The sequence below is a fragment of the Juglans microcarpa x Juglans regia genome, chromosome 7S, assembly GCF_004785595.1.
Source record: "Juglans microcarpa x Juglans regia isolate MS1-56 chromosome 7S, Jm3101_v1.0, whole genome shotgun sequence".
NCBI lineage: Eukaryota > Viridiplantae > Streptophyta > Magnoliopsida > Fagales > Juglandaceae > Juglans > Juglans microcarpa x Juglans regia.
In genome coordinates, this window is record NC_054607.1 from 7,216,289 (window position 1) to 7,288,141 (window position 71,853).

A 71,853-nucleotide genomic window follows, 5' to 3' on the forward strand; every position below is an offset into this window, starting at 1 on the left:
ACCACACTACGATAAAGTTGGGGGTCCTCAAAGGAGGACCCATCCAGAGCTGTAAGTTTAGTCGTAGTAGCCATAGGAGTAGACACAAGTTTTGAGTTATGCATATTGGTCCGTAATAGCAGTTCTGAAATATAGCGGGACTGAGACATAAACAGACCAGAGGAAGACCGAGACACTTGAATGCCAAGAAAATAGTGTAACATACCAAGGTCTTTAACTGGAAAAGTAGTGTGAATGGCAGAAATAAAATCTGTGATTAGTGTTGATTTAGATGCAGTAACTATAATGTCATCTACATAAACTAACACATAAACACAAGCAGAACCAGAAGTGTAGATAAATAATGAGGAATTAGAGATTGAAGCATGAAAACCAAGACAGATCAATTTCGAGCTTAGTTTAGAAAACCAAGCCCGAGGGGCTTGTTTAAGCCCATAGATGTATTTTTCTGAGTTTACAAACAAAGTGAGGAAAGTCAGGATTAACAAACCCAAGTGGTTGTTGCATAAAGATGTCCTCCTCCAGATCTCAGTGAAGAAACGCGTTCTGAACATTAAGCTGATGCAGCAGCCATTGACGAGAAACTGCAAGAGAAATTAACAAATGAATGGTGACGGATTTTACGACGGGACTAAAGGTCTCAGAGTAGTCAAGACCTGCTTGCTGATGGAACCCTTTAGCAACAAGACGAGCTTTTTGTCCCTCAAGGGTGCCATCAGCGAGCCTCTTGGTCTTGATTACCCATTTTGAGCCAAGAACATTCTAACTGGGGTGAGAGGGAACAAGTATCCAAGTGTTGTTGTGAAGAAAGGCCTCAAATTCACTGGCCATGGCAGCACGCCATGCAGGAAATTTGGATGCTTCTGTTTAGGATGAGGGTTCTTGGGGAATGCTGTGAGCTTCGGTGAGAAGAGACGTGGGTTTAGGTAAGGGCCATGGAACGGTTCCATCCCAACGGATGAGGGGTTGAGTTGTCTGAGTTTTGGACTGAGTGAGCATATGGTGGGTAGTTGAAGAGGGAGTAGAGGTTATGGCATCTGTGAGAGACAGCAGAGGAGAAATTATAGTGGACTGTGGAGAGTGTTGAACTGGTGCGAGAGGAGCTTGCAAGTGAGGGGGCGAGGACTCTGTAGGAGAAGAAGGAGTGTTGGGGTTCGGGTGAGAAGGAGACGGCGCTGAGTTAAGAGAGATATGCGTATCAGAGGAGTGGGAGTTAGGGTTGGGTGATGAGGGGTGTAGAAGCCGTCGGGTACTGGGTTGAGTGTCATGGGCTGAGTTGGTTGTCATGGGCTGGGAAGAATGCGGTGTACTGGACTGAAGGGAATTTAGTATAATAGGTAGCAGGGAAGCGTTTGATGTAATGGGTTGTGAGGATGAGGGAGGCCCAGGTGAGAAGGAATGGAGGAGTTCCATGAGAGAGGGAGAGGGAGAGGGAGTTACGGCTATGGCTGTAGACCGAGAAGGTGATGAGTTCTCACTAAAAGGAAAGAGTGTCTCATCAAAAAGGACATCACGAGAGATGTAAATTTTGTTGGATGGTACATGGAGACAACTGTAACCTTTGTGATCTGGTGTATATCCTAGAAAAACACAAAGTTGAGACCGCATATCTATTTTGTGACGATTAAAAGGACGTAAATTGGGCCAACAAGCAGAGCCAAAATTACGTAGGAAAGAGTAAACATGAGTTAATTTGAACAATGTTTGAAAAGGAGAGGAGGTGTTTTGTAAAATTGGAGTGGGCATTCTATTAATGAGAAAAACTGTCACCCCCCCAATCTGTTTGAATGGCAAGAACTTTGGAGGAGAAATTATTATGTACATATTTTTAAAAGGCTAAAAAAATAGATGAGACATCAGATTTGGCACGTAATGGAAAAACCAAATATACTTGCTAAAATCATCAACAATAGATAGATAAAATCTAAAACCAAGAGATGACAGCACAGGCGCTGGTCTCCATACATCTAAAAATAAAAGTTGAAAAGGAGAATGGGATCTAGATGGAGATGGGGGATGGCAAAGAGCATGAGATTTGGCTTGGAGGCATGATGGACAAGTTTGTATGTTGGTTTTAGTGGTGGTGGGAAGATTAAATTGCTTAATGATAAATGAAGTAGTCCGTGGAAAAGGGTGGCCTAAACGAGAATGCCATATTTATGGAGTGGGTCGAACACCAATGAGTGTATGTGGGGAAGAAGAGGTGGAAGTCATGGCCACAACATCAGGTGCAAGAACATACAGACCGTCCTTAACAGTTCCCTAAAGAAGTACCGCCTGAGTGCGCAAATCCTTCACAAGAAAACTAGATGAATTAAATTCAAAGAAAGCAGAATTATCTATACAAAATTGACGGACAAAAAGTAAATTGTGAGAAATTAATGGAACATGAAATAAGTGACGAAGTAGAAATTTGCTAGAAGGAGTTTGAAGAATGCCAGTGCCAGAGTTCTGGATGGGAATAGAGGATCCGTTTCCAATGCTAACATGATCCATGCCCTGATAGGGAGAGGATTCCATATTTAATTGAGAGAAATCAGGAGTAAAATGATTTGTAGCTACTATGTCAGGAAACCAACTATTCAGATTGACTGAACCATTGGGAAAAGCTGTGTAATTAGCAGAGAAAGAGGAAGGAGGAGGATTCTGGTAGGCATGATCAAAACGACGATAACAAGCCATGGCTGTGTGACCTATTTTAAGACACAGTTGACATGTAGGGCGATTTGAGGAATTAGAAGTGAAAACATTTGTGGGAACCGACTGATTTAGGTGTCATCCATCCCGACCTCTCCGAATGCCACGACCACGGCCTCGACTAGGTGGGAAAGGCTGAGCAGGGGGTCGAAGAGAAGAGGCATTAGCGAAAAGGGAGGAGCCAGAAAGAACCGATTGGGTTTGATGGCTGAGAAGGGATTCATGATTGAGTAAGTAACTGTATATTTGAAAGGAAGACATAGGGTCGGGCCGAGTGGTGATGGAGGTTACCAGTGACTCGTAATCAGACCCAAGACCAGGGAGGAGATAGATATTGAACTCAGAGGGTGGAAGAGGGTGGCCAACAGCATTAAGCGAAGCAGAGAGGGCTGTGGCTTTATGGAAGTATTCAGTTATGGTCTCCGAGCCTTTCTTGAGAGTAGCAAGGGAGTATTGTGTTTGCATAATGTGAGCTTGTGTTTGAGCAGAGAAGAGCCCTTCAAGAGTTGTCCAAACCTCATAATACTCCCTAGAGCAACCCAGAACTTGGGCAAGAACCTTATCGATGAGAGAGGAGTTGATTGCGGAGATGAGAAGCTGATCTTGGAGAACCCACTTATCATGCTCTGGGTTGGCTCGTTCATTAATGGTGGAAGGAGGCTTAGGACAGGTCCCATCGACAAAACCATAGAGTTGGTTGCCTTTGAGAAAAGGGAGGATTTGAGCATTCCAAAGAAGGTAGTTATCGGATGTAAGCTTGATGGTGATAAGATGAGCTGCGAGGAGATCATAGTGGGACTCAGGGTGGGGATTTTATTCAGGGCCATGAGGATCGAACAAAGAAGAGGATGTGAGTCCTAGATAGCTACTGATACCATGAAGAGAATAACATAGTAACAGTGCACAACAAGTATTCGATGCAATGCCACTATGAGTATTCAGTTTCAAGAGAAACTTCTTTATACCATATATATTCACACAAATGACCAAAGGTCTGATACAGTTTATATAGGCATTTCCCAAGCCTACGTTACTCAAATGTTAAAATGGAAATTACATTTATGCAGTTACAAAGGAATCATTCTAAAGGTTGCTTTTGTTATGTAATATGGCTGTACCATTGTCAGAGGAATATTGCATTGAGGTAGCACCAGCGTTGCTTGCTCTATTAAACATGGGAGACGAGGCATGCTTACCTGGTAAGATTGAGTCTTCGGAGCCGTCGTGCTTGACTTATGGGTGATACGCCGTTTATAGCCAGAGACAGTGGTGCGTCGTGAGGTAAGATTGGTTTTGGTGGATGGCTTGGGCTTGGGCATCTTCAATTTATAGAGGGGGTTTTGAAATTGCTACGGACGGCACCTCCACTCACCTACAAAGCCACTGCCCAATTCAAAGCAGGAATGGGAAGGGAAGGGGCCTGGCGTGGGTTATCAGTAAAGCCGAACCCACTGCCGTTGCAGAGGGCATGGGAGCCCCGACTGTTCAATGTCCACGCGAAATTACAGCGTTGTTGACGAGGGCGAAGAGCATTTGAGTTTCTTATGAACCAATTGTCGGCAAACTGGTGCACCGTGTAGAGGAGATTTGCACGGCGTCAATGTGATGCCTTCAGAGATTCGCACGACGTCGATGTGATGAATGCATGGGTAGCTAGGCTTTACAGGTGTCGGGCTTGGGGAAGGAAGGAGAAATGGGTGAGCTCTGTAGAGTGCAGAAGGAAAAAAGGAGAAGGCATGGGTACGACTTAACAGAGGGAAAAGTAGAGTTAACGTGGTGTCAGTTGTTTGGGTAAGTCTTAGGTAAAATCTTAAACAGTATTGAAGTTGAGATGAGAAAAAATGACCGTTCGTTTTCACAATTATTACCTCTGTACGAAATTGTTGAGATGGTTTTATTTTCAACTCGCAAAACAAACAACGCCTTAGGTATCATACATATTGAGAAATATTTGAAGCTTATAAAACCGTAATACTTACCAGAAAAAAAATATTATTCTTTCATTCTCATAATCATTCAAAATTTTATCATATTTAGTCACATTAGTTAACGAGATTTTCATAAGTTGACTTATAAAATCATTTAAAATATGTCATATTATAATGCGATTCGACAAGATTCAGGTCCGTTTAGCTGTTAAATTCATTTAAATTTAATTTAATTTAATTTAATTTTAAGTTAAATCTAATATCTAAACATAAAATTTTTAGGCTGTATTTAGATATTGAAGTGAGTTAAATTGAGATAATAAAATATTGTTAAAATATTATTTTTTAATATTATTATTATTATTTTGAGATTTGAAAAAATTAAATTATTTATTATATTTTATGTTAAGATTTGAAAAAGTTGTAATAATGAGTTGAAATAAATTGAGATAGGTTGATGATCCAAATAAAGCCTCAAATTACTAAACACATCTCAACTTAGAACTTTTTTATACGTGGGATCTACAATATTTTTCAATTCGATACTTCTTTACACGTAAGACCCACAATTTTTTTCAACTTTCCATAAATATATCTAAACTCATCTTAATATCCAAACATACTTAGACTGCGTTTGGTTGCAAGACTCAGCTGAGCTCAGTTTAATTTTAAGATGAGTCTAATATTCAAATACCAAATTCTCAAATTACTAAACTCATATCAACTCAAAATCTCCTTACACGTAGGACCTACATCTTTTTTCAACTTAACACATCTTTATACGTGAGACTCATAACCTTTTTTAACTTCCTATAAAAAATATTAAACTCATCTTAAAATTTAAATACACTTTAAATTCAGTTTAGATGGGCTCTACATAACTCTCTCCACTACTCAACTCATTACTATCATAAAGAACTAAGTTCAGCTCAACATCTAAATGTAGTTTTAAATTAATCTTAAATGAATCTCATAAAACTCACTTTACTATCTTAATTTATTACTATTAATAAATATTCTAACTCGGCTTAACATTTAAATGCAATCTCAGAATGAAGAATAGTATTACTCTCTTTATATATATATATGAATAATATTATTTTATCCTCTTAATTTGCTATCTTATTTTAACTGCTCGTCTTTATTTATCTTTTTGAAAAATTCTAAACGCAAGCAACGTCGTGCACCCATTGCGCACCCGTAAGGCATGGACCCACAAAATGAAAACTCATTTCCTCTTTGAAAAAATCTAATTGTAAGCGATTCTGCGCACTAATACGCGCACCCATTCGATAAGATTGGTCAGAAAGTAAATTTTATTGAAAACAATACTAATATGAATTTAGAATATGAAAGTAACAATATTAATACACAGATTGGTACGCAAACTTGTTTGTACATAGCAAAACTCTTCCTCTTTCCGCCCTTGGCATATGAATCCTTGACTTCTTCACCCCACGATTTTCTTAGTTCTGTTCTTCCTCTCCTTTAGCTGCTTCCTTGACTTGAACAATTTTTATTATTCCATAACATAAAATAGCTAGCAGTGTAGTTATGACAAGCTATACAGATCGTAATCTTCAATACCACGAACCATTGACATATCGACTATAATGAAAATGAAATTCTCATAAGTTGAACTAGTTAAAACCAGTAACCACTCCCAAAAAAACCACTTAGCTAAGACAAAAATGTAATATTAACTACCCTGTTGTAAACTAAAATATACCAAAACTGATGCAGAGATCACAGGAAGGATTTGATGATTTTAAGCCACTTCTATAATGTATGGCCCAGTAGATTGGGATCCTCGATTCTTCAGTCATACAGAGTTTTGACGTATTGTGTTCTTGTTTTTTCGTTTTCATGCTTCAAGTTTTTCTCAATGTACATCTCATTTTTAGATATGGCTTTTTCTATGGATTTGATCTTTCGGACATTTTTCGATCTCTTCATTGGTCTTCCCTTCTTCATCTTTTTAATTGGAGCACCAGAAGTTGGGTTCTGAGCTCCAGACTCTAACGTGTTCATTACTTAATAGGCCTGCTATCCGAATGGTGCGGGGCGGGGGGTGCCCTTCCCCGCACCCCGCCCCGCACCATGCGGGGTTGGGGATTTTCCCCCCGCCCCCTGCCCCCGGGAGGCGGGGGCGGGGGAAAAACCCCCATCCGCCCAACCCCCCGCCATTATGTTAAAAAAAATTTTTTTTAGTCTAAAAATATTTTTTTAGACCAAAATTATAATATATTTTAAATAATAAATTAAAATTTATAAATATAAAAAAATTTAAACTTATTAGAGTTAGATTTTGGATTGATTTAACTTCTTAGATCAATTTTTATATAAGAGATCAAGATAATACAATAATTATCCTTAAACAATATGGGTCAATCTTTATAAACGTCAACTTTTCGTTTCTTCATGTTCATGTTCTTCGCCATCGCCGAGTTTGAGAGACAGACGGACTCTCTCTCCCGCTATTTAATTTGCCGGCTACTTGTTTCATGGCTTTAATTTGAGGCTCGCTCGTCCTGCGTCGAGATTTTGTGGCATCTGACAATTGATAAATTAAAATTAAAATAATCAATTGGTACGCAGTTGGTAGTACGGTGAATCCAAGAGAACTCTTATTTTTTTACTTACTGATAAAAAAAATAACCGTTAATATATTTATTTTTTTAAAAAAATTTAAAAATAAAAAAATAATATTTTACAGCTATCACGGCACGTCCAGCTATCATTATCTGGAGACAAATACAATTAGCACCTACCAAGGCATTAAACCGCCTCCAACTAAAACTGGAAAAGAAGATACGTGGGGCTAAACGATTATAGAACGATATGGATAAAGTAGTGTTTCTCGAAGAAGATATGAGATGGTGCGCGACGCGACGCGACGTGACGTTTGCACAGTTTTTGACCGTAGATAATTACTCTATTTTTGTTTATTTGGATTTTCTGTACTCAATTCCTGCCGAATAAATTAAGTCACAAGGGATATGGAAGTATGGAACATCGCATACTGATAGAGCAAAGAAAACGATGAGTACTAGCATTCTAGAGTTCACTCTTGAAAATGGCAACGCCATTCCACTTCTTGGATTCGGCACAGCTGAGCATCCCTTCGGCAGCTCCTCTGGAACCATGAAAGAAACTTTCCTCCATGCAATCAAACTCGGATATCGGCACTTTGATTCGGCTGCTATTTACCAGTCCGAGCCGCTCCTCGGGGAAGCCATACATGATGCTCTAAACCTTGGGTTAATCAAATCCAGGGACGAACTCTTCATCACTTCCAAGCTATGGTGCAGTGACGGGCACCACGATCGTGTCCTCCCTGCAATACAGAAAACTCTCAGGTAATAAACCTGAACAAATATGCATCTGCTACCTGTTTAATTTCTTCCTTCTTTTCTCTTCTTTCTTCCCCGGTGTTTTCTTTCCTCCGGCCTGTTCTGTTTCTTTCCGTTCATGGATTTAGCGTGAATTTGCTATCAATATTATTTGTACAGCAATCTGAAGTTGGAGTACGTTGATCTGTATCTGATTCACATACCGGTAAGCTTGAAGCCAGGGGAGATTGGATTATCCTTTACGAAAGAGGACATCCTTCCGATGGATATAAAGTCTGTATGGGAAGCTATGGAGAACTGTCAAAAGCTGGGTCTGGCCAAATCAATTGGTGTAAGCAACTTTACCAGGAAAAAGCTTGAAACCCTCCTTTCCACAGCAAAGATCCATCCAGCCGTCAACCAAGTAATTACTCTTTTAGTTTAAGTTTTTCCTTTTGCCAGAAGTTGTTCTTTAAGGTTGTTGATTCATGTCATGGGTCATGATCGGCAGCTGATTTATTTGTGTTTGCAAAGGTGGAGATGAACCCATATTGGCAACAGAAGCAACTGAGAGAGTATTGTGAGAAAAAGGGTATACACATCACTGCCTACTCTCCCTTGGGAGGAAAGCGAACAATTTGGGGAACAAACTGGATAATGGAATGTGAGGTTCTAAAAGAGATTGCCAACGCTAAAGGAAGAACTATTGCACAGGTAATAATTTCTTTATTTTCTCAAAATATAGAACAAAAACATAGAAAAATCGGGGAATATTTTTTTTTTTTTTGGGTATTTTTGGTTTTATGACTTTGAAAAGGATTGTCTTAGCTTGAAGCATGATGGTAATTTATTGATTTGTTGTGTGAAGATTTCATTAAGATGGGTATATGAGCAAGGGGTTAGTGTTGTTGTGAAAAGCTTTAACAAAGAGAGGATGAAAGAAAACCTAGACATATTTAACTGGAACTTGAGCTTGGAGGAGTTACAGAAGATAAGCCGAATTCCACAGCGTAAAGGATTTTCTGCAACTGAATTCATCTTTGATGAAGGGCCTTATAAGTCTCTTTCGGATTTTTGGGATGGAGAGATTTAGCCTCCGTTTGGATGATAAGAATATATCAGATGATATGAGTTTATTCAAATCTGAGTTTATCTGTGAATAGTAGTGAGTTAAGATATTTGAATGGATTTTATGGATCTCATTGAAATATATTTAGATATATGAAGTATGTTGAGATATCTTTAACTTTTATAGTAAGTTAAAAAAGTAATAATTCCTATCAGAAATTAGTTTGTTGTTATAGTAATGGAATAATTATTTTATTTATACATTTTACAAATAAAAGTATTTTCAATGAACAAGTTAAGATGTAGAATGTATTGAAGTTATTTCATATGAAATAAGTTGTGTGTTTAGATAGAGAATATATTCATCAGTATAAGTATCTGAAATTATCTTAATCAGATAATCTTACCATCCAAACTCTAAATTGAGAGAAGTTGTTATTTGTCTTACTTTTCATCATCATCAATCACAACAGTGTATAGATATATATATATATATATATATATATATATATATATCACACTAGTAAGAGGTTACGTGCAAGGCACGTATATCTAGGAGTGTTAAATCGTGTTAACGGATTGTGTGAAGACATGTATATTATACTATATGGGTTAATCCTAACCCGATTCGGTAAGTTTATCGTGTCAAAATTTCAAACCCTTACATGATCTATTAATATAACGGATCGTGTCGTGTCAATCCGTTTATGTAAATGAGTCGAATAGATATGAAATTAATCTGTTTGACTTAGTTAAGTTTAGCATAATTTTATATAAATGTTAAAATCACAATATCTATAAAAAATATAAAATTAACTATAAGTCTAAAATTACAATCTAAATAATAAAAATATCAAAATTAAAATCTCAACAATTTTATTTTTAGGTATAGGGGTATAATTGTAATTTTGACTTTCTTAACGGGTCAAAACGGGTTGACACGTTATCAACCTGTTAAGCAATCGTGTTTTAACGGGTCAACCCGTTTTGACCCGAACCCGTTAAGGCTAAATTCTAACCTGTTTTTATCGTGTTGTGTTCGTGTTAGGTTAACGGGTCGTGTCACATATTGTCACCCTTACGTATACTCTTGTATGTAGTGCCCAATTGCTAGTTGAGGCAAAAGGTTAATTTCAATTAAATCCAGAAGATCATATTGAGGAAATTAAGTTGATAATTATGAAATTATTAATTATCCTAATCAAATTTGTCAATAATTCAAAGTCACATGTGTAACAATGGAGTCTAGCTAAATATACATATATATATATATATTAATAATTAATGGGGATTAGGGGTAAGGGTACATTAATATGGGATGCACAACCCAATTGTTGACAAATAGAGGTGCATGAAAAAATCAAAATGAACTCGGGATCAAAAAATTAAAGCATCGTTGAACTAGAATCTTGGAACAATTCAAGATTAAATACAAACTACAGAATCTCAAGACCACCATAGCTCCAATAAGTTTTGCATCCTTACAAGGCCACCATAGCTCCAATTAGTTTGAGATGCGTTTAGTGAGTTTACAACCTGCATGGCATCTCTCTCGAGAATAAATTTTGTCACACCCACTTCTTTGCAGAAAATTATACTCATCATCATTTTGTATAGGCCTCTCCACTAAAAGCACTCAGTTTCAAGCGCCTCATGACTTGAAAATGGTCACGTGCCCTTCTCTTCCATGTTCTTGCTTGATTGGTCTTTGGTACATTAATGTCAACCTCCTTTAGCATATGGACTTTTTCTCTAGCCACTTTTGTTGACTTTGTATTTTCCTTTTATATCTTAATTGAGGTGGAATTCTAGCTTGGATCTACAGTCCCTTAATGCGTGTCTTGTGTCTCCATTATAGTGTCTCCTAGAGTGGCCCCTTGATGTAGCTTAGGTTCCTCCATGCCTTTTGACAATGCCTCAAGACAATGTCTTATCTTATTTCCATATCTGATTAAAGTAGGTAAAATCATCGTTACTTGTGCTGCAACTTTAAAAAAATATCAGGAAATCAGAACCATAGTCATTACCGACCACTTGGTAGTGTCCTGAGGGATAATATGATCACATTTGAACTTCCTACGTGTTATTGCTGGATAAAATCTTTTGCATCAGACCCGCTAAATAAACAAGTGGATATATGGGGGCAGTTGTATTCGAGGACATGCTCATAGATCATAGATATACAATCAATTAAACAACAAAAAATATCAATAATACCTCCATAACCTATGAAAGCTGATTAACCCAAGCACGTGAACTGTGATGATTGCTCAATCAATCAATTAAGGGTGCGTTTGATTATCAAACTCATCTCAATTCATTATTATAACTTTTTCAAATACCAATACAAAATATAATAAACAAGTCAACTTTTTCAAATTTCAAAATAATAATAATATTAAAAAATAATATTCTAACAATATTTTATCATCACAACTTAATTTAACTCACTTCAACATCCACACACACCCTAAGTATACGTTTTTGAAATAATAAAAATAATATTTTACAAGTTATTAAAGTTGATCACCGATGAATTGATTTGGGTTGGTGGCCAAATATATGAGTAACGAAGAGAGAGAATATTCTCACTAACCTAAAAGATGAAAAAGGATTATAAAAAACGAACAAGTTTCTCTCTAATTAATGTGAACCTATATGCAAAAGTACTATAAATAAATATATATGCTACCTGAAATTAAAGAATTTTAGCAAATAAATTGCTGGGATTTTACTATTATTCACATTATTGCTCACTGAAAGGTTTTATTTATTTATTATCAACTAAAAAAGGGAAAAAAAGACACAAAAGAGAAAAGTAAAGATATATCCTTTCTAAAGCCTGTTTCGGGTGAGAAGAACTCTGCTTTTGTATTTTGCTTCATCATAGGAGCATGATTTTCAAGTAACATCCTTAGTATGGACTGGTCGTGCATCAAGATTGACTCTGAAAACTGGAAATTCCTCGTGTTCGAATGGTAAGATGAGTTTGGAGCATAAGAAATATTATAAGAAGGATTTGGGGAAGAAGATGAAGCAGCAGCTAAGCCAAGAGTACTGTTGAAGCCATCCACCATGTTTTCCTTGGTCTCGTGCGCCTCCATTGGATCGGAGAAGCAGGTCACGTGAGTCGTCTCACCAACATCGGTTCTTGTTCTGCTGTTGTACGGAGATGAATCCATCAATGGAGGCAAAAGTGAAGGACATAGTCCCTTTGCGTAGGAGCCTAGGCTCACCAACCCTGAAATGTGGGTTTTCTTCCCAGTTGAGATTTTCTTAAAAACTCTGCATATAACCCACTCGTTCTGGATGAGAAAACAAAGACAAACCATCAAGAACGCAACATAAATGAGAATAAAAAGAAATAGAGAAGAACAGAGGAAGATAGAACAAGAAAATTTTACCTTGGTTGTTTTGGGGAGGTTGTATACAGAATATTTCCCCTCTAATTTGTATTCATGCATGACCTAATCGATTCTTTCCCCTTAGGAGCCGTTCCCTTGTAGAAAACAAGAGTTTTCTTCATTCCAACGAGTGCTTTCCTCCTGTATATCTCCTTGTCTTTGCCTGTCGCTTTCCAATACCCAGAATCTATAGCCCGGTTTGTCCTTAAACCAGTTGGTACTTTCTGTCTCTAACACAGAAGAAATACCATTCCTTCTCACCCATTTTAGCCCTTCCTTCATTTGAAAGAACAAAACAACACCACGAACAAACCAACCCCATCCTAGCTACCGCAGCCACTGCACCTTAGAAAAAAAAAACCCACAGCACCGTAGTGAAAAGCCAATCACCGGAGCTAGAGCACACGGCATCAACCCAAGCATGCATGCCCTTTTGCGTCCAAGACCTGCCACGATAATCATCTCGCAAGCCTCCTCCACCACCAACTTCCTCACCACGAAAAACCATTTCCCCGCAACCTACATCTTCTGCTCAACCACTGCTCAACACCGAACAGCATCCACCGCAACACATTTTTCCTCCACTGAGAACCACTGTCGCCAACCACCCTGCCTCATCCACGGTCAAGCAAACAATGAAGGTAGCTCTGTTTTACTTTCCCAAAACAGAGCAGTTTCTCTTTTATGCTTGTAGCCGTTCGACTCAACCCAGCCGAACGACGCCGCCATCAACCTCCATCCAGACCACTGCCTGCATCCTTCACCTCGTGTTTGGCCGTCACTGTACCATCACCTCTGCCCAGCATTTGTCACGACCTCCCACGGTGCCGCTGTCTCTTTGTTCGTCCTTGGGTAAGTGCTGCCGCCGCACATTAGATGATCCCCCTCTTCGTTTTCTCTCTCTCACACTCTCTCTCTATCTCAGCTTCACCACCCCGCAAGATGCCACCGTCGCCTATCTTGATTTGACCGCCTCGAGCGGCAGTCGCATGACCAGCTTCTCTCACAGTGGCCTTTATTTTTGTTGGTAAGCTGCCACTTGAATACTTCTACATGAGCTGCATTTCCTAAACACCCGGTGACAATCCACCAAAAAAGAAGATGCAGAGAAGAGAGAGAAAAGAAGAAGAGAGATGATGCATAGATGAAGATGAAAAAAAGATGCAGAGAAGAGAGAGATACGAAGAAGAGAGAAAAATGTTACTTTCGTTGAAAAGAAGAAATAGAAAATGAAGAGGGAAGAGAAACAGGAAAGTAAAAAGACTGACAGGAAATAAAGCTGCTGACAAAGTTAATTAAAAGATAGATCTCATATAAATGGACACAAAAGAAGAAAATAAAAGAATAAAAAAGCAAAACCACACAAAACACAAGAAAAATTTAAATGGATTGACAAAACTCACTGTTTATACTGTAGAAGCGCGATAGATACTTATTATAATAAAAAATAGATATATATATATTTATATATATATATATATATATCTTTTTATATTTAAAAGAGGCTATTGATTGATGAACATGAATAAATAGTATTTTTGTTTGACACTTCTTCCCCTTACGTGTAAATCATCCTAATTGTACAAAATCACAAAATATAAAATCATCCTAATTGTACAAATTTACAAAATCATAAAATTAGAGCAAGGGAGAGATACAGGCTCGGCTGGGCATGAAGCAGCAGGGGAGGTGTCGTGTTGGGCTGGTGGTGGCGTCATGAGCTGTAGGTGATGGATCTAGGCCGTGTGACGACAAGAACCCATGAGATAGAGAAAGGCTTCATGAGAGAGGGAGGCAAATCGGGAGTTGCGTCGTGGGTGGCCTTGTGGTGGCTGCTAGAGGAGGCACACGACGGTGTCGTAGTGGTCTTACGGTGGATCTAGGATCTTGTGAAGAGAAAGGGCATGAGAGGAGTTAGGGCTTCAGCTGGAGAAAATGAGGAAGGGGAGGGGTCGTCGGCGAGGGAGGAGGCTGGTGGTGGTGGTGCGGTGGCATGGGGTTGGCTAATGGCAGCTTTACGGAGAGAAACCCGTGTGTGTAGAGGGGCCGTGTGCGTGGGGCTAGGGAGGAGCTACGAGTGGTGGGTTCCATGGAAGTGGTCCACGGCATGAGGGGAACTTGGTGGTAGTGCTTGGTGGAGCTGGGGCTGAGTTGTGGTGGCGCAAGGGTGGAGAACCTGTGCGTCGAGACTCATTTTGGGTTGCTCGCGTGCGGCTGAGGGAGGAGCTGCCAAGGGGTTGCGACGGTGGTGTTTGGTCGCCGACATGAGGAGAAGTCGTTGAGGTGGTCGGCGACGCCGTAGGGTGGCGCACGGCGGCACTGGGCTACTTGAGGGACAAGATCGGGTGAGAGAGAGGAAGGATGTGCGGCTGCTAAGGGGAAGGAGAGAGGGAGAAAGGGAAAGTGAGGGAAAAATGTTAGGGTTTGGGGATTTAAATCCCAACCCTTCATCTTAAGTCTCCAGATTTGATTCAACAGTGGATGTTAAAACACTGATTTGAACTAACTTAAAATAGATAATTAAAATATAAATATCATATCATACATAAACCATCAAATTTAATTTATAAAATACTAATCTTTTATCATTAAATAAATGATGAAGTTTTGCTAAATATTTTTAAAAAAGTAAAACCATATAAATAATTAGAATTTTTAACAGAATTTAAATCTCATTATATTCGTAATTAACTAAAATTATTTAGATAAAACGATTACTTTAATATAATAGGCTTACTTTAATGATGAAAGAACGTGAGATCAGGAACATGGAGGGTGAATTTGCTTCATACGAGCTCACTACATCTTCTGCATGGTTGGAGGTAACATGACATGCATGCATTAATCTCTACCGTTAAATATAGTTAATTTGTAGAGCTGAAACTTCCATGCAGGGCTTTAATATGTGATCATGATTGATCTTTCACGTACAGATGATCAACCCAAAGGAAATGTTTGGAGGTACAGCGATTGGAACAAACTCTTCTTATTAAAATAGAGAAAGATGGAAATTCATAGATGCTTGCTTATATAAGGTTTTATGCTCCTATGCATTAGACTATTTACAAATCAATCTTATGTACTCTTTTAATCTTGATGATTGTGAACTAACAACTAATTTAATTATTCAAAATTTTGTACGTGCTGCATGTAAGGAGTCACATTTTATTTACTGTTTGGCAAGAATTTTATTTTTTCTTTCAATTAGACAAATGTGGCAAACGTGCTTTGCACATTAAACTACTGCTAAAATATGTTAGATAATTTATTAATCATTTTTCTTTTGTAAAAGAGCATATAATTTTTGTAAAAAATCTAAACTAGGCAAATGTCCCCGGGCTGTTGCTCTATTACTAGTATGCATATATATATATATATATATATATATATATATATATATATATATATATATATATATATATATATACTAGTAAAGGGCAAACACGTGCATTGCACGTGTGCCCAATTGTATAAATATAAAAATATATTTTTAAAAATAAGAAATTTTTGTAAAAATATTTAATAATAAAAAATAGATTAATATATATAATTATGAAATGTAATAGTTTTATCTATATTTTAAGATTTTTTTATTGATCATAAAAAATATTATATATACTATCTGCAGAATATCAATGACTGTAGATCCAAAAGTGACTATTAGAGTTGATGTGCTATCATCATACATTTCTAAATAAACTTGATATCTAATAATAGTAAATAAATTATTATTTATTGATATTAACAATTAATATATTCTAATTATAATGTAAAAATTTTGAACTCCAGAATATGAGAAAAAATGTTCACCTTAATTGTTAAGTCTCTATTTTTTTTGCAATTATAACATAAAACATTTTCGTTTTTTCCATATTCAGTTGTTTTGTTGCAACTAATCTCAAAACACAATTTGTTGCAACTAATCTCATTAAATCATTATAATTTTTTTAAATTCTCATACAAAATATAATAAATTTTTTAATTTTTTAAAATTTTAAAATAATATTTTATTTAACTTTCTTCTCAACTAATATCCAAACATTTTGATTTTTTAAAATTTTAAAATAATATTAATATTAAAAAATAATATTTTATTTAACTTTCATCTCAACTAATATCCAACCTATCAAAAAAAAAAAAAAAAAAACCACAACATTCAAACTCACCTTAATCGGCAAAAGGGCAAAAACACGAGAGAACCATGAATAAAAAAAAAAACAAAAAAAAGTGTAATTGATGAGAAAACTGTTCATCCCCTTACTTATTTTCAAATAAATGTCTATTTGAAAATAAATTTCATTCCAAAATTTTTATATCATCTCATCGTCTTTTATCTCATCTCGTTTTCAAACATAATTGAAATATAAAATTTTTAAAATAAAAGTAAAAAACAATTCATTTTTTTAAATGACAAAACAAAAATTATATTCTAAAATTATTTTAATTTTATAATTTTTTCTTAACTCTTTTTCTCTTCTAATTATATTTTAAAAAATTTTATCTCATCAGTCGGGTTAGTTTGGAGCACAAGACAAAACACAAAATGGATTGAGATGGTTTGTGAATAGTAGAATAAAAGTTAAATTATCTATTGTATTTTATGTGAAAATTTAAGAAAGTTATAATGATGAGATGAGATATGTTGATGTGAGTTTTGAATGCAAACGAGGTGTTGAACTCATTTCATTTCATCATTACATATTTTTCAAATCTGCATACAAAATATAATAAACAATTCAACTTTTTCAAATTCCAATTCAACTTTTTAAAATTTCAAAACAATAATAATATTAAGATATAATATTTTAGGTTATGTTTAGATGTTGAACTAAATTGAGTTTAGTTGAGATGATAAAATATTGTCAGAATATTATTTTTTAATATTATTATTATTATTTTGAGATTTGAAAAAATTGAATTGTTTAATATATTTTGTATTAAAATTTAAAAAAAATTATAATAATGAGTTAAAATGAAATTATAAACCAAACGAAACAAATTTTTAAACAAAATATAAAATTCTCATCTCAACTCTTAAGGTTGCGTTTGGATGTTGGACTGAGCTGAGTTAAGTTGAGATGATAAAATATTATTAGAATATTATTTATTAATATTACTATTATTTTGAAATTTAAAAAAGTTGAATTATTTATTATATTTTATATTAAAATTTAAAAAAATTATAATAATAAATTAAAATAAATTTAATTTAATTTGACATCCAAACGCACTCGCGTTAACAAAACTCTCTCCTTATATATATTTTTATTCAACAAAGCAAATCCATTAAAAATTCTTATTTACATGCATCTTACATGCAAGTTAAAAAAATTTAAAATCTTTGATTTGACTTGCTGTCCAATTCAAGTTCAAGTCATCATTAAAGTAAACCATCAAAAAACATTTACTTCCGCGCATGATCAATACACTCTATCCCAGTTGAACATGACCTCTTTTAGCCACGCGGCAAACTGGTCTGCAAGCGTACATGTCTCCAGATCCTCGCATTCCTAAACAGGATCATTTTTTTTTCGTTTCTAGAAAAAACTTCCCTCGCTGTAGTGGAGTCACAGCCTCACAGTGTGATGTATGACCCAAATCCATCTTTACAAAATGCCCCTCATCTTTGTCCGCTATTACTGGCTTTGACACACAACACGTGGCCTCAATCTATAGTCATAAGGAACAAAAATGTACCTTTATCAGAATCGTCCGAACTCAGAACCTCTTATAAGAGCAGATTGGAAGATCCATTTAGCAAACCTAGACCAACCCCTACCTTTGCAGCGTCAGAGACACAGAAGGTAAAAACTGTGTGTAAGTGTCCAGTACGTTTCCATTGTAAGAGTGGAGGGTCCAGATTGTTCCCTGCTCCTCTTCTACTCTCCCCAACCTCCAGCTTCTGCAAACCGCACTATTGGCCATCACATGGGTTCAAGCTCTCTAGCCGAGTTAGGAGGCTCATCGTCTGCCTCTCCACCCATCTCGTCCTCCATATACGAAGTGAAGTATTTGATTCCATTTTTATTCGCTATTCTCTATGGTCAGTCCCCTCTCTATCTGATTCTTTGAGCGTGACGGCATCGTTGGGGGCCGCATGGCCACTGTCAAGGTCTCCGGCCTAGCAGCAGAATAACATAACGGTTTCACAGAGTAGAGGGAGAAAGATTATTCAGACTAAAAGTATTCAACTGGCAAAAAGAAGTAGAAGAAAGCATACCACGCTTTGCAGAGATTGACAAGCAGAGAACCAAATTTGGAAGAATTGAAGGATGGCAATCACTTTTATACTAAGTCGCAAGCAGTGAGAGCGGTGAAAAATAGAATAAAAATAGAATCCGATAAGAGCTTCGAAAGTGGTGGAAAGCTTTGGAAGCGGTGGAAAACAAAAGGAAATCAAAATCTGAAGATCGAGGCTTTTATAGGAAGCGGCAAAAAAGACTTGATTTTATTCTTAAATCCACTCGGTGCAGGCAATGATAAAAAAATTTATTTAGATTTTATTCTTAAATCCACTCGGTGCAGGCGGTGATAAAAAAAAATTACAGATAACAACTGGAATAGAAATCAACAGAAGCTGCGGAAACCAGAAAGCGATGGAAAAAAAAATAATAGAATCCTATAAGAGTTGCGGAAGCGGTGGGAAACAAAAAGGAAATCACAATCTGATAAAATCGTTGTTTTTACATGAAGTGGAAAAAATAAATTGATTTTATACTCTAAACATTCGGTGCAAGCGGTGGTGCAAAAAATAAGAACTTGAAACCAGAAGGATCGACGTTTTTATAGGAAGAGGAAAAAGAAATTTGATTTTATACTTTAAAGCATTCGACGCAAGCGGTGGTGCAAAAAATAAGAACTTGAAACCAGAACGTAAGAAAAGCGAATGACATGCCAGGAAAACGAATTGAAAATGGAGGATAAAATTGGAAAAAAGAGATGGACGACACCTGCTTATTGATACTTATTATATACTAGTAAAGGGCAAACGCGTGCATTGCACGTGTGCCCAATTGTGAAAATATAAAAAATATTTTTAAAAATAATATTTATAAAATCAAAAAATATGTAATAATAAAAATAGCTTAATATATATAATTATAAAACGTAATAGTTTTGTTTATATTTTAAGATTTTCATTTATTATAAAAATAATCACATATATTATCTGCAGAATATTTATGATTATAACATAGGAATTTGCACGAACATCTTTATAATTACACAATTTCTTATTGTAGATAAAAGAGTGACTATTGAAGCTAACGCGTTATCATCCTAATTACAAATAAAAAGCAAGAGCTACTTCATAATTACATATGAATTTCTTATATAGTTTATCACAAATCTCATCCCAATTCCACCCAGAAGGAGTACAGACATCTTTAATTTGTAGCTTGGGGGAAGAAACATGAAAACCTTTTTGGAAAAAAGAACCATTACCGGACCAATTATCATACCAAAAGCTTCTAGCACCCTCATGAGTTCTCCATTGACTTTCTCGATAAATAATAAATAAATTTGCAAATGACTTTCCTAAGTATTTGATAAGGTCTGGCCACAATGTGAATACAAGAAAGATTGTTAGGCATGCACTTGTGTAGTAAGAAATTAGCCTAACGGGAATCAGATCCAAAACAATTCCAAGCAAGTTTACAATGAAGGGCGTTGAGAACATTAAAGATGTTACGAATACCAAGGCTACCTTTAGGTAGAGGGCGATAAATAGTAGATCGAGAGACCCATTTTTTCTTAGAAAGTGGCAAAAGCCTTATGAATTGCATCAATCACTTTCTTCGGAGGGTTAAGGACGGATATAATATTAATTGAAATGGAAGAAAAAACATATTTGAGTAAGGCTAGTTTACCCCATAGGACAATAGGCGACCTTTCCAATTTGCGATCTTTTTGCAGATTTTAGAGATGATGGAATCATAGGGAGAAATAGAGATTTTCCCATAAGAGAGATGAGCCCCAAGATGCGTGGTAGGGAATTTTCCCTCTTTGAAACCCGTGTTAGTCTTCATTTGGTCATACATATAAAATAAAATGAGAAATCTGTGAATAGTAATGAGATAATTTATGAATAGTAACGAAATAGTTTGAGTTAAGATTTTTATGGAATTTTGAGAAATGAGAGAAAAAAAGTTAAATAAAAAATTATAAATTTGAAAGAGGGTTAGAATATAATTTTTTCATATAATTTTTATTTTGAGATTTGAAAAAGTTGAATTATTTTTTGTGTTTTATTTGGAAGTTTGGAAAAGTTGTAATGATTAAATAAAAAAACTGAAAAATAGAAAATTTAGAATTTAAAAATATTTGTGTTTGAATGGTATTTAGATATTAAGATGATATGAGATGAGATAATTTGAAAAGTTTGTAAAACCAAACCAGGCCTTAGTCTCAATAATATGAATTCTAGCTCTAGAGACATTCTTATGAACTAAGAAAATGCTTTTAGAAGAGTTGAGATTTGGCCCAAAGACGGCTTCATAGTGTTGGATAAATCCCATAAGGGAAAGAAGACTTTTTTTAGAACCATTGGTGAAAATAAAAAAGGTCATTAGCAAAAAAGTATGAGAGAAATGGAAGGGCAACACGTTGAACAATTTGGAGGCCTAAAACAGGTTGGTCCTCAATAATAGTATTGTTATTAGAAATAGGCTGGACAGCTTCGGGGGTTAAAATAGAGCTAGCTAGACTCAGGTTGTTTGGTCTCATGAATGACCTCTAGTTTATGCATGGGGATTTATTTTTTTCAGTGGTAGGTGCCTGAGCATCAACCACTAATTTCTATTTGGGCTCCTTGCTCGACAACCTCCTACACTCATCAATAACATGCCCTTAAAGCCGACAGTAACTACAAAAACTTGGAAACCTTTCATACTTAATTTTTTGCCAAAAGCCATTGTCATTAATACCAATCCAAATCACATCCTCTCTCAGGAAAGAGAGGTCAATTTGTGTAAGTGTAGGCAAATGAATAGCCAAAAATTTTCTTAGGGGTTGAACCGAAGCATTAAAATATGAATTAACACATAAATTCAAAGGGAATAAAGAGAATCTTAACCACACCGGCGCAATCAGAGACTCTTCTTTGTAAGAGAAGTCCCTGATATATGATGTATATATGTGTTAAAGACGTCTTTCACACCACCAATCACACGGATCACTTGCAACTAACAAAAGGGCGTCACTGGTTGCCCTGTGGAGTCTCCGATGCCAAAGTCAGTATAGCAATATGAGAGTAAGTGTATAAATTAGCCAATAAATCAAGTTCAGTATTTGTTATATTTTGTAGGCTATTTATAGAGGTTATTTTCTTAGACTGATAGAGTCCAATTTGCCTTGTGAAGTTTTTTTCCTTTTAGGATTCTAAGTTTATCTCTTGTTAGAAGCCTGAGTCATCTCCCTCTTTGGAGTCTGAATCCCTTCTTGACTTTATCTCTTAGCTATAATTGTGGGGGCTCAAATATTCCTTCTAGTTACCCCACTAATTTGCTTTGTACTGACACATGAGAAATTAACTTCTTTGCATTCTTTGTACCTGTCTTTTACCTCGCTGGCTCGTGGGCGCCTGCTTGCTTTTGTTTTCCCCTACCACGTCGAGGATCCATGCTAGTTAGTGCGTGTGGGTGTCTTCAATTCCTTTTCGTTACCTAACAATTGGCTGCACCGTGAACGAGACTCGACCTTTTGCTTGTTTTGGGAATCTTCAAGTCAATTGTGATGGAGGTAACCTGCAGAAAAATCAATTCTGGTAGCTGTGAAGCCTTGAGCCTTAGAAGGCTTTGAGAATCTTCAAATCAATAGTTTGCAAAATAAATTTTAAAAATTGGTCATTGGTTTCCCATTCGGTCCCTAATTTGTTGTTCGGTCCTTGGTTTTTTGTTTGTTTCCTGCTAAGCGGTGAGGGGCTCAGCTTGGAGAGATAGACGGGAGATGTACTCGACCACATTAGATGTGAGCGCGGAGCTCGATTTTGAGTTTGTTTGTTTGTGTGTGAATGTTTGCCTGAGAGATTATTTATTGTCAGCGAAGAGTGAGTGTTTTTGTTTATTGGTTTTTGGTGCGTATTTTTGTGATCGTTTTTGCTTTTGTTGGTAGTAGTGGATTTCCTGCCCCTTGGTGTAAATTGTTGTTGTGTTCTTGTTTTGTTGTTGGTGTTCGTTGATAGTATCCCGAGCTTAAGTGATCAGGGATCCCGTCGACTTTCTAAATCCATCTTAAGTAGTTGTTGAGCCCGTCGACCCGTTCCTGAAGGTAACCTGCTCGAGGCGATTGTAGAGTCTGGTGGCTCATTCCCAAAGGTAACCCGCTCAAGGCGGATGTAGAGGTTGGTGGCTCATTCTAGAAGGTAACCCGCTTGAGACGGTTGTAGAGCCTAGTAGCTCGTTCCTGAAGGTAAATTGCTTGAGGCGGTTGTAGAGCATGGTGGCTTGTTCCTGAAGGTAACCCGCTCATTAGAGAGGGTCGTGTGGTCTTCTGACCTCCATGCCCGTTCGATGGCGATCTCTAGAGAAGGTCGTGTGGTCTTCTGACCTCCACGCTCGTTCGACGACTATCTCTGGAGAGGGTTGTGTGGTCTTCTGACCTTCACGCTGTTTGACGGCGATCTCTGGAGAGGGTTGTGTGGTCTTCTAACCTCCATGCTTGTTCGTAGAGGGCTGTGTGGTCTTTGTGACCTCCACGCCAATTTGCTTGGAGAGGGTCGTGTGATCTTTCCAACCTCCACCCTCGTTCGTTTGGAGAGGGTCGTGTGGTCTTTGTGACCTCCATGTCAATTAGTTTGGAGAGGGCTGTGTAGTCTTTTCGACCTTCACGCCAATTCGTTTGGAGAAGACCGTGTGGTCTTTTCGACCTCCACTCCCGTTCATTTGGAGACGGTCGTGTGGTCTTTGTGACCTCCACGCAAATTCGTTTGGAGAGGGCCGTGTGGTCTTTCCGACCTCCACGCTCGTTCGTTTGGAGAGGGTCTTGTGGTCTTCTGACCTTCACGCCCGTTCGATGGTGATCTATGGAGAGGGTCGTGTGGTCTTCTGATCTCCACGCTCGTTCAATGGCGAACTCTGGAGAGGGTCGTGTGGTCTTCTGACCTCCACGTCCTTTCGATGGCGATCTTTAGAGAGGGTCGTGTGGTCTTTTGACCTCTATGCCCATTCGATGGCGATCTCTAGAGAGGGTCGTGTGGTCTTCTGACCTCCACTCCCGTTCGACGGCGATCTCTAGAGAGGGTCGTGTGGTCTTTTGACCTCCACGCCGTTCGACGGCGATCTCTGGAGAGGGTTGTGTGGTCTTCTGACCTCCATGCCTGTTCTTAGAGGGCCGTGTGGTCTTTCCGACCTCCACGCTCGTTCGTTTGGAGAGGGTCGTGTGGTCTTCTGACCTTCACGCCCGTTCGATGGTGATCTATGGAGAGGGTCGTGTGGTCTTCTGACCTCCACGTCCTTTCGATGGCGATCTTTAGAGAGGGTCGTGTGGTCTTTTGACCTCCATGCCCATTCGATGGCGATCTCTAGAGAGGGTCGTGTGGTCTTTTGACCTTCACGCTTGTTCGATGGTGATCTGTGGAGAGGGTTGTGTGGTCTTCTGATCTCCACGCTCGTTCAATGGCGAACTCTGGAAAGGGTCGTATGGTCTTCTGACCTCCACGCCCTTTCAATGACGATCTTTAGAGAGGGTTGTGTGGTCTTTTAACCTCCACGCCCGTTCGTTTCGTTGCACCACATCCTAAGAAGTTCTCACCAAAAAAAAAAAAAAAAGGTAAGAGTAATACAAATTACAAGTTTGAGATTTGTGACCTGAGCCATCCCGCTAAAGCGTGGTGAAGGCTGGTGATACATGGGTGATGCCCACAGGTTTCCATGCCTTAGCACGGGTAATGACAGAACCACATATGCTTTACACGGAGACCTTGGTCTGGTTGCATGGCAGAGATGTCGGTTTTGTTGCTTGCTGAGAGGCGTTGGTCTTGTTGCTCGCCAATGGGTGTTGGTCTTGTTGCCTGCCAAGTGGCATGGATCTTGTTGCCCACCAAGGGGCACGGGTCTTCTTCTGGTTGCTGGGTTAGTCGTGGTGTTCTTTGACCTTCACGCCCTTCTTGATTGCTGAGTGGGTCGTGGAGTTATTTGACCTCCACGCCCTTCTTAATTATTGAGTGGATCGTGGAATCCTTTGACCTCCACGCCCTTCTTGGTTGCTGAGTGGATCGTGGGGTTCTTTGACCTCAAAGCCCTTCTTGACTACATCGCATCCTGTGGGATTTTCACTAACACAAAATAGGTAAGCGTAATAAAATTTACAAGTTTGGGATTTGCAAACCTGAGCCATCCCACAAATGTGTGGTGAATGCTGGTGACACATGGGCGATGCCCACGGATAGCCATGCCTTGGCACGAGCAATGGCAGAACCACATATGCTTTCCATAGAGACCTTGGTCTGGTTGCATGGTGGCAGTGTCGATTTTGCTGCTCGCCGAGAGGCGTTGGTCTGGTTACTCGCCCAAAGCATTGGTCTTGTCTGCTTGCCAAAAGGCACGGGTCTTGTTACCTGCCGAGGGGTGCGAGTCTTGTTTCCCGCAAAGTGGAGCGGGTCTTGTTGCTCACCAAGGGGCGCTGCCCGTCTTGAATGCAGCTAGCAACTAGAAGATATTATCTACACTTGTGTGACTCTGGCGAAGTGTTGCTCGCCATGAGGGTGGCGAGATGCACTACAGTTGTGTTGGCCACAACGTTGCAATGGAGTTATGGTTTCAATCTGTTGGGTACATCGAATCTTTCGAAAGTCTGTGGGTACACGGCTCCGATATGCAACAGTTGCCAACATTGTGCGTCCCGTGCACATTGCAGCTTTTATGTGGGACATGCATGTACTTGTATTTTGGCTAGTAGGGCATGCATGTACAAGTAGTATACGTCATGTATCTGCTCTATTCCTCTCATGTTTTCCCATTATTTCACATATGTTAGTTAAACAAATACAAAAGGGAAAAAAGTAGAAAAACTTATCTAAACTTTCGTTGATGATCCAGTGAGTCGGAGAATATTTTTCTCCCTATTCCAGTGTATCAATCTGTGGCGTGAGTTTCCATATAGATTTGTGGTGAGGAGCATTGACAAACTCCATGGCGAATAAACTTAGTGGGCGGCTACTTTGTTCCAAGTAGTTGAGCCAGCTGCTCGTAGTGCACACGGGCGAGAATGACGAGGGACTTTGGCAAGTAGCACTGTGAGGTGTCTAGACCTCCTCGCCGATGGCAGACAACGTCGATGAGAAAGGTGGCGGTCGGCGATGGGCTGGCTAGATCTTGGACGCCTGGTTTGGTGGTCCTTCAACGGCGTGCAACCTCTGCTTGCACTATGCCAAACGCAACTAGCTACCAGTGTTGGGGAACCACCCCACTGGCTACAGAAACTGCTGAGGATGAGATTGGAGGTCAGAAGACCATATGACCCTTTCTAGAGATTGCCATCGAACGGGCGTGGAGGTCAGAAGACCACACGACCCTCTCCAAACGAACGGACGTGGAGGTCAGAAAGTCCACACGACCCTTTCCAAACGAATTGGCGTGCAGGTCACAAAGACCTTACGACCCTCTCCAAACGAACGGGTGTGGAGGTCAAAAAGACCATGCAGCCCTCTCCAAACAAATTGGTTTGAAGGTCACAAAAACCATACGACCCTCTCCAAATGAATTGGCGTGGAGGTCACAAAGATCACATGACCCTCTCCTAACGAACGAGCGTGGAGGTCAGAAAGACCACATGGATCTCTCCAAATGAATTAGAGTGGAGGTCACAAAGACCACACAACCCTATCAAAACAAACGGGCTTGGAGGTCAGAAGACCGCACGACCCTCTCCTGAGATCGCCATCGAACGGGCGTGGAGGTCAGAAGACCACATGACCCTCTCCAGAGATCGCCATCAAACGGTTGTGGAGGTCAGAAGACCACATGACCCTTTCCAACGAGCGGGTTACCTTCGGGAACGAGCTAACAAGCTATATATCTGCCTCAAGTGGATTACCTTCAAGAACGAGCCACCAGACTCTACAACCGCCTTGAGCGGGTTACCTTTGGAAACGGGCCGACGAGCTCAGCAACTGCCTAAGATGGATTCAGGGAGTCGACGTGCCCCCTGATCACTTAAGCGCGGGTTACTACCAGTGAACACCAACAACAAAACAAGAATGCAACAACAATTTACACCAAGGGGCAAGAAATCCACTACTACCAACAAAAACAAAAACAAAAACGATCACAAAAATACACACCAAAAACCAATAAACAAAAACAGTCACTCTTCGTTGACAATAAAAAAATCTCTTTGGCAAACATTCACAAAGACAAACAAACTCAAAATCGAGCTCCGTGCTCACACCTAATGTGGTCAAGTACATCTCCCACCCATCTCTCCAAGCAAAGCCCCTCACCGCTTAGCACGTAACAAACAAAAAACCATGGACTGAACAACAAACCAGGGACCGAATAGGAAACCAGTGACCAATTTTCTAAATTTATTTTGCAGACTATTGACTTGAAGATTCTCAAGGCCTTCTAAGGCTCTAAGACTTCACAGCTACCAGAATTGCTTTTTTGGCAGGTTACCTCCGTCACGCTTGACTTGAAGATTCCCAAGACAACCAAAAGGTCGAGCCTCGTTCACGGTGCAACCAACTGTTAGGTAACCAAAAGGAAGCGAAGACACCCACACGCACTAACTAGCATGGATCCTCAGCGGGGTAGGGGTAAACAAAAGCAAGCAGGCGCTCACGAGCCAGCGGGGTAAAAGACAAGTACATAGAATGCAAAGTAGTTAATTTCCCATGTGCTAGCATAAATAAAATTAGCGGGGTAACTCGAAGTGATATTTGATCCCCACAATCTTAGCTAAAAGATAAAGTCAAGAAGAGACTCAGACTCCTAAGAGGGAGATGACTTAGACTCCTAATGAAGACCCAGACTCCTAATAAGAGATAGACTTATACTCCTAAAAGGAAAAGGTTTTACAAGGCAAATTGAACTATATCACTCCAAGAAAATAACCTCTATAAATAGCCTTCAGAAGATAACAAATACTGAACTTGATTTATTGGCTACTTTATACACTTACTCTCATATTGCTATATTGACTTTCGCATAAGAGACTCCACAGGGCAACCAGTGCCACCTATTTGTTCGTTACAGGTGATCCGTGTGATTGGTGGTGTAAAACACTTCCTTAACAATATGTATAAGACTTTGAGCTTAGGTTTATTGTATTTAGTTATATATGCGAAGCTGTGTTCATTTTAATTTGAACAATCTATTTTCTATCTTTTTCTTCTTTCTGTTTTTAAATCCCCCCATTTTTATATGGATAATGATAGGTTTACTACCCTCCTACCACCCTTTTACTACTCTATAGTGTATTTGAAATTTTTATTATTATTTTATTTTAAGTATTTTTTTAACATCCTTAATCATTAAAAAAATATATAACTTCACTAATAATCACTTCCTTAACCGCTAAGTAAAAAAAGTTAAACAAAAAATTAAAAAAATAAAATGAGTAGTAAATAAGTGGTATGGAATAGTAAGCCTATCATTATCATTTTTATATATAACGAAAACTTAATGTGTAGATCTACAACGTTTTTCTCATTTTCAATATGCAAAAAGTTCTTTATATTGTGTATCTAATATGGGAAATGCTTCTCCCGCATAAGGTAGTCACCGATTGCATTTTTTTTTTACTTAATTGTTAAGTAATTATTTTAAAATGAATTTCTATTTTTTATTTTATTTTTAAAAAATATTTAATAAAGTTTAAAAAATGTTTGAAAAAAAAAAATACAAATGTTTTTTTGCCGATTCGGTGGTTGTTTTGGTAGACTCTCTGGTGGAGTAGCACCGTCCATATAATATAGTGCATAAGGTATTGGATTTTCAGAAACATGTCCGAGACGACGAATGATTATCATGATCATCGGCTTGTGTGATATTACGTACTGATGATAAGGCAAGGTTCTTAGTTCTTAATTTTTCACATAATTTGGTATGGAAAAGGTCTTAGTTCTTAATTTTTATGACAATTTTAATGAGACTCTAATTATACAATTAATTAATCTTTTAAAGTATAGCTCAAATGTGACTTGAGTCTCTTTTAAAATGTTATAGATTATATCAAAACTTATCTCAACTATAAGTGTGAGAATTGAATCGTGTCACCTATTAGGGTTGTATTCCGATGGGTTTGGCGTCGGTTTCGGCGCAAAACCGAGACACTACCAACGTCTGTCATGGGTTTATTGAACCGGCCGAAACCGTGGGTTTGATGAGCGAAAATAGATCATATTGGTCCCGACGTGTGTCGGCGTAGTCTTCGGTCCACCGTCGGCATCTTCTGTGAAGGAGGAGGAACTGAAGAAGAATGAAGAAGCGTCGCGCCGTCGCTACCATGGAAGAAGAAGAGAGCTGCAGATACTAGAGAGGAAGAAGACGGCGTGGGGAAGAAGAAGAAGAAGAGGGGTGTTGGGGGGGAGTTATTAATTCATTTTGAAACAACGCCGTTTTATATACATATATGATATATTAAAAAATATCTATAAATAGACTGGATTGGCCAGTTCAACGGTTTGACTAATCTATCCACATGTTTATTGTATAGTGTTGGCAAAAAGCAACTACTTTCTAACCAAATTTGGCTTAAAATATCGGTTGTTGATTCTTAATTAGTTCAGCTGATATGTCCTTCCTTTATCTCAACACAAGGAAGACATCACACAAGATAATAGAGCAGAGAAACTATGAGCAGCATTCCAGAGTTCACGCTGCATTATGGCAACACCATTCCACTTCTTGGATTCGGCACAGCCGAATATCCCTTCGGATGCTCCTCTGAAACCATGAAAGAAACTTTCCTCCATGCAATCAAACTCGGATATCGTCACTTTGATTCGGCTGCTATTTACCAGTCCGAGCCGCTCCTCGGGGAAGCCATACATGATGCTCTAAGCCTTGGGTTAATCAAATCCAGGGATGAACTCTTCATCACTTCCAAACTCGGGTCCGGTGATGGGCACCACGATTGTGTCCTCCCTGCAATGCAGAAAACTCTCAGGTAATATACCTGAACAAGTATACATATACATATATATATATATATATATATATATATATTCTGCTACCTGTTTTCTTCCTTCTTTTCTCTTCTTTCCCGGAGTTTTTCCCCCTCCTTTTTCTGTTTCTTTCCGTTCACGGATTTAGCTTGAATTTGCCATCAATATTCTTTGTGCAGCAATCTGAAGTTGGAGTACGTTGATCTGTATCTAATTCACATGCCGGTAAGCTTGAAGACAGGGAAAATTGGAATATCCTTTAAGAAAGAGGACATCCTTCCGATGGATATAAAGTCTGTATGGGAAGCTATGGAGAACTGTCAAAAGCTGGGTCTGGCCAAATCAATTGGTGTAAGCAACTTTACCAGGAAAAAGCTTGAAACACTCCTTTCCACAGCAAAGATCCATCCAGCCGTCAACCAAGTAATTACTCTTTTAGTTTTAGTTTTTCCTTTTTTCCAGAAGTTGTTCTTTAAGGTTGTTGATTGATCATGTCACAGGCCATGATCGGCAGCTGATTTATTTATGTTTGCAAAGGTGGAGATGAACCCATATTGGCAACAGAAGCAGCTGAGAGAGTTCTGTGAGAAAAAGAGTATACACATCACTGCCTACTCTCCCTTGGGAGGAAAGGGAACAATTTGGGGAACAAACTGGATAATGGAATGTGAGGTTCTAAAAGAGATTGCCAACGCTAAAGGAAGAACTATTGCACAGGTAATAATTGCCTTATTTGCTCATTTTGTTTTTGTTGTTTTTGTTTGCACAGTGCGTCCCATCAAAACATAACAAAAAAAATTTAGAAAAATTAGGGAATTTTTTTTTTTTTTTTTTTTTTTTTTTTTTGCGTATTTTTTATTTTAAGATTTCAAAAGGACTCATGTCTAGCTTGAAGCATGATGGTAATTTATTGATTTGTTGTGTGAAGGTTTCATTAAGATGGGTATATGAGCAAGAGGTCAGTGTTGTTGTGAAAAGCTTCAACAAAGAGAGGATGAAAGAAAACTTAGACATATTTGACTGGAAACTGAGCTCGGATGAGTTGCAGAAGATAAGTGAAATTCCACAGCGCAGAGGATCTATTGCAAGTGAATTCCTATCTGATGAAGGCCCTTACAAGACTCTTTCAGAGCTTTGGGATGGAGAGATCTAGACGCAAGACATGGGAGAGACGTAGAAGCAATAAATCTTCTTTTTCATTTTAAATGTTATTGATTAGCTAACACCTCAAACCACTTCTGTTTGATGGTTTACTTTTGTGGTGGGATCTTGCCCAAACATTTCTCAATTTAATTAGATTAATATCTTGTCTAAGATTTTAAGAATATTATTGTATTATTTTGTAAATATTATATTTCAGAACATCTTATATTTAAGTACCAATTGTATCTCCTTTATTATACTTAAGTCAGATCAATAGATATTGAATATTTAGATTTTTCTCACACATAGTTTTAGGCCTCGTATGGATACAAGAAATATAGTTGTAGAAGGATGAATTTATCTGTTTAAATGTCAAATCCTTTAAAATGAAATGTTTATTGGTTCAATATAATGGAACTGAATGTGATTTTTTTTATAATTAATTCATTGTATAACTTAAGACTGAGATGATCTAGCTAAGTGTTGGGAAGAAGTAGAAGATGTTGTTTCTAAATTTACTTTCCGTAGACAAGCAAGAAAACACAGCAAAATCCAAAAAAAAAAAAAAAAAAAAAAAGAGTGTATAGAAAGTACCTTTTCAGATCCAAATCTCACAGAAAGGGAAAAAAATAAGAATCGAAAGAAGTATACCCACAACGCACTGTGAAGACCAACGAAGAAAAACAGTCAAGATATACCTAGGAACGAATTTTCTTCGGCGCCTCACCTTCGATGTTCCCTTTGCAACCTTCCAATAAGCCGATATTCCTCTTGCAACCCTTCGAGAATTGAAAAACGTTGCCTTCAACCCTCCCATTAGCCATTCAATAAATTTATTTATCTGACAATACATCAGACCACCAAACTGTGCAATAACCAGAAGTGTAAAACCAAATACAAAAGAAACCAATTTCGTTCTGACCGAAATAGAACCCACTGCTGTTGTAGAGAGCACAAGAGCCCCGACTGTACAATGCCCACGGGAAATTACAGTGTTGTTGACGAGGGCGAAGACCATTTGAGTTTCTTATGAACAAGTTGTCAGCAAATTGGTGCACGGTGCATAGGAGATTTGTGATGCAGAGGAGATTCGCACGGCGTCCATGTGATGAATGCATGGGTAGCTAGGATTTGCAGGTGTCGGGCTTGGGGAATGAAAGAGAAACGGGTGAGCTCTGCAGAGTGCAGAAGGGAGAAAGAAGAAGGCATGGGTATAGCTTAACAAAGGGAAAAGTAGAGTTCACGAGGTGTCAGTTGTTTAGGTCAGTGTTAGATAAAATCATAAATAGTATTGGAACGAGTGGAGATGGAAAAAAATGACCGTTTGTTTTCACAATTAAGATTGGGTTCGGATGTTTTTCAACTCTCAAAACAAACGACGCCGGATCATACATATTGAGAAATCTTTGGAGCTTTTAAGACCGTAATACTTTCTAGAAAAGGATATTATTCTTCATTCTCAGAATCATACAAAATTTTATCATTTTAAGCCACATTAGCTAATGTGTCGCACTTTAAGTAGATTTTCATAGGTTGACTTATAAAATCATTTAAAATATGTCATTATAACGTGACTCGGCAAAATTTAGATTCCGTTTGATTGCTAAATTCATATAAATTTAATTCAGTTTAATATAATTTTAAATTAAATCTAATATTCAAATACTCAACTCTTAAATTATTAAATTCATCTCAACTTAAAATCTCTTTACACGTGAGATCTATAATATTTTTCAATTCAACACTTCTTTACACGTAAGATTTACAACCTTTTTCAACTTTCTATAAATACATCTAAACTAATCCTAACATCTAAATACATTTAAACTCATCTTAAGTGGATCTCACAAAACTTATTTTACCATCTCAACTCACTACTATTTATAAAGATTTAAACTCAACCCAATATTTAAACGCAACAAGAATAGTATTACTCTCTTTTTATAAATAATGCTATTTTATCTTCTCATTTTATTCCCTCATTTTGACTGTTCATATATATATTTCACTTACTAATAAAGAAAGTGACTATTAATATATTGATATTTTTTTTAAAATTTTTTAAAAATAGTAAATATATTAAAAAATAAAAAAATAAAAAATTATATTTTGCCTAGACGGCAAAGGCCGGCAATCATTGCTGACGGCAGACTAGTCTTCTTTGACCGTAGATAATTACTCTTTTTTTTTTTTTTTTTTGTATGTGGATTTTCTGTACTCAATTCCCTGCCGTATCGTATAAATTGAGTCACAAGGGATATGGAACATCGCATACCGATAGAGCAAAGAAAACGATGAGTACTAGCATTTTAGAGTTCACTCTTGAAAATGGCAACACCATTCCACTTCTTGGATTCGGCACAGCCGAATATCCCTTCGGATGCTCCTCTGAAACCATGAAAGAAACTTTCCTCCATGCAATCAAACTCGGATATCGGCACTTTGATTCGGCTGCCATTTACCAGTCCGAGCCGCTCCTCGGGGAAGCTATACATGATGCTTTAAACCTTGGGTTAATCAAATCTAGGGACGAACTCTTCATCACTTCCAAGCTCTGGTGCAGCGACGGGTACCGCGATCGTGTCCTCCCTGCAATACAGAAAACTCTCAGGTAATAAATCTGAAAAAATATGTATCTGCTACCTGTTTAATTTATTCCTTCTTCTTTTCTCTTCTTTCTTCCCCGGTGTTTTCTTTCCTCCGGCCTGTTCTGTTTCTTTCCGTTCATGGATTTAGCGTGAATTTGCTATCAATATTATTTGTACAGCAACCTGAAGTTGGAGTACGTTGATCTGTATCTGATTCACATACCGGTAAGCTTGAAGCCAGGGGAGATTGGAATATCCATTTCGAAAGAGGACATCCTTCCGATGGATATAAAGTCTGTATGGGAAGCTATGGAGAACTGTCAAAAGCTGGGTCTGGCCAAATCAATTGGTGTAAGCAACTTTACCAGGAAAAAGCTTGAAACCCTCCTTTCCACAGCTAAGATCCATCCAGCCGTCAACCAAGTAATTAATTAATTAGTATTTTTTTGTTTTTTTTTTTTTTTTTCAGTTTCCAATGATCTGGTGGTTTATATTGTTTAATTTTGCAAAGGTGGAGATGAACCCGTATTGGCAACAGAAGCAGTTGAGAGAGTTTTGTGAGAAAAAAGGTATACATATCACTGCCTACTCTCCCTTGGGAGCCAAAGGAACAATTTGGGGTTCAAACTTGATAATGGAATCTGAGGTTCTAAAAGAGATTGCCAACGCTAGAGGAAGAACTATTGCACAGGTAATAATTGCCTTATTTTCTCAAAACAGAACAAAAACATAGAAAAATCAGGAAATATTCTTTTTCCTTTTTTGGTATTTTTGGTTTTAGGATTTCAAAAGGACTCATTTCTAGCTTGAAGCATGATGGTAATTTATTGATTTGTTGTGTGAAGATTTCATTAAGATGGGTACATGAGCAAGGGGTTAGTGTTGTTGTGAAAAGCTTCAACAAAGAGAGGATGGAAGAAAATCTAGACATATTTGACTGGAACCTGAGCTCGGAGGAGTTACAAAAGATAAGTCGAATTCCACAGTGCAAAGGATTTTCTGCGATTGAATTAATCTTTGATGAAGGCCCTTACAAGTCTCTTTTGGATTTTTGGGACGGAGAGATTTAGGCTCCGATTAGATATTAAGAGTATATCAGATGAATAGTAGTGAATTAAGATATTTGAATAGATTTTGTGGATTCTATTGAAATGTATTTTGATGTATGAAGTATGTTGAGATATTTTTAACTTTTATAGGAAGTTAAAAAAATAATGGAAACAATCAATGATTAGTTTATTGTTGTAGTGATGAAATAATTATTTTATAAAAAAAAGTATTTTCAATGAACAAGTTAAGATGAAAAAAGTGACGTCATTTCCCATGAAATAAGTAGTGTTTAGATGAAGAGTATGCCTATTACGAAACTATCTATTGAGAGAAGTTGTTATTCTTCTTACATTTTGTCATCTTCAATCACAACAATGTATATGTATTATATCTTAAATTACTTTTCATTTAGGTTGTTGATATATGGAGCCATTATATATATGTATGTGTATATATATATATATATATATATATATATATATATATATATAATGTGTGGGCTTTTAACCCTCCCGCCCAACTGAATCATATAAATTTGTGCACTAATGGCTTGAGATAATTTTGCCCAGCTAGTTGAATTGGATTAATTCTGATCATGATAAATTTCTGACTATGAATAAAACTATTCATGATCTTTATTATATTATTTATCCTTTATATATAGAGGACCATATATATATATAATAAATGCTTTGCTAATTACATATAATTGGGAAATGCATTAACACAAAGAGTAATTTTACATACAATCGTAAAGTGTGTAAACACAGTATAATCGCTTTGAAAATAAGTGGAATTCACAATTAAAAAATTAATTTTTTTCATGTAGATCTCATATTTTATTCATTTTTTTCAAAACAATTACTTTGAAAATAAGTGGAGTTCACTAATGCTAGTCTTGATTAAACTCATAAAAAATATTAGAGATGTTTTTGATTGGTTTGAAGAAATAACAACAATGTGTACTCTAATAACAACAATGTATTTGATTGGAATTTGTCTTGATGGACTAATAACACATCCCATCCTATATGCATGCTACCCTAACTACAATGTCATAACCTCGCAAAAAGTCTTACCGTTATTAACTAACATAATTGATTGTATTAGAAACGTTAAGAGAATAAATGAATATTAGAATCAGTCACACGGTTTACGGAATGATCAGCCACTCCGTCATAGTTAAACATAAATGGAAATATTTAATTATTCACCATTAATTGTTAATTACATATTAGTTAAAACTTGTTAGTTTGCTAATAGAAAACCTAAGCTCAAATTTTTTTAAGAAGAGGACAGTATCCAAGTATCATCGAGTAACTCTCACTTATGATTGAGGAAGACCTTATACAAAGAGAACCAAATGGGCTACAAAAATTCCAAAATCAAGCTCCTATAAAAAAAATATAATCCTTAATAAAATCTAGTTACAATCAAGAATGAGAGAAAAGAAAACTAATGACACAACATGGGAGTTACTGCATGAGCCAAAGAAAATATACCAATCATGTCATGTTTAGGTAATTCATAAAGGGAGGAAAAACTTATCGTATTGTCCATTGCACCGAAGGAAGCAAGGCTATCTGCTAAGGCTTTGACTTCTCTGTATACATGAAATATGTCAAATTGGAAAGCACTTTAGAAATGAAGAATGTCATTCCAAATATTGGAATAGGACCAAGGGGGAAGTAAATTATTCTTGAACCAATTAACAATAAAAAGAGAGTCTGACTTTACAATAATATCGATAATACTCAGTTAATAACATAAGGTAAGACCAAACTTTATAGCAGAAAGTTCAGCATAAGTGTTAGTACCAACACCCAAAATTGAGGAAATACCAGTAATAAAAAAAACATCATGGTAAGGCAGAAATTCCGGCCCCACAACTTGCAAGACCAGGGTTGCCTTTGGAGGTGCTATCTATGTTTGGCTTTTAAACATACCAAGGGGAGGACGAATCCATTTGACAAAGATATGTCTTTGGATCTAATTGTGATGATAGGGGGGTGGAGGGTGTCCAAGGTGGTAACATTAGAGCTGTCACAATCACTGTTTTGGATACCGTTCCGTACCGGCCGGTACATGCCGTACCGGCCAGTTGGCCGGTACCGAAAATATGCTATTCCGAACCGGTTTAAAAACCGGGTGTACCGGCCGGTACCGGCCTGTACCGGCCGGTATTTTATGTTTCGGCCGGTACATATTTTGGCCGGGTCAGTCGAGTGTTAATTTGTTAAGGCTGATGGCATTTTCGAAATCATGGCAAATAGTTAGGGGCAAAGTTGGAATTTCACCTCAAAATTAAAACCTAACACCTCAGTTTCTTTTCTCTTCTTTCACTTTCAGACTGAATTCTTCCTTCACACGCAGCTGCAGCGTAGCGCCAGCCCAACACCCGAGTCCCAAACCGCAGACGGCCAGCCAGCTGCCAGCGTCCACCGCCCTCCGTCTCGTCGCACCGCACGTCGCCGACCACCGCCCTCATCTCGGTATTTTTACTATTTTTTTTGTTTATTACTTAGTTTGATTTTTTTTTTTGTTACTTTTTTTATAAATAAATCATAATTGTATTTTTATAGATGTTTTAGATTATATGTTTGTAGATGTTTTAGATTATATTGTTATAGTGTTTATTTTTATAGATGTTTTATATTATATTTTTATAGATGTTTGTTTATATTTTTATAGATTATGTTTTTGTAGATGTTTGTTTATATTTTTATAGATTATATTTTTGTAGATGTTTTAGATTATATTGTTATAGTATTTGTTTTTATAGATGTTTTAGATTATATTTTTATAGATGTTTTATAGATGTTTATTTATATTTTTATAGATTATGTTTTTATAGATGTTTGTTTATATTTTTATAGATTATATTTTTGTAGATGTTTTAGATTATATTGTTATAGTGTTTGTTTGTATTTTTATAAATGTTTTAGATTATATTTTTATAGATGTTTGATAGATGTTTGTTTATATTTTTATAGATTATATTTTGATAGATGTTTGTTTATTGATTATATTTTGATAGATTATATTTTTATAGATGTTTGTTTATATATTTTATAGATGTTTGTTTATAGTTTAGATTTGATTGAGTTTCTTCTTAATGGCTTACTTATAAGTGTTAATGTTTTATACTTTAATAGTTATAAATGTCTAGTTGTCAATCAACCGGTAGTATGACTTCAAGTTCAACTCCAGCACTTGTTCCTGTAAGATCAGAAGATCCAGCTTGGGCCCATGCACGTGTAGTGCCTGGGGCAAGAAATAATACCGAATGTTTATATTGTAATAAAGTAATTAGAGGTGGTGGAATCACTCGGTTGAAGTATCATCTAGCTGGGATTCCAGGCTATGTAGAAGCATGTAAAAAGGTCACTGAAGATGTAAAATGGCAAATGAATGAGTTGTTTAATGAAATGAAAAAAAGTAAAGAGAAGAAAAGAAAAATAAGTTCAGAGATTGGAGGCGATATAGATTTAACATCTGATGATATTGATGATGGTAATAGTATAGAGGGACAGTCTCAGCTTTCAAAAGGTAAGGGGAAGTCGAAAGAATCTGGAACTGGAAAGTCAGTGGGTGGATTGAGTAGATTTTTTGCTCCAAGAACAACTCCTGGGGCCCAACCTTCAATTAAGAGTTCTATGTCTTCAAATGAGATGATTGTAAAAGCAAAGATGGCTGTAGCACGTTGGTGGTATGATGCTAATCTGCCTTTCAATGCAGCTCAATCCAAGTTTTATCGACCAGCTATCGATGTCATGACTGCCATCGGGTCAGGATTCAAAGGTCCATCTTTATATGAGTTGAGAGGAAATTTGTTAAAGATGGCTGTAGATGAGGTTCAAGATTATTTGCAACAAATTAAGAAGGTTTGGAATGAGACCGGTTGTTCACTAATGGCAGATGGTTGGACAAACCAGAAGCAACAATCAATAATCAACTTTCTAGTTTATTGTCCGAAAGGTACAATGTTTTTGAAGTCTGTTGATACATCTGGCCTTAGAAAAGATGCTGAAACATTGTTTAATATCTTTGATGAGGTTGTTCAAGAAATTGGAGTTGAGAATCTTGTGCAGTTCATAACGGACAATGATGCAAGTTATAAAGCTGCAGGAAAAAAGTTACAACAGAAGTATGGCTCTTTCTAATGGTCCCCATGTGCAGCTCATTGCATAGATTTAATGTTGGAGAATTTTTCTGATTCAAGATGTTTTCCCCTTATTGATGATGCTATAAAAAAGGCAAAAAAGATAACAAAGTTTATCTATAACCATGGTTGGGTTTTGGCATTGATAAGAAAAGACTTTACCAAAGGTCATGATTTGTGTCGTCCTGCAATTACAAGATTTGCGACAAATTTTTTAAGTATCCAATGTTTGCTATTGTTTAAGAAAGAACTCAGACAAATGTTTACTTGTAATAAATGGATTGCATCAAGTCATTCTAAGAGTAACATAGGGAAGGAGATAGCTGAGATCGTTTTAGAAGATAAAGAGTTTTGGGCTCAATGTCAATTTATTGTCAGAGTTAATGAGCCTTTGGTTCGTGTTCTACGACTTGTTGACGGGGATGAGAAACCTGCAATGGGATACTTGTATGATGCAATGGAAAGAGCCAAAGAGAACATAAAAGCAAGATGCAATAATAAAGTTAGTTTATTCAGTCCATTCACCAGGATCATTAATTCAAGATGGGATAGGCAGCTTCACAGTCCATTACATGCGGCGGGTTGTTTTCTTAATCCTGGAATTTACTATAGCCCCAATTTTAAAAATAAAAATGATGTTGTAAGAGGCTTCAACAGTTGTGTTATGAAGATGGAACTTGATCCCGATAATCAAGATAAGATCATTGCAGAACTTGACTTGTATAAGAATGCAATAGGTGAGTTTGGACATTCTTTAGCAATCCGCCAGCGTGATAAGATTAATCCAGGTATTATCATTTATCAATATCATTTGTTAAATAATGTGACTTTGTACTTTAAATTTTATCTTATTTTATTTTTACTGATTAATAATTTATAATTGCATTATTGTTATAGTTGCATGGTGGACCCAATTTGGTTGCGAGGTTCCAACGCTTCAAAGGTTTGCTGTTCGAGTGCTAAGTCAATGTTGTAGTGCAACTGGATGTGAGAGAAACTGGAGCACATTTGATTTTATTCATTCGAAGAAGAGAAATAGATTAGTGCATAAACGTTTAAATGACTTAGTATTTGTTCGTTATAACTTGAAGCTGAGAGAGAGGTAAATTTTTTTAATACTAATGTTTTCACTCTTGAAAAATATATAATATTTTCACTTATGTTTGATTTTATTTTTACAGGAGCATAAAAAATGAAAGAGATGCTTTAAATCCAATCAATCTTGAAAACATTGATTTGATGGAAGAATGGGTGGGTGAAGAATCTGAGCTTCTTGATGGAGAAGATTTGGATTGGGCAAATATTGAGGAGCCATTAGCCTCACTAAATGAGGAAGACAATGATAATGTTGGTATTGATGTTGACGACAGTGATGACGTTGATGAAAATATTTTGATTAACATGTCGAATCCTGATCCTTATTGTCTTTTTGATGAGGATGAGTATCTTTGATGACGTGGTGACGTTAATGACTTTATCATGATAATGTTGATGTTTATTACTTTATGTTAGTTGTAACTTAAAACTTAAGACTTGTATTGAGAAGTATTGAGTTTATGACTTATTCTATTGTTATTTTAGAATACAGTTAATGCTTATATATATATAATTTATTCAAGTATAAATTATTCCGAAACGGTATACAAAACGGTACCGGTACCGGTACCGGTACCGAAACGGTATCGGGATCGAAATATTATCCCGAAAAGGTACACGAAACGGTACCGGTACCGAAATATTTCGTTCCAGTGCCTTGACCGGTACGACTTCCGGTACGATATTCAAAACTTTGGTCACAATAGCTCTCAGATTGAGGAGAAGGTTGGGATCTCTCAACCATGCTTTAACCTTGTAGATAATAGAGAGATTATTGACATGGGTACCATCAAACCTGACTTTGTTCCTAGCAAGCCAAGGAAATTAGAGCAAGTATAAGAGAGACAATCAAGTGAAATTGAGTATTACCTAAAAAATAATGCCACTAGTGAATGACTCGACTTTTTCAGTCAATAAAAGAAGTGAGAGTGTAGCAAAAAAATATTATAAAAGTAGCACCAAATGGTCTCACCAAGAGAGCAGTCAGGGAATAAATGTGGAATAGTTTTTGAAGAACCAACAACACAACAATTGCATTTAGAAGCAGTAGAAATACCATAATGCTAAAATTTGTCATCAAGGGGAATATTATTGTGCCAAAGTCTCCAAACAAAAATGGAGATTTTTAAAGGAATAGCTTTGTTCCAAATGAAGGTGGCAAAAGGAAAGATGGGAGAGGCATTCTTGAGGAAATTCTAGGCCGATTTGGTGGAAATGGAAAATCGTCTAAGTTATTGTATAAGAGAATATCATCTAAACTGAAAATCTCATCCCAATTCCACCTAGAAGGAGTATAGATATCTTTAATTTGTAGCTTGGGGGAAGAAACACGAAAACCTTTTTGGAAAAGAGAACCATTACCGGACCAATTATCATACCAAAAGCTTATAGCACCCTCACGAGTTCTCATTGACTCTCTTGATGAATAATATGAATAAATTTGCAAATGACTTTCCAAGTATTGGAGTGATAAGGTCTGGCCATAATGTGAGTACAAGAAAGATCGTTAAGCATGCACTTGTGCTGTAAGAAATTAACTTAACGAGAATCAGATCCAAAAAATTTCAAGCAATTTTGCAATGAAGGGCATTGAGAACATTAAAGATGTTACGAATACCAAGGCTACCTTTAGGTAGAGGGCGATAAATAGTAGAATGAGAGACCCATTTTTTCTTAGAAAGTGGCGAAAGCCTTATGAATGGCATCAATCACTTTCTTTAGGGGGTTAAGGACAAGTATAATATTAATCAAAATGGAAGAAAAAACATATTTGTGTAAGGTTAGTTTACCTCATAGGCCAATAGGCAACCTTTCCAATTTGCAACCTTTTTGCGGATTTTAGAGATGATGGGATCATAGGGAGAAAGAGAGATTTTCCTATAAGAGAGAGGAGCCAAATATGTGGTAGGGAATTTTCTCTCTTTGAAACCCGTGTTAGGCTTCATTTGGTTATACATATAAGATGAGATAAGAAATCTGTGAATAATAGTGAGATAATTTGTTAATAGTAGTGAAATAGTTTGCATTAAGATTTTTATGAGATTTTGAGAAAGGAGAAAAAAAAAAGTTGAATAAAAGATTATAAATTTAAAAGAGAGTTAGAATATAATTTTTTTTTTGGATTTGAAAAAGTTGAATTAATTTTTGTGTTTTATTTGAAAGTTTGGCAAAGTTGTAATGATTAGATGAAAAAGTTGAAAAGTCAAAAATTTAAAATTTAAAAATGTTTGTGTTTAAATTGTATTTGAAAAGTTTATGAAACCAAACCAAGCCACCTTAGTCTCAATAATATGAATTCTAGCTCTAGAGACATTCTTATGAAATAAGAAAATGCTTTTAGAAGAGTTGAGATTTGGCCCCAAGACGGTTTCATAGTGTTGGATAAATCCCATAAGAGAAAGAAGATTTTTTTTTTTTTTTTTTGAACCATTGGTGAAAATAAAAGGTGATCAGCAAAAAGTATGAGAGAAATAGAAGGGCAACACGTTGAACAATTTGGAGGCCTAAAACAGGCTGGTCCTCAGTATAAATAGTATCTTTATTAGAAATAGGTTGGACCTGTTTGGGGGGTTAAAATAGAGCTAGCTAGGCTCAGGTTGTTTGGTCTCATGAATGACCTCTAGTTTATGCTTGGGAGTTTATTTTTTTCCGTGGTAGGTGCCTGAGCATCAACCACTAATTTCTATTTGGGCTCCTTGCTCGACAACTTCCTACACTCATGAACAGCATGCTCTTAAAGCCGACAGTAGCTACAAAAACTTGGAAACCTTTCTTACTCATTTTTTTGCCAAAAGTCATTGTCATCAATACCAGTCCAAATCACATCCTCTCTCAGGACAGAGAGGTCCATTTGATCGCGAGTTTTGTTTGCAGTGCTTATAAAAAGAAATTTTTTGCAATGATTGGTCGCTTTTTACATGGTTATGAATCATATTTCATTAAACTAAAAAAAAGAAGATACAAATGGAGAAAGTGGAAAATCTTGACAAATCATGTGTTTGACTAATCTATGCATATGTCTATTGTAAAGTGTTGGCAAAAAGCAACTACTTTCTAACCAAATTTGGCTTAAAATATCGGTTGTTGATTCTTAATTCTTTCAACTGATATGTCCTTCCTTTATAATAATAAAGGGTAAGTTATGGATTCTAATTTCTCACAAAAAAAAATTCTATACATCACATCATCATTCTACTTTTATTTCACTATACAAGATGTGACACATTTATTATTATTAAATGATCTGGATGATTCTTTATCATTCAATGATAAAAAAATATGTCAAATCTTATATAGTGTGATGAAAATGAGATGGTAACATAGTGTATAACATTACTTAAAAAAAAATTATCTTTAAAGAAATAAAAAGAGAGGTTTAAGTCATGGATCTAATCGTTACGAATCATAAGTGCAGTTTCACAAATTGTTACATTATTGATAGATTCGAGCATGTAATGCAGCCCAAGTACCCGCTCGGGTTAAATTGGGTCATGACTTGAGCTAATACCAAGAAGATTATGGGCTCGTTTGTTTTCGGAGATGAGATGAGATAAGATGAGATTAAAGTTAAAAAGTTGAATAAAATATTGTTAGAATATATTTTTTAATATTATTTTTGTTTTGGGATTTGAAAAAGTTGAATTGATTATTTTATTTTGTATTGGAAGTTGGGAAAGTTGTAATGATCAAATGAGATAAGATGAGATGTTTTATGAAAACAAACGAGGCTATGTATTTTTTTAAACAAAACCGGGTTACCGGTGCACCAAAATTTACCAAAAAAAAAAATGTTAAATATTCTTTTTAAATCTAGATATCGGGGTTGTACTCATTGTGTATAATTTAATTTTAAAAAAATAAAACGAAGTTGGAAGTACCAAATTTTAAACTCGATACCCGCCTTATGCACTCCTATCCTTACATGTACATGTACATGTACTTGTACCCACCCATCGCCTCGGATATGGACGGATGGGTAATCTGATTATCAGCACGGTTATAATCCCGAGTTCCAGATCCGGTTGGAAAAATTACCAGCCGAATGAACAGTACTCATTACACTATCAATTCAGTGATATTATTGTATATATAGTGCGTAATTTTAATTTGTAACAATGCCACACTCATAATTGAATTAGAATATTTTGGCACATTTAGAATATTAGCATTTTGACGTCAATTTTTTAAAAATTAGAGTTAGAAGTGTAAAATCTTGAATAGTTTGGCTATAGTTTTTAAAGAAGTATTTAGCCACAAAATGATTTTATAAAAATAAACTCATAAATTGATATGATTTGATGTGGTATTTTAGATTGTAAAGTTATTTTTTATTGTAAAGTATATCTAACGTATCACATGAAATAACGTCAATTTGCAAGTTTACTTTAATAAAACAATTTTGCTACAGGTACCCGCCTTAGGTACCCGTTGTGAAATCGACTGACGTGGCTACTAGTTTTATATTATTATTTAAAAAAAAAAAACAAAACAAAACAAAAGGAGGAAGAAGACTCGATTTCATAAACCCTCACCTAGCGTCAAACTCATTTCAGAAACCAGTTTTTGCACTCACAGAAAGAAAAATAAGGACGTCTTCATTGTCTCACCTTGTCTTCATTGTCAATCCGCCATCGACCCCAACCGATCCACGGCACTGCTCTTGCATGCACGCATCAACAGTCGTTGCCACCCTAGCATCCACTCGTAGCCGCAACCAAACCGAGAACCACCGTAGCGAAGCCCCGTTGCACTGCCCAGCCGTTATTCCTCTACTTTGGCTCTCAAAAGCAGAGCATCGCTCCCTCCACATGAGCCACTGCCTCGCCACCCCGAAGCCAAGCCAACCACCATCGCTGCTCCTCCCTCAGACGACCACCAAAAGCCACTGCCCAGCCAAAGCGTTGGCAGCACCAGCACCTCTATTTTTCTCACTCAAAACAGAGATTTTTACTATTTCTCTGACAACGAAGACAATACTTAAATTCACACACATAACCGTTAAATTTCTGGAAGGAAACAATTCTAAATACTTTCTAAAGCAATTTTCCCTGCCAGATCACTATTCTAGGTTCTTTAACTCCAAATACTTACCTATTTAGGTACTTCTGTTCACTATTTGTTAGTCTTTTTTCCCCTTTCCAAATGTTTTGCCTAAGCAAATTCAGTAGGTTCATTCTGTTTGGAATTAGGTTCAGTTTAATTTCTTTCCTTATTCGTTCAACTTTTTAAAATAAAATCTCGGGAATGAATTATTAATCTGAGGATATTGAGGATACTCGTTGGGAATGTCTCCATACATATATAGCTTATAAACTGACTTATAAAATCCGCACCTCGCCAGTCGCTCCAAGATGTTGCCATTTGCACGAAAAGGGCCGTCGGACACACCCAAGCCACCCCAGCCCGTCGCAACCCCTCATGGTGAGTCCTCTCTCGACTTACTCTCTTCTTCTCCCACCCAAGATATTGTCTTGTCTTCATGTTACTTTCGAGTTTGATTTTAGAAGTTTGATTTTAGAAACAATATTTGATTTCAAAAACGCACTATTTAACTAAGGGTGCAAACGCACCGTTTAAATAATACCGACTTAAAATTCGGGTACGCAGCGTGTCCCCATCCCGGGTGCAAGCAACTTTTTTCTTAATAAAATCTATTTGTAACCATATCGATTCTCTAATTTTTCATTTTCTAACGTTGGTGGGTTTTCTGGAGTACAATTTTATACTGCTACTTTTACAACATTATGTTTTAAAATTAAGTATAAGGTTGTGTTTGGATGCTAAGTTGATCTCAAATAATCTAACTTGATCTGTGACTAGTAGTATTTTAGAGGTCTTATTGAGATGTATTTAAATATAAATATGTTGAGAGGTTTCAATCTATTTCAATGAATGAAATAGATTGAGATGTGTTATAAACTTTTTATGTGAAATTGAAAAAGTAATGAATTTCATCAATAATTGATTTGAGATAAATTAAAGTGATTTTGACGTCCAAACATTACCTAAGTTTTATAATTTTGTAACCATGTCATGTTACTTTTTTACAACATGAGGCAAGCCAGAACTATTTTTTAATTATCATGTGTTTAATCCAAATGTAGCATTCAACTTGCCAAAAGGAGGACAAGCCAGACACGCTATAAATATATCACAACACAAGGAAGACGTCACACAAGATAATAGAGCAGAGAAACTATGAGCAACATTCCAGAGTTCACGCTGCAAAATGGCAACACCATTCCACTTCTTGGATTCGGCACAGCCGAATATCCCTTCGGAAGCTCCTCTGAAACCATGAAAGAAACTTTCCTCCATGCAATCCAACTCGGATATCGTCACTTTGATTCGGCTGCTATTTACCAGTCCGAGCCGCTCCTCGGGGAAGCCATACATGATGCTCTAAACCTTGGGTTAATCAAATCCAGGGACGAACTCTTCATCACTTCCAAGCTCTGGTGCAGCGACGGGCACTACGATCGTGTCCTCCCTGCAATACAGAAAACTCTCAGGTAATAAACCTGAACAAATATGTATCTGCTACCTGTTTTCTTCCTTCTTCTTTTTCTCTTCTTTCTTCCCCGATGTTTTCTTTCCTCCGGCCTGTTCTGTTTCTTTCCGTTCATGGATTTAGCATGAATTTGATATCAATATTATTTGTACAGCAATCTGAAGTTGGAGTACGTTGATCTATATCTGATTCACATGCCGGCAAGCTTGAAGACAGGGGAGATTGGATTATCCTTTACGAAAGAGGACGTCATTCCGATGGATATAAAGTCTGTATGGGAAGCTATGGAGAACTGTCAAAAGCTGGGTCTGGCCAAATCAATTGGTGTAAGCAACTTTACCAGGAAAAAGCTTGAAACCCTCCTTTCCACAGCAAAGATCCATCCAGCCGTCAACCAAGTAATTACTCTTTTAGTTTAAGTTTTTCCTTTTTCCAATAAACAGAAGTTGTTCTTTAAGGTTGTTGATTGATCATGTCATGGGCCATGATCGGCAGCTGATTTATTTGTGTTTGCAAAGGTGGAGATGAACCCATATTGGCAACAGAAGCAGCTGAGAGAGTTTTGTGAGAAAAAGGGTATACATATCACTGCCTACTCTCCCTTGGGAGCCAAAGGAACAAGTTGGGGAACAAACTGGATAATGGAATGTGAGGTTCTAAAAGAGATTGCCAACACTAAAGGAAGGACTATTGCACAGGTAATAATAATTGCCTTATCTTCTCATTTATTTTTGTTGGTTTTGTTTGTACAGTGAGTTCCTTCAAAACAGAACAAAAATTAAGGAATATTCTTTTTCTTTTTTTTTTTGTTTTTTGTTTTTTGATACTTTTGATTTTAGGACTTTGAAAATGACCCATGTGTAGCTTGAAGCATGATGGTAATTTATTGATTTGTTGTGTGAAGGTTTCATTAAGATGGGTATATGAGCAAGAGGTCAGTGTTGTTGTGAAAAGCTTCAACAAAGAGAGGATGAAAGAAAACTTAGACATATTTAACTGGAAACTGAGCTCGGATGAGTTGCAGAAGATAAGTGAAATTCCACAGCGTAGAGGATCTATTGCAAGTGAATTCATTTATGATGAAGGCCCTTACAAGACTCTTTCAGAGCTTTGGGATGGAGAGATCTAGATGCAAGACATGGGAGAAGCATAGAAGCAAAAAATCTTCTTTTTCATTTTAATTGTTATCGAAATCACTTCTGTTTGATGGTTTACTTTTGTGGTGGGATCTTACCTAAACATTTCTCAATTTAATTAGATTAATATCTTGTCTAAGATTTTAAGAATATTATTGTATTATTTTGTAAATTTATATTTCAGAACATCTTATATTTAAGTACTAATTGTATCTCCTTTATTATACTTAAGTCAGATCAATAGATATTGAATATTTAGAATTTCTCACACATAGTTTTAGGCCTCGTATGGATACATAAATACTCTCAACTCATCTCATTATATTTTTTTCAAATTTTTATTTAAAATATAATAAATAATTTAACTTTTTTAAATTCTAAAATAATAATAATATTAAAAAATAATATTTTATTCAACTAATTTAAAATCATATTATCTCATCTCATCATATCTCACAATCGAAACTAGTCCTTAATAATAATTAAGCAAAAAACAAAGGAAAGAAATAATTACACATGTCGCTCTCTTATAAGACCGGATGTTATGGAATTATCGCTTGAGAATGTGTAGATGATGAAGTTTCTACTTTCTACATCGCTTGAGATTTGAGAAAGAGACGTGGATATTTTTTTTTTATTAAAGAAATATTTTATATCCCATGAAAATACTCATAGTAGAAAATGGTTTTTTAAAATATTTTCTGAAGAAAAATACTTAACTCTACTTAAAAAAAAATTACAAAAACTTATTCTATACGTGTAAGCTATTAATATGTTAAAAATTATGAAATCTGAAATTTTATAAAAATTAATTTTAGCTCTCCAAAAATATTATTTTTATGAAAAACTTCACTCATCATCTTCACACTACACATAATTTTTTAATTTTTTTTCTCTTATTAAATGTGTGATATATGGATGATATGTAGAAAAACTCAATTAGTCTAGAAAGAATAAAACAAAAAAATAAAAATTTTAAAAAAAATAAAAATAAATATAGTATGAAGTCTGTGAAGACGAGAAGTTGCAAAATTATATTTTTATATAAATTCTATAGGAAGTTAGACCTTCGTAGAAACCATGATTATAGGATTCATTTGGTTACTCAACTCACCTCAACTCATATTAACTCATTATTATAATCTTTTCAAATTTTAACATAAAATATAATAAATAATTCAATTTTTTTAAATTTTAAAATAATAATAATATTAAAAAATAATATTTTAATAATATTTAATTATTTTAACTCAATTCAATTTAACATCTAAACGCAAAATATAATATCAAAACAAGACGAGGACAACTTTCAAATAATAAAAAAATAACAATAAGGACCCTGCGAAGGCAACAGAGAGCCTCAACCGAGAAGACCATTGGTTTTTTTTTTTTTTTTTTATATATATATTTTTTATATCTTTAAATATTGAAAAAAAGTACAATATCATTAAAAATTAGGACAATGCTACAGTGTCGGTCAACATTTACTGCTGGGTGCCGCCTAATTTTTTTTTTTTTTTTTTTTGCTTTTTTCATTTTACATTTTTTTAATGTATTTAAATATTTTTAAAAAGTAAAAAAAATATACCAATACACTTAAAAATACTTCCTTAATTACTAAGTAAAAAAAAAAAATTTGCCAAGCAGTAAAAAAAAAAAGGGTCAAATTGGGACGGCATACTAATATTTTTCAAAAAATTATTTCATTTATTATTAAGTAAAAGAAAAATCAATCAGTAACCATCCTCAGTGATTTTTGTTTGTTGGATAAGGATTAGTTTGGTTATATAAAATTAAATTATTTCATCTTATTTCATAAATTATTATAATTTTTTTAAATTTTTACATAAAATATAATAAATAATTTTATTTTTTTAAACTTAAAATAAAAATAATACTATAATAATAATATTTTATTCATCCTTATCATCTTAACAATATCCAGCGAATATTATAATAGGGAATCTTTGTCTCTCCATTTCCTCTCTCCACGTGATTCACTTGTCCAGATCTAATCACTTCTTGAGTTCAGTAGAACAACGCCACTGCATCTCTCTCTTCCGTCAAAGTTGTGGACCTTCAACCGTTGAACTCTACTATCGAAGAAGTATCGATAATCTCATTGTTCTGGAGGTGTTCTCTTCATGCTTTTTAGTTTTCTGTTTGGCTGTCAAGAAATTGCTATAAAGCCATATTATGGATCAAATTCAGTAGAAAGAGGGTTGATGTTGAATGGTTTATTCTTTTCTCTGTATATTCATCTATTTATATCATTTTCTCAATAGAAAGGGTCTATATCCATGATCAAACAACCAAACAAATAAATGTCTTTCACTATTTCAGTAGGATTGTTTAATACACAACTCTTTTTGTTTTTTATGGTTAATTAATTGTTTAAAAGATGTCTTTCATTCTTTTCTTCATTTTCCTTTTAATGGCTAGTTCGTATCAATTGCCCGATCTTGAAGGAAACGTGTATGTCGAATTGCCGCCATGTGAGGACTAAAGAAAAGTCATCTAATTGTTGGATGGGACCATTACGTGAAGAAATATCAACAATTGGTTGCTTCAAATCATTTTCAAGAAAGTTAGAAATTTTGATCTTCTACCATTTCAGAGATTTGAATAGTGAGTTGAGTTGATATGAGATGAAATGAAAATTGAATAAAATATTAATAAAATATAATTTTTATTTTAGAATTTAAAAAAATTAAATTATTTATTATATTTTGTGTGAGAATTTGAGAATATGTTATGCTCGAAAATCTTCGCGGCTATTTCAATAATGATTCTGTCATTGTAGACGATGGTAGTTTCAATGCCATTACTCATATAACACTTGTATATTGATAATGGTAGCACTAAAATTAAATTATATGATGCATTGCTAGTACTTGTTTTAGCAAAAATTCTTTTATCGATTGGGCAATTTATAAATGATTATTCGTATAACTGTGAATATTATGGTTTTGGTTTTCTTGTTAAGGAATGGGAGACTAATCACGTCCTGTTGACCGGGAGATGAAAGGGTAATCTGTCTCTCCCTTACGAAGCTCACTTCTCCACCTAATTCCAGCGAGTCCCCAAAGAAGTGTGGCACTAGTGTTTGGGACATCCTCAAGCATCTCCTCTCCAAGTCCTTAAATCAAAATGACTTATTCAAATTTTTGGTTCTAATAAAAATTCCTCCTTTTGTGATAGTTGCCAATTAGGCAAACTTTAAAAACTCTTTTTTTTACCGTCTTCTAGTATTACTCATGCTGTGTTTGATAAAGTTTACTATGACTTATGGGGCCCTGCCCCTATTATTTATGTTGATAAATTTCATTATTATGCATGTTTAGTAGATGTTTTCTCTAAATATATGTGGCTTATTCTTTTAAGAAAAGAATTCAATTTTTTCTCTGCCTTTTTACTTTTTGAAAAATACGTTCATCGTCAATTTAACAAAAAAAATTTCAAACTGATTGGGGGGGGGGGGGGGGGGGGCGAGTTTGCCAACAACCAATTTACATCTCATTTACAACAAGGTATTCTTAATCATTTCTCTTGTCCCCATACCCCTAAACATAATGGCATAGTTGAGTATCGTCACCGTACTATTTATGAACTTGGTATGACCATGCTTTTTCATAGTGGTGTTCCAAAATGTTTTTAGGTTGCCGCTTTCGCCACTGTCACGTTTCTAATCAACCGCCTTCCCTCCACCACCATCAGGTTACAATTACCCTTCTCCATACTCTATGAATCTTATCTTGATTATAGTTCCCTACGCGTCTTTGGATCCAAATGTTACCCCTACACATGGGATACCAAACAAAATAAATTCGATCCCAAAACCCTTCCATGTATCTTTATAGGCTATAGTGATAAGCATCATGGGTATAAATATTATCACCCTCCATCTTGTCATGACATCATGTTTTTTATGAACTTACTTTTCCCTTTAAACAACCTGCAAACCTTCACCTACCTCCGCCCACCGAGTCCATTCTTTCAACCTTTGACATGTGGATTACTCATTCCTCCACTCCTAGTTTAAATGATGTAGCCATACCTGCAGTCTCTACCCCTACTTTAGGCGAGGATATTCTGCTCCCACTATCCAATCCTTCAAACTCCCGCCTTCTTCACACACCATCCACCTTAGACAATAGCCACCTTTCCTCTTCCTTACCTCCTTTTGATACGTCATCTACTACTCTTCCAACAAGTTCTTTAGTACCTTCTGACCACATCATAGTTACGCAGTCTAAAATCGGAATCCGCAAACCCAATCTCAAATATGCTAATCTCCATGATATTACTTTGATTCCCCTAGATCCCAAAACGATATGCTCTGCTCTTAAACATCCTAGTTGGTTACAAGCCATGCAAGATGAATTAAAAGCCTAACATGACAATAATACTTGGGCTCTTGTCGCTTGTGAGTCTACCATGTCTATCATTGGTTGTCAAAGGGTTTTTAAAACAAAACTCAATGCTAACGGCACTCTTGATAAGTTGAAGGCTCGTTTGGTTGCTAACGGCTTTTATCAGGAAGATGGTATCCACTACCATGAAACATTTTCTCCAGTTATCAAACCAAGCACGATTCAGATTCTCATTACCCTTACTCTGATCAACCACTTGAGTATTTGTCAGTTAGACATCAAGAATGCATTTCTTCATGGTGATCTCCATGAATATATCTCCATGGAACAACCTCCAGGTTTTGTTCATCCAACTTATTCATCTTATGTTTGCAAGTTAAATAAAGCACTTTATGATTTAAAACAAGCACCCCGTACTTGGTTTGAAAAGTTTAGTAGCTTCTTACTCACTTATGAATTTATTTGTAGCATTGCTGATTCTTCTTTAGTTATTTGTCATTCCTCTCGTGGTTTTTTTTTTATTACTGTATGTTGATGATATTTTATTAACTGGTTAATCCTTTGCTTACATTCAAAAAGTTATTTCCACTCTTTGTAGTCAATTTGCAATGAAAGACCTTGGTCCTCTTCACTATTTTCTTGGTATCCAAATCACCTTGACCTTTGAAGGACTTACCTTGTCCCAAACCAAATATGTTCTTGATATTTTAGACCGTGATCAAATGAACGATTGTAAACCCATGAGCACTCTCATGCACTTCCGTTAGGCCTATGTAAGAAACAGCCTGGCTCGATCCGTCCGATTGACCCGACCCGACCCGCACCGAAAAAACGGGTTTGAATGACGCTTGGGTTCGACCCGTCCAACCCGCTAAATCTCAACAACCTGCTAATGTCACTCAAAACCCGCTACTTCTGCTTTTGCAATCAAAGAGAGCTTGAAAAAAATTCAAATCCACACAAACCGTACGTGCTGCTATTCACCGGAATCATCGCCACCATCGAAGATCGAAGTCTGGTGGAATCATCGCCACCACCTAGCAAGAGTGGGCTGCTTGAGCTCCTGCTGCTCGTCTTCTCTACTCATAGATTTGGACCTCTTCATATACATACACGCTTGTGAAGGAACCATTATACTATGCTGCAAAGCTGATTTCGGAAGTGAAAAAGGATGTTGGCGAAGACGAGTATCAAGCTTCAGTCTTGGACTCCATTGAGTTGAATGGGCCCAGGTGATTTTACACCCTCCCCTCCAATTTTTCATTCATTTCCAGAAAATAAAGTTGAAAAATCGCTTCAAGAGAGATTGATTCTCTAAAGAAACAAAAGTAAAATCAAAAGCTAACCGATAGATTCCTTCCTTTTTTTTTGTAACTTTCTTAGATAGCAAGATAGAGAGGGGAAACCTGTTAGGAAATTTGGACTGTATGGTGAGTGAGAAAATCGAAAGCAAAAGTAAACTTTATCTAAAATCTCAGTTTTTACATCCCAATCTACTCGTTCCTGGCTGCGACTCTTATCGCAATGATGCACTGTGATATGCAACATCGTGGCTTCTAAAGGAACCGACCGATTGGAGCGGCATGATTCATTGCATATATAAAAATGGGTTGAATATCGGGTCGGATTGGGTTGATGCATTTTCCGGTTTCGTGCGGGTCGGGCCAATATACAAAGTGGTTTGATCGGGTTGCAGCCCTAACTTCCGTGATGCCCAAGAGTAAAGGACTTACCTCACAAACACCATTCTCTGATCCTGCCCACTATCGTAGTATAGTTGGTGCACTTCAATATCTTACCCTTACTCACTCCGATTTCTCATACAGTGTTAATTTTGTTTATCAATTTATGCACTCACCTATGAACCCTCATAACAAAATGGCCAAATGCATTCTTAGGTATTTAAAATGTGCTATTGACCTTGATATTCATTTTAGTTCTCATTCTACAGCTGAACCATGTAGAGAGAAAAGAAAGATAAAAAAAAATAATCAGTGTTTTGCCCTCGTTCTCTTTTGGTATTATAAGCTGACATGTCATTTTGTAATTGTGGGGTACAAAGGGCTTGGTTTGTGCCAAGACCCTATAGAAATTATTCTCTATTTTTTATACTTTTACCCCTAAATTGAATCTTAAGCATCTTTTGTGAACAATATGTAAATAAAAATGAAAGTTGGCATAACCAACTTAACAACCAAATCTAACCGAATTGATTGAATTTTTATTTTCAGATTTCTCAGATTTTTAAAAATAAAAATGAATTTTCTAACTGAATTATATTATAAAAAAAATTCGAAAAAAATAATAAATTTATGGGTGAACATTGGTTGTCGTCAAGTGTTATGAAAGTAGCAGGACTCTGAAGCCCAGAGAAGGGGGGGGGGGGGGGGGGGGGGTGGGGCGGCGGCCACAGGCTATTCACAGCCCACTACATATGTTCATAATGGCATGTTCCTCCGTGGGGTCCAAACGTTTCGTTTTATATCACTTTAAACAGACTTTGGCTCTTCGACTATATATATAATGGGCAGAAAAGACATTCGGTTTTCGTTTCATCCAATTCCCAATCGCTCTCTCGCTTGCTCCGTTCCTCCTTCTGCTCTTCCAGAAGTGTCGCCCCAACCCAGGTAAGAGAATTTTTCTATAAAAATTAGTGCAAAACCTGGAATCAGTTTCTTTCTGCTGGATTTTTATTGTTGATTTTATTTCTGAAACACGTTAGGTGTATATCTGGTGATCTATGCTAGAAATAGTAGAAACCCTAGAATTCGAATTCGAGGTTTCGGTAATCTTAGGGTTGAAGTTGGATCTGGATTTTGAGAATAAATCTGATTGGCATGCATGGAAACTTGGGGGCTTTCCTCGAGTGCGATTTTTAACTAAATTTTATAAGTTTTGAAAAGCGTTGCTATAAGGCGTTTTTTTCTTTTTTCGTTTTTCCTTTCCCTTTTTTAGGTATTGATCTTTGAATTTAAGGATGCCGGCTACAGCGGGTAGGGTTCGCATGCCCGCCAACAATCGGGTTCACAGTAGTGCAGCCCTCCAAACCCACGGTATATGGCAGAGTGCGATTGGTTATGATCCGTACGCACCCACCAAGGACGATGACAAGAACACTTCGAAACCCAACTCATCAACCGCCGAACCAGAGACTGATAATGCATATGCAAGCTTCCAAGGCCTCTTGGCGCTTGCCCGTATAACTGGATCAAATGCCAATGAGGCTCGTGGGGCGTGCAAGAAGTGTGGCCGTGTTGGACACCTCACCTTTCAATGCCGGAATTTTCTGAGTACTAAGGATGATAATAAGGATAAAGACCCAGAAGCGATTGAGGCTGTGGCTTTGGCAGAGTTGGCTAAGTTGAAGGGGAATGTGGGTAAGGGGAAAGGAAAAGGTGCAGTTGAGAGCTCAGAAGAGAGTGATGAAGAGGACAGTGAGAGTTCGGATTCAGACGTAGATTCCGAGATTGAGAGAGTTATTGCTGAGAGAAATGGGAAGAAGATAAGTAGTAAGAGAAGGTCCTTGAAAAAGGATTCTGATGAAGATGAGTCAGATACAGATTCTGGGGAGAGGAAGAAAAGAGGGAGATCTAAGACGAGGAGTGGGAAGAGGCGAAGTGGTGAATCGGATGGAAGTAGGAAGAGGAGAAAGAAGCTGAGAAAGAAGGATGAGTCCTCGGACGAGGATCATGAGCATCGGGGACGATATAGGAAGAGTAGGAAGGAGAAGAGGCGGCGGCGGAGCCACCGACATTCAGAAAATTCTGACTCTGATAGATCTGATGACTTTGGTAGAGAGCGGAAGCGCAGGAGCAGAAGGAAAGCTTCACCATCTGATTCTGATGCAAGTGGCTCGGATGATTCATGGGTCGGTAGGGACAAGAAGAGACATGAGAAGAAGAACAGGAAACACCGTCATGATGAGGATGTGTAGAATATGTCCAGGGAAAGGTATTAAACTCTGTATTCAATGGGTTATTCTTCTGGATTTTTGCAGTCTTCTCAATTAGTTGAGGAATGTACACCTTCTGTTATAATTCTGTCAGGTAGCTCATTGGAACTTAGAATTAAATTCACACCTTTTTTCTTACAAGATGAAATCATTTATGGGTATGCTAATAGAGCTTGAGTTGGCCTAACTAGTCTCTGTGTCCTCTATTTTTTTTTTTTTTTTTGGTTCTTTCTTTTCCTCTTACCTTTATTGGTCTAAGTGCTGTCTAAATCAAATTTTCACGAGTTGTATACTTCTCAGGTATTTGCTGCCTAGTGTTGGTTTAGACGTGACTATTCTGCCCAGATTTATGTGATTTAATAGTTCGTATATGAAAGTGTAAAGCTTGGCAATGAATCTAGATTTAATTATATTATTCAACTGTAAAATAAAAGAATAAGAGAGAATGAAATAAAACCCTGTACTTAACAGCAAAAAGAAAAAGGTGTTGAATGGAAGTTCAAATTTAGGTCTAGCAGTTAGACCCTTTTTTGGACTTTTTAATTTAATTTAGTGAAATCTATGTTGCGATGAACATGGAACTGGAGTAGTTGAGTATTGGTCCAGACACGGCAAGTTTACAACACCTCTTCTTCACTGCTTTGTTCCCATCCAAGTGACTGGCACATAGTCTGGCAACCATTACTGTTTTTGCGTTTCTTCTTCCTCTAGCAGTAAATGCAAACGGGTATTCCCAATTCCAGTTGAGGCTGTGTGCCGCCATTATCTGAAAACAAAGCATACATGCTCAGTTTCTTTGCGAAAGCAGGTAAAGAGTGCTCCCATGGACCTAAGGTTGAGTGAGCTTATCCCCAGTGAGCAATCAACGCAGAGAAGCTAAAACTTTTGGTCACCAAAACCCGGAAGAGTTTTCAGTCTTCTTCTTGTGTGATATCATCATATTGCCCAAATATAAATCATATGAATTTTCTTTTCTGGTATGCTGCGTTATGATGACTGTGACTGGTGCATTTAAGGTTTGTTGTGTTTATTTGGTTTTTGGGAGTATATTTTTTTATATTTTCTAGTTCATGCTATGGGATATTATCATATGGATGGCTTTGTTATGTTTAATTCCGTGCATATTATGATATGGATCAGTTACCTTGTGCTAAAAAAGTTGTTGAATATGCAGAAATGCTGGAAAATGGGTGGTGTGATCTATCTTGAAGTTGCCAAACCAGCGGTGGAATACCAAATCGTTACCTGCTGTTGTACACGGAATATTTGAAGGTGTCAGGTGCTTAAGTTGTGTGTTGTATTGTATGTTGAGGAGCCCCAGCATATCCAGACTGTATTGACTCATTGAGTGCCTTTTACTTTAATACATTCCGCCTTCACAAGGCCAATCGGCAATTGCTCGACTGTATTGTAGTTGTGATGCCATTTCTTTGTTTAAATAAAAAATGGTTGGAACAGAAGGCACAGAACAAAACAAATGCTCATTATATATGTCTACAACACGGATGCTCTTGCCTCAAATTATTAGTAACAGTTACTGTTCTAGACACCAACCATGGGTCCACCAACCATGGGTCCCATGTATGATGTATCTAGGATGTTCGGTTTCCAATTAAATAAGAAGAGTAAGCAGAAGTATAACAAATAGGTAGGCAGTACTGGTGCCCATCTATGCATCCTGGGTCTTCCATCCTTGGCCATTAAAAGACTTCAATCTTGGGTAGCTGCTCCTTGGTTGAGCTCTGCAAACCTCATGCCAACACGCATTGAATGCTTTAGAAACTTCTCAGCACACCGCTGCACACAGGTTTCCTCTTGCTTTTGCAATGACTTGTGCTTAAAATTATCTACGCAATCATTGAAGCATCTCTCCACGAGTGAATTATACATCCTCAAGCTGCAACAAGGAAATTTAATACCAATTACACAGATTGTTCCCATCATGTATAAGAATAGAATCGAATCCGAAGTTCCAATCAAAGAGGAGGAGAAGATATCTGATGATAGCTAAGAACTCCAACTTCAATACTTTAAATGTTACTCATCAGATTGAAAATATAAACAATACTCAGATTGCTTAGAAAGGAGGGAACTGAACATCGATTGCCTTCATGGGTTATTTGTCCCATACACAGTTCACTAAACTAAGAACAGTATGTGTTCCTATGGTCAGGGAAAACCCTTTTTTATCTTGTTAAAGAAGGGGGACGGTACCAAATTTTATTGATGGCTAACCCATTTGGCGGAAGAATACCATTTACAAAGATAAAAACTTAGGGGTGAGGGAAACCTCTAGAGTTGGGAGGACTGTCAGGCAAACAAAACAGGAAAGAAGAAGAAATACCATTTACAAAGATAAAAACTTTGGGGTGAGGGAAACCTCTAGAGTTGGGAGGACTGTCTGGCAAAGAAGAATAAGAAGAAGAAACCAAGCTGGAAACTTTAGTTTTGTCAAAGGTAAAAATGTCGTTCCCAAAACGTCCAGAAGCAACATATTTTAGCTGCACTGGTTTTAAGGAGAACCTTCTTCTGGCTTCACAAAACCAGCATCACAAAAATAGTAGAACGATAATGGAAGCTATACAGCACATTGTGCTAAGTCCGTGAAGCCGCAACCCCCAAAAGCAAATATTAAACAGAAACCCATTTCCACAATTAAGCCTTCCAACTAAAGCATTCGCACACTTCAAAATACCATTCGGACACAACGCGTATGAATCACGAACTTTCGATGGGGAACTGAAGTAATTACAGACCTAATGAATGGAAAAGGCCTCGATCTAAGAAAGAACGAGTTTCATAAACAGAATGCAGAAGGGAATGCATGAATTTAGATGGGTACTGAAGAAAATAAAAATGGGGGGGACCTGTCACGAATCTGGAGCTGATCGATCATGGAGGACATTCTGATCTTATCTTCCTCTGGAAGATTATCCAGATCTCCTAGCATGCTCTTGTCCATACTCGATTGCTAATCCGCTACCTTACGACTACGAAATACTGTAAGAAACGAAATGTATTCTCTCTGCAACTTCGACCTAGCCCTTTGTTCATTTTATAGTGACAAAGCCCTAGACTTTTCGTGCAGTCAGAAGTCACCTCACTCCACGGCGTCGTTTAGTAGGGTCGGGGACTCGGGTAGACTATACTCTTCAGCCTTCTGGGCCGGTTTGTTAAAATATATGGGCCTTATGCGGACATTCATCTTGAGCTCTATTACCATCAAAAGTCCAAGCCCAGCTTGAATAGGAGACTCCACATGTTTGATTATTGAAGATTTTAAGAATTTTTTAAAAAATCTTAAAAGAATTTGGAGATTTTTTTTTTTTTTAGGAGTCGTGACGGTGAATAAAAATACAGAAGTTTCTTGGATAAATTCATTTAAGAAATAATTTTTCTGAGATTTGTGAAAGTAGATAGGGGGATTTGAGAATTTATATGGATAAAATCCTTACGAGTTTCTTTTTTTTTTTCTTGAATTTTTATGAAGTTATTTTGATTTTCATGAAAACTTAGGAAATAGACTAGATGTATTTTTTGAAACAAATATGATTTTTGATAAATCTAAAAATGTTTGAAATGAAAAACTGAAAAACTAAACCAAAGCTCTTTAGAATTACCATATTATTATAATTTGTGAGATTTTATTATTAAAATTGTGAAGGGAAAATAATAAAAATAAATAGTTTATCGAATTGAGATTTCAATTTTCTAAGCCAAATACATTTTATAATTTAGAAAGAGATAGATACAATATGTAAATTATACTGCATTAAATAAAGGAAAAGTCTTCTTGCAAACGAGTTTGCTCAATAAACTGTACACCAATACTGACATGTAAGGCATCTGCTTAATGAAACTGTGTGAATTGAGACAGAAATGATTTTCATGAAACAAAGGATCTTCTTCTTCTTTCAACATTTTCTTTCTTTTGTTTTTTTTTAATAAAAAACAAATCATGTCAGCATCCGTACGCGGTTTGGCGCACCAAATCGCTTGTACCTAGCAATTAAGGCTCTTTAATAAATATGTACCTAGATTATGAATTCTAACATTAAACACAATGGATTCTATATGTTTGAGTAAAACAAATTATACATAATAGAGAGTGAGAGCGTAGTTGAGTGAAGCAACTCTCTTAATAGTAATATTATAAAATTGAAAATCATTTTTAATGAGTTAATATGTTTACAGTGTAGTTGGTTTGAAATATGCTATAAAATCGACATAAAAAAGTTGTAGGTATATCGTAATAGAGTCATGTTAGGCTGCTGCCTAGTAGTGACCACTAGGCGTGCCCACTTAAGCAAAATTCATCTTTATTTTTTTCTTTTTTTCTTTTCACATTTTTTAACATCTTTAAAAATGTTTAAAAAAAAATATCAATACACTAAAAGTCTCTTCCTTAACCAATAAGTAAAAAATATAAAATAAAATAAAAAGTAAATACATAAACGATCAAAATGAAGGGACAAAATGGCATACTAGCATTATTCATCGTAGTAATTGGTTTACGAGTTTTCTGAACTAGGAAGGTCGAGGTGATGAATCTTTCCTCAATCTCACCATCGATGGCTTCTTGAAGATCTCCATCGTAATATTCTTCATTTCTCCTCTTTGCTCTCTTTTTATGATCTCTATCTTATTTTTTATCTACTTCTTCTTCCTCTCTCTTTCTTGTTAATATATTGGAGATCACAACATCGTCCTTCGATCTGTTGCAGCCACAAAGCTGCAGAGGATGCATACCACGTACTTTAAAAAACCTCTTGTTTTTGTTTTTTTCTTTTTTTCTTTCTACCCATTAATGTAGTTGTTGGGAAAACTCAAAAATAAAAATTTGTCTCTCGTGCTTGGCTTTTACATCATTTTTGTTCCAAATTAATGTTTTATGAAGTGGTAACAACTACAAAGAAATTTCACTAAAATAAACTCACAAACTAACATAATTTTATGTTATTCGTTAGATTGCTACGTTTAGATGTTGAGATGAGTTCAGTTGTAAATAGTAATATTGTATGGGTCCCATTGAAATTTGTTAAACTTTTTTAACTTGAGATAAGTTTAACATTTTAGGTTGAAATGTATGAAATAGGTTGAGATAAGATTAACTTTTTTTTATAGAAAATTGAAAAAGTAGTGGGTCCCATCAATGATTAGTTTGAGATGAGTTGAGTTTGATTCAACAACCAAACACAATCTGACTTACCACATTGAACCATTTCAATTTATGAGTTTTTTTTTTATGAAATCTCTACGTGGCTAAAACATTTCTCTCAAAGGTTACACCGTTTTTTGTTCTGTGGATTTGTCCCATATGATTGAAAATCATGAATCAAGTCCTTCATTTGTGGTTTCTTCTTTTGGATTTTTTCACCAGCTAAGATGATATTGTCACAAGTTCTCTTCTAATGAAGCATGATGATTTCAGGAAATATTTCTTCATCACAATTTTGAGCACACAGGCTGTCAAATATTTCAATGTCCTTGAGGTTTTATTGACTAGAACATACAGATTGATTTGTTATTGTTGTTGTACTTGTTAAATTAATAGTTCAAATGTTGTTCTTACAAGTTCACTAATGTTAGAAATACATTAATACAACATGTCAATTTTGCTCCACTAATGGAAACTACTGTTATTACAGCTAAAGCTGAAGAAGAATGCCAAAGACTAGGTATGTTTTCCTTTTTTATGACAATTGTTTCAAGCACCAAACATTTTTACTCATCTAGTTAAACAATCTAGAAATCTATTTGCAATTTTGATTTTATTTGGATCGTGTATTCCCGATATCTGCAGCCAGCAACAATAACAAAGACAAGGCTGTGATGCATGCCATTACGGGCCGCCGCGCCATCACGAATGCAGCGGAGTTTCTAATCAACTATCTCATTAGTCATTTGAACTTATGGTTTTAATCTCTTTGACACTCCGAGGAGGAAGAAAGTGTAGTCTTTTTCTTGTGAACAGTGATAATAATCCATCCTAACAATTGAAGAAATTTATGGGTCTAACTCATCTTATAAAACTAGTTTTTCAATAGAGGATTGCTCATTCCTTATAAACATATCCAAAATCTTGTCTACAGGCAATGTGAGATTTATTCATTAACACCTTCTCTCACGTGCAGGCCACTATTTTTTTCTAGTCTTTGTTACGGAGCAAGTAGTTTGAGCCATCATTCATCCTATAGCAGGCTCTGATACTATGAAGAAATTTATAGGCTTAAATCATATCATAAAACTGGTTCTTTAAGAGATGATTGTTCATTCTTTATTAACATGCCCAAGACTTTGTCTACATGCAATATGAGATTATTCCTCAACAACAATAGAGTGCAATTTAGGTGCTTATTTATTTTCCTTAACCGACCAATCTTGAACAACAATTTAGATTCATGTATTAATTGAGCATAACTCATATGAACTATATAAACTTTTCTAATTTCAATTCTATTACTTTAATTATAGCATTACGTAAAATCTTGCTCAAAGATTAGAGTAGACATCAATAATATTGTTTGTTACATACCACACTTCTATCCCATTTTCATCCCTCAACATAAAATGTGGCACTTATAATATGAAGATGTTTTCAGTCTGCCTTTAATATCTAACACCTTCCAATAATTCTTAACAGTCAAAATAGCCAATCAAAGGCAAAGAGATCCTTCTTTCTTTAGCTTTGAATATTGCTGATCATCCCGTTACATATATAAATATACATATATATATATATTTTATATGGGAAATGCTTTTCCCACAGAAAGTGGTCACCTATGGTGGCCACCGAATTTTTTTTTACTTAGTGATTAAGTGTTTTTAAATGAATATGTATTTTTTAAAATAAAGAAATATCTAAATAGTTTTAAAAAAAATGGTGAAAGTAAAAGTAAAAAAAAAAAAAAAAAAGATTTGAAGTGTGGGGTAGAGAATTTCGCTCTCATGTGGACGTAGCAACGTCCTATATATATATATATATGGTCTATAACAGCTTCATTTTCAACCTGACGTGATTCGTAATCAACAAGACAAGGAATAAGTTTAATAAGCTAATTATTAGTACAAATATTTTTTACAATTTTCTAATTCAAATACTTTCAACGATTATTTAAGGTGATATAAACTTAATATACAAACGTTACTCTAATTAATGTCAAGTTCATATATACTGTTCATAGGCAGCATTAGTATTTAATGTGATACAATTAATCTGTCTTTCTTTGAAATGTAGAAAGTTTTTTAATAAAAAAAACTATAGGGGATTTTAATACGATACGCCTGTCACATGTTCACATCAGTGGCAGCTAGCTTGAACAACCAACAATTTCTCCCTTCTCTAATAGCGTGACGTCTCATTCATGTTCAAAGCGGAGTGTCTTCGTGATCAATCATCAGCAAGTTGACTTCATCGCCCTGGGGACCGGTCCAGCAGAGGACCCTTTGGGCGGAAACAACTACTTTGTTATCTTGCATACCTCGTTCGCATCAGAGACAGGCAAGCTTTCTTATTAAAATAATAAGCTCTAGAAGTTCAATAGGTACTGTTTTTTCATCTCTTAATTAAGATATTTTGAAATCGAGAATCGTGAGACTTGCCCAACCTAATAAAGGGGCTTGAATTGGTATTTTGTTTAGGGATAAACCCTACTAAGAAAAGGATGAGATATATATAGTGTATGGGGTTTAATTTTCTTTCCCTATCCTTAGTTTCATGTAAATTAGCTAGGCTGCTTGTCCCCCAGAAGGACTAACAAAGAAGATGATGAAGACATAGAACTGTTGAAATTCAAACATATATATATTGAAAATCAAGTTCACATGATAACAAAAGCAGCAGAAAGCGCACACAACTTAATACACAACAAGCTGGTGGCCATGAAACAGTCCACAGTTTGAAGGAAACACGGATTTGGCAGAATCGGCTGTCTTATTTACATTAATACATAAGAGTACCCAACAATGCATTCCAAGCATATTCATCTTCCCCTTTTATTTATTACATATTATCCGACAGCCTCTTATGCTTTGTTTGCTCCTTTTCTCACTTGCAGTTGCATGGATCGCAGCTGCAGCTTGATCCACACTTGCACCCGTTCTCTGCTCCAGAGCTCATCTCCGACCCCTCAGAGTTACTAAAGAGATATGGCCAAATTTTATTAGAATATAATTCAAATAATTAAATTTATTTATTCTTTTAGAATAAGATCAGCATAAGAAGTACTGAATTTGAATCCCAACTCAATAATTCATCCATCTATTCCACGATCAGCTTAAGTTTTTAAGATTCAATTTGAACATATATATATATTCTTACATCTTCACTGGTGCAACCCCAGAAATGATGGTCTCGGTGGTGGTCTTCTCCGAGTAACCCAGGTCAGCGTGCATGCCGCAACTGCAAAAGCACGAGAGAAAACAGATGAACAAGAAACTCAGCTCAAGAAACAAAGAAATAGCAGAAGGAAAGTAAAAAGAAATTAAACTCTTAAAAATTCTAGAAAAATGATTAAAAAAACGAACGAACAAACGGGAAAGGTATCATAAATTATGAAAAGGCAATATATATACAGATAGCTAAAGGATTCCGTCGGACATACCCACAGCCAGAACCGCAACTACAGCTTCCTCCACATGAACAAGACATTTTCTTTTTGTAAGAGTAGCAAGGAAGGATTAGAAAATATTTAATTGGGAATTGAGCTCTTGAATGAGTTTTGAAACGAAGAGATGAGCTGCTATTTATACTGCAGGAGAGGGAAGGATGGGTTGGCATCCACCCTACACGTGGGTGAATCATATACCAACAACATCTTTATTAGTTTGGTTACTGAATACTTCATTACTATTTATTATTTTATGATAAAAGATATTTATAATCGTAAATTGTGTAACCGCTGCATAATCACTTTTAAAAAAATAAATAAAATATGAAACTCACATGAAAAAAATTAATTAATTTTTTATAATAGATCCCACTCTTTTTCAAAACGATTACATGTTATTTACGCACTTCACAGTTATATATAGAATTACTCTTATTCATCGCCTCACATCTCACATTCTATAAAAAATATTCACATATCTTATAAAAAATACTTCACATCTTATAAAAAATTATAAATATAAAGTGTGAAAATAAATATTAACTTATATGTATAACAAATCCCTTTAGAAATTGGAGCGTATCTTACACCATTTGGTAGGAAGATAAGCCTGGATTAGTCAATTTCTTGGAAAAACCATAACAAGAAAGAAAAGGAAGTGGACAAAGATGATATCTTTGAATAAAGCATTCTTTTAAGGGAAAATAGTTACTGTCCATATGCTTTGGGAATATCAATAAATTTATTTATTTTTCTCCACCATATATATATATATATATATATATATATATATATATATATATATATATAATTGCCTGGAGACAAGAACGTCTAGATTAATTAGTCATGAACAAGTGGACAAAAGGATCATTTAAATGTAAATGTATATCGAGTATTAAAGGAAGTGGACATTCAAGATAACGTATTTATCTATTTAATTTGTTTAAGGTACATAATAGTTGCTTTCAGAATGCCTTTTCATTTTAATACACCTTACCCTTTGTCCCATTTTGATATTCGAAATACATATATCCATTATGTTAATTCAACTTGATGTTAAAAACAAAAACAAAAACAAAAAACAAAAAAAAATATAAATAAAAAAAAATTAATGCATATATTATCATAGTTGTACTTAGGGTACGTTTGGTAAATAAGATGATACGAGAAATTTTCAAAACTTCTTTTAACTTTTCACAATTTTCTTTCTAAACAATCACTCAAGTATAAAATATTTTTTAATTTAAATTTTTAATTTTTTTATCTAATTATTATCTAATCATTACAATATTTACAAACTTCAAAATAAAACACAAATATCAATTCAATTTTCTAAAAGTTCAAACAAAAAATAATATTGAAACAATTTTTAAATTTATAATATTTTATTCAATTTTTTTCTCGCATTTCTCAAAACTTAATAAAGTATATTATTTCAAATATTTAATTACTATTCACAAAATTCTGAAATATTCCAAGTGTCTAAATGAAACCTACATTTCAATCATTTTTAATTAATATAAACACAATAAATTATATTAATCTATCCTATAAAAAAATTATGTTAATCTATAAACAGTCATCATTCATTTTACTTGGAAGCCTTGAAAATAGAGCCATATATGAGCATGGATGGAAAATGCCAAAGTGATGGGAAAAATTATACATTTACATACATACATATAGAAGAAAAAGAAGAGAAGAGAGACTCAACAAAGTTAGACATGTATATACATTATGTATATTTCTTCCACGAGATTATACATAATTTTGAGTACTAATTTGACTTTATATAATAAGACATGAAGAAGAAATTGAAATTATTGAATCCAACTCCATAGAACATATAAAAGTTATTTGGACACCACTAAATGCAGCACTGATCGAAGAGGCAAGAGGCATGCTGTTCTGGAGTTAAAAGATGCACAAGGCAATTAATTATATAATATGGTCTTCTAGCCAAAAGGTTATTTCCTCACATTTTTTTGTTCTTAATTTATAAAAAGAAGTCAAGATATTTGCTGTTCTCGTGCTTAAAAAAATAAGTTGTATTAATTTCAAGTTACTTAACGTAGAATTTAGAAAAAGTGTACAAAAATCCTATGTACTTTTCATGCTTGTTAATATTATATATATATACATATAATATATATTAGTCATGCTAGGGTGCCGCCCAGTAGTGACAGCTAGCCTAGGCGTGCCCTTAGGCAAAATTCTCCTTTTCAAATTTTTTCTTTTTTCTTATTCATATTGTTTTAATATTTTTAAACATTTTTAAAAAATATAAAAAAAATATCATTACATTAATAATCATTTCCTTACAAACAAATGTAAAAAAAAAATTAAATACATAAGTAGTCAAAATGAAGAGACAAAATAGGACGGCATAATAGTAGTATTATGTTTGGTGTATCAATAAACTGAAGTGTAGAAAAATATTCTTCTTTAAGAAATTGAATGTATTACCCAAGATACAAAATTCGCTATTGCTTTGGGTCTTTGCAAGAACTAATTGATTCAGCTCATGTTGAGTTAAACCATTTTAAAACAAAATATAAATAATTAAATAAATGTAGTTCATGCCACAAGCATAAGTTTTTGAAATAAATGTTAATTTAATTTGGTTTTAAACTCTTGAGTTCGAACATGTTATTCTACGCTATACATAATTTAATTAAGTATTTCATATGTTGAATCCATTTATTAAGCATGAGTTTAACCAATATATGAGGAAGAATGTTAAGATAAAATATAAATAATTAAATAAATTTTTATTTTTATTTATATTTAAATTTTTAAGACAAACAATAATTTAATAAATGACAAATATATATATACACTAACAAAAATGAGTATTTATAATAATTATTTACGATAAAAATAATTATTTAATATTTATAATGAGAATAATATTATTTTAATAAAAATTAATCATTTTCGTAACAAGAGAAATAACTTATTACTTATAGCCAGTTTTCTTACTGTAAATCTAAGACTTGTCCAATCTTGAAATCGATTGATTGAGCACGCAATAATTGGTAGATATCACACGTTCATATATATTTAATGTCATGTCAATCGTATGATGATCTATTGAGCAAACAAAGCTAGGTGGAATAAATGGATGGACTTTTAGCTAAGATATTCCTGTAAGAAAATTCCTTCTTGCAAAATAAGTGGTAGCAGTTGATTATGCCGCGCCTCCCTGTCATTCCTTTAACAAGCATAACACATGCATAAAAAATCTTTTTGAAAACAAAACAAAATTTTAAAATACTATTTACATGTTAGTATATAAATAATAATATTAGATACGATCTTAAAATATGTAAATATCATGTAATTCATTTTGAAAAAATAAAGACTACCTTAAAAACATGACTTTTCATATGAGTCCTAAATTTATCAATATCTTTTAAATAGAATGTGCAAAGCATGAACACCTTAAGATAATAAATATCATTTCTTATATATAAATAGGACAATGATAGCGGCCGCCCAACATGTAGCATTGGGCGTGACCCCTATTGTATTTGATAATTTTTTTAAAAAAATTTTTTAGCTTTCTTAATTATTAAGAAAAAAAAAATTTATAATTTTATAAATAGTCACTTCTTTAATCATTAAAAAAAATATATATATATATATCTGAGCAATATCTTTGAATGATAACATTGAGGGGGCTATGTATAATTTTCTTATATATATATATATTTTTATATATATCTTTTTGTAAGATTCCATATAATTGTAAGAAATTTAAAAGATAAATATTATGTGTGAGCTTCAATGGGTTTGTCACGCCTTTTTGTCATCCTTAAATTATGAATGATAATATATGACACGATTTATAAATCAAACATGAATAAGATTTGAAATTAGTAAGTTTGAGTTTTATGTTAACAAGTTCAGGTCAAAATGAGTTGACTCGTTAAAATATGATTTATAAACAGGTCAACAACGAGTCAATCGGCTTAACACAAAATCAACCTATTTTGACCCATTTAGAATTTATTTTAAAATTAAAATTTTATTAATGTTAAGTTGTAATATGGTATTTCTTAATATGTTTATATTTTTATTGTTTTTATTATTGTGATTGCAATTTTAGACCTATACTCATATTTGTTATTATATGGTTTGTAATATTGGTTTTATTTATATATACATATATATTAAAATTTGAAAAAAATTAATATATAATTTTAAGATATTGTGGTTCTTAATAAACATAGATTTTAACTTTTATATGAAATTATGTTAATAAATTCAAATGAGTTATGCATTTTAGTTCAACCCATTTACATGAAACAAACGAGTCTAAATGAGTCGTATTGTGTTAACATATTTTTAATTAATTATTAAACGGATTGAAATGGGTAACACGATATGATCATTTATCTAAATGAGTTGGGTTAGAGTTTGGAAGTTTAACGAGTTAGGTTCGAATTGACCTATATAGTCGAATGTTCATAACTTGACACGACATGAACATGATCCGAAAATACAATTTGTCACCCCTACATTAATCAGAACAAGACTATGGATTAATAACAACTCTTTTTAAAATTTTTATTTCTTAATATGCTATTTAGAAGTCAATGTGTAAATATGTCATTTTGTGAGGTTTACTATAATCATAAATAATTAAATGACAAATACTAATTCAAATTGATGTAGCAGGTTTTCATATCGACGGTGTATTTCATATATCGATAAACATGTTTGTAAATAATTGTTTTCTTTAATTATTTATTTTCATATCATATGAAGTAACGTGGAAACAAAAGCTCATTCATGCATATTTGTAAGTCTACTAAATGGGATGAACAATTAGGTAAATTCTAAAAATAATATTTGTAATTATAGAGTACACAAATGTCATACATTCATTTTAAAAAATATGAATACATATAAGATTCATATAAAAATATTAATTTTTTTAATTGTAATTCTTATTATTTTTCAAGAGAAATGTTAGATACAGTCATTTATTGTTTGAGTGCTACGTACTCTTTTTTAAAAAAATAAATAATAATTGCAGTCAGAAGTGTAAAAACGACATGTAATTATTTTGAAAAAAATAAATTTATACAGAACTCATATTATTTTTTTTCAAAATGAATGAGCAGTATTTGTATATTATATAACTGCGCCTATCATTTCTCTCCTTTTTTTTTTTTTTTTTTTTTTTTTTTTTTTTTTTTTTTTTTTTTTTTCTTTTGGCATATGGTGGGCCTCAAATGGCTTCTATCCCCAGATTGTGGAGTTGGCTTTGGTTGTGACCTAGAAATGGATTATCCTCTTCGAATTTATTCATCTCTTTAGTTAATTGGAAAGGTTTTTTTGTCGGATTATTTATATTATCAGCCATTAAAAAGAATTATTTCTTAGATATTGCAACTTTCTTTCGGTTTTGATGGAACTCAAGTGCAGTATAATTACACACCAAAAATCAATGGTAAAGGATTGATTACCTGTCATTTTTGGGAAGCGACAGAATGCCAAGACCCACGTTATTTTGCTTTGATTTCGGTTTTTTTTTTTATTTGGTTGATGGAAAAGCCAACTGATCTTTTGTATCTAAATGCACTGTTGGACTGCGTGATTCCACCGCAATTGACCTTATTTATCTTTTTTTTTTTTTATGATTTAGAAAAATATTCATTTGTAAGATCTTTTTTTTTAAATTTCAATATACCTAGATGTGTCTCCAAATTTTTTCTTATTATCCCAAAATTTTGTATAATTTTTATATATTATCTATTTTCAAGGACGTAACTTTATCAAAATTAAATTACAACTAAGTTTAGGAGAAATAATAAACTAACTAGTATGGACCCTAAAGTTTTTTGCTATACAATATTAGATTTTTTAATATGGAATTTATAGTGAAAATATAAGAAAAATCATTTAAGGTTAATGATCTATATGAAAAATAGTTGAGAAATTTTATCCTTTATATTTCATTGAGTAAGAAAAAATTTATTTAAGGTGGTCTCAATTATAACATTATATGTTTAATGTGACATGAAAATATCTAAATTTTATATGAAACTTGAGAAACTAGCTTACATACTAGAATGAAAAATGGTATTCTAAAATATCACTTGATAGCTTCTAGGTAAAATTTATATTTGATTTATAATTTTAAAAAATATTGGACCTTAAAAAAAAATCTTAAAATTTATAAATAGATGTATCTTGATGTGTTATGCTAGACTGTTAAACTTTTTTATTATAAATTGATTTGAGGTGCCAATTTTAGAAAAATGATTAGTACAGTTTTAAAGTGTACATATCTTACGTGGTTCTTTTTAAAAAAAAAAAAAAATAGGCACAACTAAGAGTCTTAGACCCACCTGGAAAAAACGCTTATTTGCTTTCATGACTAAAATTTAAAATTTTGAAAACCTTTCATCTCATTATTACAATTTTTTCAAATTTCAATACAAAATAAAAATAAACAATTCAAATTTTTTAAATTTTGAAACAAAAATAATATTAAAAAATATATTCTAACAATATTTTATTCAACTTTTTAACTTTAATTTTAACTCATCTCATCTCATCTCATCTCTGAAAATAAACTAGAGTTGATCATACTTTTTTTAAATAGACTACATCAAATTTGTATACTAGACTCTATCGAGTTTAGCACGGTTAACGATGGACATTATTTTTCAGATTTAGCTCAAAAAGACAAATATGGTGGTTTTTGTGGGGGGTGGGGGAAAAAGGACTTGAATTTAAGAATTTTGAATTTTTGATATAATTACAAGGTTCTCATATGATATTGTCACCGAACAAAAGACATGAATTCTCATTTTGGAAGTTGGCACAACTTACCAAAGCTATAGATTTTCCAAGACATTGTCATATGTGTTGAATAAAATATTATTTTTTAATATTATTATTATTTTAAAATTTAAAAAAATTAAATAATTTTTTTATTTTTTATAAAATTTTTAAAAAATTATAATAATAAAATAAAATAAGATGAATTAAAAATATTTTTATATCTAAACGTGACCGGAGGATATAATGAATCAACGACCAATATCATTTTGACAATGTCAACCTTTGAGATGCTTTGCAAAAAGCAGAAATCTTCATAGTTCTTTGTCTTTGTACAGCATACAAACACAATTGCCTGTCAATTAGGTACCACCTGGCATTACCCTAATTTTTGGGACCCAGCAAAAAGTGCCATTTGCCTCAATGGCCAGGGTGGGCCAACTTTTCTTTGACTTTTTCTTCTGGTGGCCAAACTCAAATTAAACCCATTTCCTTTTCACGTTACCCACATCAAAATTATTGGGCCATTTATCCATTTCAGGCCTCCCCTCCCTAGTTCCTAAAACCTACCTAGAGCCCACAATTTTTCACTTTGTATTTGTTTAATAAATAAAAATAAAAATAATTCATAAATTTTTTTTACAAAATCATTAATTTTTAGCAAGTTAGAAGGTACATAAGTCTGATTTTGATATAATCTTCTTATGAAAATTAGAGTGAGGATAGTGATAAAAAATTATAGATACAACTCATTTTATAATTCTATTTTAAATAGGAGCAATTTAATTTAAAAAAAAAAATAGGAGAGATTTTATAAAACAAAGTTATAAGAATAAAAAAAAAAAATGATACTCGCAGTTCTAGATTGTGTAAAGTCCAAGCAAGTACTCTTTTAAAAAAAGT

The 71,853-nt window shown here is 35.1% G+C and overlaps 6 protein-coding genes and 1 pseudogene across 6 annotated transcripts; 5 read left to right on the forward strand and 2 right to left on the reverse strand.

Moving 5' to 3' along the window:
* Positions 1-7,653: 7,653 nt before the first annotated feature.
* LOC121240618 (non-functional NADPH-dependent codeinone reductase 2-like) lies at positions 7,654-9,050 on the forward strand. Its single transcript, XM_041138096.1, has 4 exons — positions 7,654-7,984; positions 8,138-8,381; positions 8,492-8,671; positions 8,826-9,050. The coding sequence occupies exons 1-4, from the start codon at positions 7,668-7,670 to the stop codon at positions 9,048-9,050; spliced, it is 966 nt and encodes a 321-aa protein (XP_040994030.1). The 5' UTR covers positions 7,654-7,667.
* A 2,663-nt stretch (positions 9,051-11,713) lies between these two features.
* On the reverse strand, positions 11,714-12,937 carry LOC121240770 (annotated as a pseudogene).
* Positions 12,938-29,221: 16,284 nt separating this feature from the next.
* Positions 29,222-30,686, forward strand: LOC121240771 (non-functional NADPH-dependent codeinone reductase 2-like). The gene is made up of 4 exons (XM_041138305.1): positions 29,222-29,535; positions 29,713-29,956; positions 30,071-30,250; positions 30,462-30,686. The coding sequence occupies exons 1-4, from the start codon at positions 29,222-29,224 to the stop codon at positions 30,684-30,686; spliced, it is 963 nt and encodes a 320-aa protein (XP_040994239.1).
* Positions 30,687-32,970: 2,284 nt separating this feature from the next.
* Positions 32,971-34,334, forward strand: LOC121240772 (non-functional NADPH-dependent codeinone reductase 2-like). The gene is made up of 4 exons (XM_041138306.1): positions 32,971-33,287; positions 33,444-33,687; positions 33,776-33,955; positions 34,110-34,334. The coding sequence occupies exons 1-4, from the start codon at positions 32,971-32,973 to the stop codon at positions 34,332-34,334; spliced, it is 966 nt and encodes a 321-aa protein (XP_040994240.1).
* An 11,435-nt stretch (positions 34,335-45,769) lies between these two features.
* LOC121240773 (non-functional NADPH-dependent codeinone reductase 2-like) lies at positions 45,770-47,211 on the forward strand. Its single transcript, XM_041138307.1, has 4 exons — positions 45,770-46,083; positions 46,237-46,480; positions 46,601-46,780; positions 46,987-47,211. Exons 1-4 carry the CDS (start codon positions 45,770-45,772, stop codon positions 47,209-47,211), a joined length of 963 nt encoding a protein of 320 aa, XP_040994241.1.
* Positions 47,212-54,110: 6,899 nt separating this feature from the next.
* LOC121240619 (CAX-interacting protein 4-like) lies at positions 54,111-56,998 on the forward strand. Its single transcript, XM_041138097.1, has 3 exons — positions 54,111-54,218; positions 54,547-55,542; positions 56,718-56,998. The coding sequence occupies exon 2, from the start codon at positions 54,569-54,571 to the stop codon at positions 55,523-55,525; it is 957 nt and encodes a 318-aa protein (XP_040994031.1). The 5' UTR covers positions 54,111-54,218; positions 54,547-54,568; the 3' UTR covers positions 55,526-55,542; positions 56,718-56,998.
* Position 56,999: 1 nt separating this feature from the next.
* On the reverse strand, positions 57,000-58,592 carry LOC121240620 (mitochondrial import inner membrane translocase subunit Tim9). Its single transcript, XM_041138098.1, has 2 exons — positions 58,411-58,592; positions 57,000-57,440 (listed from the first exon to the last, which is right to left on the reverse strand). Exons 1-2 carry the CDS (start codon positions 58,503-58,505, stop codon positions 57,254-57,256), a joined length of 282 nt encoding a protein of 93 aa, XP_040994032.1. The 5' UTR covers positions 58,506-58,592; the 3' UTR covers positions 57,000-57,253.
* Positions 58,593-71,853: the final 13,261 nt, after the last annotated feature.

Excerpts from the sequence above, each read along its gene's own strand:
- LOC121240618 (XM_041138096.1), top strand. The coding sequence starts at position 7,668 with ATGAGTACTAGCATTCTAGAGTTCACTCTTGAAAATGGCAACGCCATT. Across the intron at positions 7,985-8,137 it reads GCAATACAGAAAACTCTCAG|CAATCTGAAGTTGGAGTACG; the intron begins GTAATAAACCTG and ends TTATTTGTACAG. Across the intron at positions 8,382-8,491 it reads TCCATCCAGCCGTCAACCAA|GTGGAGATGAACCCATATTG; the intron begins GTAATTACTCTT and ends GTGTTTGCAAAG.
- LOC121240771 (XM_041138305.1), top strand. The coding sequence starts at position 29,222 with ATGAGCAGCATTCCAGAGTTCACGCTGCATTATGGCAACACCATTCCA. Across the intron at positions 29,957-30,070 it reads TCCATCCAGCCGTCAACCAA|GTGGAGATGAACCCATATTG; the intron begins GTAATTACTCTT and ends ATGTTTGCAAAG. Across the intron at positions 30,251-30,461 it reads AAGGAAGAACTATTGCACAG|GTTTCATTAAGATGGGTATA; the intron begins GTAATAATTGCC and ends TGTTGTGTGAAG.
- LOC121240772 (XM_041138306.1), top strand. The coding sequence starts at position 32,971 with ATGAGTACTAGCATTTTAGAGTTCACTCTTGAAAATGGCAACACCATT. Across the intron at positions 33,288-33,443 it reads GCAATACAGAAAACTCTCAG|CAACCTGAAGTTGGAGTACG; the intron begins GTAATAAATCTG and ends TTATTTGTACAG. Across the intron at positions 33,956-34,109 it reads GAGGAAGAACTATTGCACAG|ATTTCATTAAGATGGGTACA; the intron begins GTAATAATTGCC and ends TGTTGTGTGAAG.
- LOC121240773 (XM_041138307.1), top strand. The coding sequence starts at position 45,770 with ATGAGCAACATTCCAGAGTTCACGCTGCAAAATGGCAACACCATTCCA. Across the intron at positions 46,084-46,236 it reads GCAATACAGAAAACTCTCAG|CAATCTGAAGTTGGAGTACG; the intron begins GTAATAAACCTG and ends TTATTTGTACAG. Across the intron at positions 46,781-46,986 it reads AAGGAAGGACTATTGCACAG|GTTTCATTAAGATGGGTATA; the intron begins GTAATAATAATT and ends TGTTGTGTGAAG.
- LOC121240619 (XM_041138097.1), top strand. The coding sequence starts at position 54,569 with ATGCCGGCTACAGCGGGTAGGGTTCGCATGCCCGCCAACAATCGGGTT.
- LOC121240620 (XM_041138098.1), bottom strand. The coding sequence starts at position 58,505 with ATGGACAAGAGCATGCTAGGAGATCTGGATAATCTTCCAGAGGAAGAT. Across the intron at positions 57,441-58,410 it reads CAGCTCCAGATTCGTGACAG|CTTGAGGATGTATAATTCAC; the intron begins GTCCCCCCCATT and ends TCCTTGTTGCAG.